Source organism: Electrona antarctica, assembly GCF_951216825.1.
Source record: "Electrona antarctica genome assembly, chromosome: 18".
NCBI lineage: Eukaryota > Metazoa > Chordata > Actinopteri > Myctophiformes > Myctophidae > Electrona > Electrona antarctica.
In genome coordinates this window covers 16,408,135-16,480,223 of record NC_136799.1, presented here as the reverse complement: position 1 = coordinate 16,480,223, position 72,089 = coordinate 16,408,135, and positions in this window count along the sequence as shown.

Below are 72,089 nucleotides of genomic sequence, written 5' to 3'. Positions count from 1 at the left end.
CTATAGTATGTCATTTTTTACGATTTCGGAAGATTTAAAAAAAGGTGAAAATCGCGGAAAAGCGAAAGGCTATAGTCCATCGTCTCGGAGCACATGCTATAGGGTGCCATTTTTCACGATTTCGGAGGATTTAAAAAAAAGGTGAAAATCGCGGAAAAGCGACAGGCTATAGTCCATGGTGTCGGAGGGCATACTATAGTATGTCGTTTTTCACGATTTCGGAGGATTTAAAAAAAGGTGAAAATCGCAGAAAAGCGACAGGCTATAGTCCATGGTGTTGGAGGGCATACTATAGTATGTCATTTTTCACGATTTCGGAAGATTTAAAAAAAGGTGAAAATCGCGGAAAAGCGAAAGGCTATAGTCCATCGTCTCGGAGCACATGCTATAGGGTGCCATTTTTCACGATTTCGGAGGATTTAAAAAAAAGGTGAAAATCGCGGAAAAGCGACAGGCTATAGTCCATGGTGTCGGAGGGCATACTATAGTATGTCGTTTTTTACGATTTCGGAGGATTTGAAAAAAGGTGAAAATCGCGGAAAAGCGACAGGCTATAGTCCATGGTGTCGGAGGGCATACTATAGTATGTCATTTTTTACGATTTCGGAGGATTTTAAAAAAAGGTGAAAATCGCGGAAAAGCGAAAGGCTATAGTCCATCGTCTCGGAGCACATGCTAAAGGGTGCCACTTTTCACGATTTCGGAGGATTTAAAAAAAAGGTGAAAATCGCGGAAAAGCGACAAGCTATAGTCCATGGTGTCGGAGGGCATACTATAGTATGTCATTTTTCACGATTTCGGAGGATTTAAAAAAAAGGTGAAAGTCGCGGAAAAGCGACAGGCTATAGTCCATGGTGTTGGAGGGCATACTATAGTATGTCGTTTTTTACGATTTCGGAGGATTTGAAAAAAGGTGAAAATCGCGGAAAAGCGACAGGCTATAGTCCAAGGTGTCGGAGGGCATACTATAGTATGTCATTTTTTACGATTTCGGAGGATTTAAAAAAAGGTGAAAATCACGGAAAAGCGACAGGCTATAGTCCATGGTGTCGGAGGGCATACTATAGTATGTCGTTTTTCACGATTTCGGAGGATTTAAAAAAAGGTGAAAATCGCAGAAAAGCGACAGGCTATAGTCCATGGTGTTGGAGGGCATACTATAGTATGTCATTTTTCACGATTTCGGAAGATTTAAAAAAAGGTGAAAATCGCGGAAAAGCGAAAGGCTATAGTCCATCGTCTCGGAGCACATGCTATAGGGTGCCATTTTTCACGATTTCGGAGGATTTTAAAAAAAAGGTGAAAATCGCGGAAAAGCGACAGGCTATAGTCCATGGTGTTGGAGGGCATACTATAGTATGTCATTTTTTACGATTTCGGAAGATTTAAAAAAAGGTGAAAATCGCGGAAAAGCGAAAGGCTATAGTCCATCGTCTCGGAGCACATGCTATAGGGTGCCATTTTTCACGATTTCGGAGGATTTAAAAAAAAGGTGAAAATCGCGGAAAAGCGACAGGCTATAGTCCATGGTGTCGGAGGGCATACTATAGTATGTCGTTTTTCACGATTTCGGAGGATTTAAAAAAAGGTGAAAATCGCAGAAAAGCGACAGGCTATAGTCCATGGTGTTGGAGGGCATACTATAGTATGTCATTTTTCACGATTTCGGAAGATTTAAAAAAAGGTGAAAATCGCGGAAAAGCGAAAGGCTATAGTCCATCGTCTCGGAGCACATGCTATAGGGTGCCATTTTTCACGATTTCGGAGGATTTAAAAAAAAGGTGAAAATCGCGGAAAAGCGACAGGCTATAGTCCATGGTGTCGGAGGGCATACTATAGTATGTCGTTTTTCACGATTTCGGAGGATTTAAAAAAAGGTGAAAATCGCAGAAAAGCGACAGGCTATAGTCCATGGTGTTGGAGGGCATACTATAGTATGTCGTTTTTTACGATTTCGGAGGATTTGAAAAAAGGTGAAAATCGCGGAAAAGCGACAGGCTATAGTCCATGGTGTCGGAGGGCATACTATAGTATGTCATTTTTTACGATTTCGGAGGATTTTAAAAAAAGGTGAAAATCGCGGAAAAGCGAAAGGCTATAGTCCATCGTCTCGGAGCACATGCTAAAGGGTGCCACTTTTCACGATTTCGGAGGATTTAAAAAAAAGGTGAAAATCGCGGAAAAGCGACAAGCTATAGTCCATGGTGTCGGAGGGCATACTATAGTATGTCATTTTTCACGATTTCGGAGGATTTAAAAAAAAGGTGAAAGTCGCGGAAAAGCGACAGGCTATAGTCCATGGTGTTGGAGGGCATACTATAGTATGTCGTTTTTTACGATTTCGGAGGATTTGAAAAAAGGTGAAAATCGCGGAAAAGCGACAGGCTATAGTCCAAGGTGTCGGAGGGCATACTATAGTATGTCATTTTTTACGATTTCGGAGGATTTAAAAAAAGGTGAAAATCACGGAAAAGCGACAGGCTATAGTCCATGGTGTCGGAGGGCATACTATAGTATGTCGTTTTTCATGATTTCGGAGGATTTAAAAAAAAGGTGAAAATCGAGGAAAAGCGACAGGCTATAGTCCATGGTGTTGGAGGGCATACTATAGTATGTCGTTTTTTACGATTTCGGAGGATTTGAAAAAAGGTGAAAATCGCGGAAAAGCGACAGGCTATATATAGTCCATCGTCTCGGAGCACATGCTATAGGGTGCCACTTTTCACGATTTCGGAGGATTTAAAAAAAAAGGTGAAAATCGCGGAAAAGCGACAGGCTATAGTCCATGGTGTTGGAGGGCATACTATAGTATGTCATTTTTTACGATTTCGGAAGATTTAAAAAAGGGTGAAAATCGCGGAAAAGCGAAAGGCTATAGTCCATCGTCTCGGAGCACATGCTATAGGGTGCCATTTTTCATGATTTCGGAGGATTTAAAAAAAAGGTGAAAATCGCGGAAAAGCGACAGGCTATAGTCCATGGTGTCGGAGGGCATACTATAGTATGTCGTTTTTCACGATTTCGGAGGATTTAAAAAAAGGTGAAAATCGCAGAAAAGCGACAGGCTATAGTCCATGGTGTTGGAGGGCATACTATAGTATGTCGTTTTTTACGATTTCGGAGGATTTGAAAAAAGGTGAAAATCGCGGAAAAGCGACAGGCTATAGTCCATGGTGTCGGAGGGCATACTATAGTATGTCATTTTTTACGATTTCGGAGGATTTAAAAAAAGGTGAAAATCGCGGAAAAGCGAAAGGCTATAGTCCATCGTCTCGGAGCACATGCTATAGGGTGCCACTTTTCACGATTTCGGAGGATTTGAAAAAAGGTGAAAATCGCGGAAAAGCGACAGGCTATAGTCCAAGGTGTCGGAGGGCATACTATAGTATGTCATTTTTTACGATTTCGGAGGATTTAAAAAAAGGTGAAAATCACGGAAAAGCGACAGGCTATAGTCCATGGTGTCGGAGGGCATACTATAGTATGTCGTTTTTCATGATTTCGGAGGATTTAAAAAAAAGGTGAAAATCGAGGAAAAGCGACAGGCTATAGTCCATGGTGTTGGAGGGCATACTATAGTATGTCGTTTTTTACGATTTCGGAGGATTTGAAAAAAGGTGAAAATCGCGGAAAAGCGACAGGCTATAGTCCATCGTCTCGGAGCACATGCTATAGGGTGCCACTTTTCACGATTTCGGAGGATTTAAAAAAAAGGTGAAAATCGCGGAAAAGCTACAGGCTATAGTCCATGGTGTCGGAGGGCATACTATAGTATGTCGTTTTTTACGATTTCGGAGGATTTGAAAAAAGGTGAAAATCGCGGAAAAGCGACAGGCTATAGTCCATGGTGTCGGAGGGCATACTATAGTATGTCGTTTTTCACGATTTCGGAGGATTTAAAAAAAAAGGTGAAAATCGCAGAAAAGCGACAGGCTATAGTCCATGGTGTTGGAGGGCATACTATAGTATGTTGTTTTTTACGATTTTGGAGGATTTGAAAAAAGGTGAAAATCGCGGAAAAGCGACAGGCTATAGTCCATGGTGTCGGAGGGCATACTATAGTATGTCATTTTTTACGATTTCGGAGGATTTAAAAAAAGTTGAAAATCGCGGAAAAGCGAAAGGCTATAGTCCATCGTCTCGGAGCACATGCTATAGGGTGCCATTTTTCACGATTTCGGAGGATTTAAAAAAAAGGTGAAAATCACGGAAAAGCGACAGGCTATAGTCCATGGTGTCGGAGGGCATACTATAGTATGTCGTTTTTCACGATTTCGGAGGATTTAAAAAAAGGTGAAAATCGCAGAAAAGCGACAGGCTATAGTCCATGGTGTTGGAGGGCATACTATAGTATGTAGTTTTTTACGATTTCGGAGGATTTGAAAAAAGGTGAAAATCGCGGAAAAGCGACAGGCTATAGTCCATGGTGTTGGAGGGCATACTATAGTATGTCGTTTTTTACCATTTCGGAGGATTTAAAAAAAGGTGAAAATCGCGGAAAAGCGAAAGGCTATAGTCCATCGTCTCGGAGCACATGCTATAGGGTGCCATTTTTCATGATTTCGGAGGATTTAAAAAAAAGGTGAAAATCGCGGAAAAGCGACAGGCTATAGTCCATGGTGTCGGAGGGCATACTATAGTATGTCGTTTTTCACGATTTCGGAGGATTTAAAAAAAGGTGAAAATCGCAGAAAAGCGACAGGCTATAGTCCATGGTGTTGGAGGGCATACTATAGTATGTCGTTTTTTACGATTTCGGAGGATTTGAAAAAAGGTGAAAATCGCGGAAAAGCGACAGGCTATAGTCCATGGTGTCGGAGGGCATACTATAGTATGTCATTTTTTACGATTTCGGAGGATTTAAAAAAAGGTGAAAATCGCGGAAAAGCGAAAGGCTATAGTCCATCGTCTCGGAGCACATGCTATAGGGTGCCACTTTTCACGATTTCGGAGGATTTGAAAAAAGGTGAAAATCGCGGAAAAGCGACAGGCTATAGTCCAAGGTGTCGGAGGGCATACTATAGTATGTCATTTTTTACGATTTCGGAGGATTTAAAAAAAGGTGAAAATCACGGAAAAGCGAAAGGCTATAGTCCATGGTGTCAGAGGGCATACTATAGTATGTCGTTTTTCATGATTTCGGAGGATTTAAAAAAAAGGTGAAAATCGAGGAAAAGCGACAGGCTATAGTCCATGGTGTTGGAGGGCATACTATAGTATGTCGTTTTTTACGATTTCGGAGGATTTGAAAAAAGGTGAAAATCGCGGAAAAGCGACAGGCTATAGTCCATCGTCTCGGAGCACATGCTATAGGGTGCCACTTTTCACGATTTCGGAGGATTTAAAAAAAAAGGTGAAAATCGCGGAAAAGCGACAGGCTATAGTCCATGGTGTCGGAGGGCATACTATAGTATGTCATTTTTTACGATTTCGGAGGATTTAAAAAAAGGTGAAAATCGCGGAAAAGCGACAGGCTATAGTCCATGGTGTCGGAGGGCATACTATAGTATGTCATTTTTTACGATTTCGGAGGATTTAAAAAAAGGTGAAAATCGCGGAAAAGCGACAGGCTATAGTCCATGGTGTCGGAGGGCATACTATAGTATGTCATTTTTTACGATTTCGGAGGATTTAAAAAAAGGTGAAAATCGCGGAAAAGCGACAGGCTATAGTCCATGGTGTCGGAGGGCATACTATAGTATGTCGTTTTTCACGATTTCGGAGGATTTAAAAAAAGGTGAAAATCGCGGAAAAGCGACAGGCTATAGTCCATGGTGTTGGAGGGCATACTATAGTATGTCGTTTTTTACGATTTCGGAGGATTTGAAAAAATGTGAAAATCGCGGAAAAGCGACAGGCTATAGTCCATGGTGTCGGAGGGCATACTATAGTATGTCATTTTTTACGATTTCGGAGGATTTAAAAAAAGGTGAAAATCGCGGAAAAGCAAAAGGCTATAGTCCATCGTCTAGGAGCACATGCTATAGGGTGCCACTTTTCACGATTTCGGAGGATTTTAAAAAAAGGTGAAAATCGCGGAAAAGCGACAGGCTATAGTCCATGGTGTCGGAGGGCATACTATAGTATGTCGTTTTTCACAATTTCGGAGGATTTAAAAAAAAGGTGAAAGTCGCGGAAAAGCGACAGGCTATAGTCCATGGTGTTGGAGGGCATACTATAGTATGTCGTTTTTTACGATTTCGGAGGATTTGAAAAAAGGTGAAAATCGCGGAAAAGCGACAGGCTATAGTCCATGGTGTCGGAGGGCATACTATAGTATGTCGTTTTTCACGATTTCGGAGGATTTAAAAAAAAGGTGAAAATCGCAGAAAAGCGACAGGCTATAGTCCATGGTGTTGGAGGGCATACTATAGTATGTTGTTTTTTACGATTTTGGAGGATTTGAAAAAAGGTGAAAATCGCGGAAAAGCGACAGGCTATAGTCCATGGTGTCGGAGGGCATACTATAGTATGTCATTTTTTACGATTTCGGAGGATTTAAAAAAAGTTGAAAATCGCGGAAAAGCGAAAGGCTATATATAGTCCATCGTCTCGGAGCACATGCTATAGGGTGCCATTTTTCACGATTTCGGAGGATTTTAAAAAAAGGTGAAAATCGCGGAAAAGCGACAGGCTATAGTCCATGGTGTCGGAGGGCATACTATAGTATGTCGTTTTTCACGATTTCGGAGGATTTAAAAAAAGGTGAAAATCGCAGAAAAGCGACAGGCTATAGTCCATGGTGTTGGAGGGCATACTATAGTATGTAGTTTTTTACGATTTCGGAGGATTTGAAAAAAGGTGAAAATCGCGGAAAAGCGACAGGCTATAGTCCATGGTGTTGGAGGGCATACTATAGTATGTCGTTTTTTACCATTTCGGAGGATTTAAAAAAAGGTGAAAATCGCGGAAAAGCGAAAGGCTATAGTCCATCGTCTCGGAGCACATGCTATAGGGTGCCATTTTTCACGATTTCGGAGGATTTAAAAAAAAGGTGAAAATCGCAGAAAAGCCACAGGCTATAGTCCATGGTGTCGGAGGGCATACTATAGTATGTCGTTTTTCACGATTTCGGAGGATTTTTTTAAAAAAAGGTGAAAATCGCGGAAAAGCGACAGGCTATAGTCCATTGTGTCGGAGGGCATACTATAGTACGTCGTTTTTCACAATTTCGGAGGATTTAAAAAAAAGGTGAAAGTCGCGGAAAAGCAACAGGCTATAGTCCATGGTGTTGGAGGGCATACTATAGTATGTCGTTTTTTACGATTTCGGAGGATTTGAAAAAAGGTGAAAATCGCGGAAAAGCGACAGGCTATAGTCCATGGTGTCGGAGGGCATACTATAGTATGTCGTTTTTCACGATTTCGGAGGATTTAAAAAAAAAGGTGAAAATCGCAGAAAAGCGACAGGCTATAGTCCATGGTGTTGGAGGGCATACTATAGTATGTTGTTTTTTACGATTTTGGAGGATTTGAAAAAAGGTGAAAATCGCGGAAAAGCGACAGGCTATAGTCCATGGTGTCGGAGGGCATACTATAGTATGTCATTTTTTACGATTTCGGAGGATTTAAAAAAAGTTGAAAATCGCGGAAAAGCGAAAGGCTATAGTCCATCGTCTCGGAGCACATGCTATAGGGTGCCATTTTTCACGATTTCGGAGGATTTTAAAAAAAGGTGAAAAGCGACAGGCTATAGTCCATGGTGTCGGAGGGCATACTATAGTATGTCGTTTTTCACGATTTCGGAGGATTTAAAAAAAGGTGAAAATCGCAGAAAAGCGACAGGCTATAGTCCATGGTGTTGGAGGGCATACTATAGTATGTAGTTTTTTACGATTTCGGAGGATTTGAAAAAAGGTGAAAATCGCGGAAAAGCGACAGGCTATAGTCCATGGTGTTGGAGGGCATACTATAGTATGTCGTTTTTTACCATTTCGGAGGATTTAAAAAAAGGTGAAAATCGCGGAAAAGCGAAAGGCTATAGTCCATCGTCTCGGAGCACATGCTATAGGGTGCCATTTTTCACGATTTCGGAGGATTTAAAAAAAAAGGTGAAAATCGCGGAAAAGCGACAGGCTATAGTCCATGGTGTCGGAGGGCATACTATAGTATGTCGTTTTTCACGATTTCGGAGGATTTAAAAAAAGGTGAAAATCGCAGAAAAGCGACAGGCTATAGTCCATGGTGTTGGAGGGCATACTATAGTATGTCATTTTTCACGATTTCGGAAGATTTAAAAAAAGGTGAAAATCGCGGAAAAGCGAAAGGCTATAGTCCATCGTCTCGGAGCACATGCTATAGGGTGCCATTTTTCACGATTTCGGAGGATTTAAAAAAAAAGGTGAAAATCGCGGAAAAGCGACAGGCTATAGTCCATGGTGTTGGAGGGCATACTATAGTATGTCATTTTTTACGATTTCGGAAGATTTAAAAAAAGGTGAAAATCGCGGAAAAGCGAAAGGCTATAGTCCATCGTCTCGGAGCACATGCTATAGGGTGCCATTTTTCACGATTTCGGAGGATTTAAAAAAAAGGTGAAAATCGCGGAAAAGCGACAGGCTATAGTCCATGGTGTCGGAGGGCATACTATAGTATGTCGTTTTTCACGATTTCGGAGGATTTAAAAAAAGGTGAAAATCGCAGAAAAGCGACAGGCTATAGTCCATGGTGTTGGAGGGCATACTATAGTATGTCATTTTTCACGATTTCGGAAGATTTAAAAAAAGGTGAAAATCGCGGAAAAGCGAAAGGCTATAGTCCATCGTCTCGGAGCACATGCTATAGGGTGCCATTTTTCACGATTTCGGAGGATTTAAAAAAAAGGTGAAAATCGCGGAAAAGCGACAGGCTATAGTCCATGGTGTCGGAGGGCATACTATAGTATGTCGTTTTTCACGATTTCGGAGGATTTAAAAAAAGGTGAAAATCGCAGAAAAGCGACAGGCTATAGTCCATGGTGTTGGAGGGCATACTATAGTATGTCGTTTTTTACGATTTCGGAGGATTTGAAAAAAGGTGAAAATCGCGGAAAAGCGACAGGCTATAGTCCATGGTGTCGGAGGGCATACTATAGTATGTCATTTTTTACGATTTCGGAGGATTTTAAAAAAAGGTGAAAATCGCGGAAAAGCGAAAGGCTATAGTCCATCGTCTCGGAGCACATGCTAAAGGGTGCCACTTTTCACGATTTCGGAGGATTTAAAAAAAAGGTGAAAATCGCGGAAAAGCGACAAGCTATAGTCCATGGTGTCGGAGGGCATACTATAGTATGTCATTTTTCACGATTTCGGAGGATTTAAAAAAAAGGTGAAAGTCGCGGAAAAGCGACAGGCTATAGTCCATGGTGTTGGAGGGCATACTATAGTATGTCGTTTTTTACGATTTCGGAGGATTTGAAAAAAGGTGAAAATCGCGGAAAAGCGACAGGCTATAGTCCAAGGTGTCGGAGGGCATACTATAGTATGTCATTTTTTACGATTTCGGAGGATTTAAAAAAAGGTGAAAATCACGGAAAAGCGACAGGCTATAGTCCATGGTGTCGGAGGGCATACTATAGTATGTCGTTTTTCACGATTTCGGAGGATTTAAAAAAAGGTGAAAATCGCAGAAAAGCGACAGGCTATAGTCCATGGTGTTGGAGGGCATACTATAGTATGTCATTTTTCACGATTTCGGAAGATTTAAAAAAAGGTGAAAATCGCGGAAAAGCGAAAGGCTATAGTCCATCGTCTCGGAGCACATGCTATAGGGTGCCATTTTTCACGATTTCGGAGGATTTAAAAAAAAAGGTGAAAATCGCGGAAAAGCGACAGGCTATAGTCCATGGTGTTGGAGGGCATACTATAGTATGTCATTTTTTACGATTTCGGAAGATTTAAAAAAAGGTGAAAATCGCGGAAAAGCGAAAGGCTATAGTCCATCGTCTCGGAGCACATGCTATAGGGTGCCATTTTTCACGATTTCGGAGGATTTAAAAAAAAGGTGAAAATCGCGGAAAAGCGACAGGCTATAGTCCATGGTGTCGGAGGGCATACTATAGTATGTCGTTTTTCACGATTTCGGAGGATTTAAAAAAAGGTGAAAATCGCAGAAAAGCGACAGGCTATAGTCCATGGTGTTGGAGGGCATACTATAGTATGTCATTTTTCACGATTTCGGAAGATTTAAAAAAAGGTGAAAATCGCGGAAAAGCGAAAGGCTATAGTCCATCGTCTCGGAGCACATGCTATAGGGTGCCATTTTTCACGATTTCGGAGGATTTAAAAAAAAGGTGAAAATCGCGGAAAAGCGACAGGCTATAGTCCATGGTGTCGGAGGGCATACTATAGTATGTCGTTTTTCACGATTTCGGAGGATTTAAAAAAAGGTGAAAATCGCAGAAAAGCGACAGGCTATAGTCCATGGTGTTGGAGGGCATACTATAGTATGTCGTTTTTTACGATTTCGGAGGATTTGAAAAAAGGTGAAAATCGCGGAAAAGCGACAGGCTATAGTCCATGGTGTCGGAGGGCATACTATAGTATGTCATTTTTTACGATTTCGGAGGATTTTAAAAAAAGGTGAAAATCGCGGAAAAGCGAAAGGCTATAGTCCATCGTCTCGGAGCACATGCTAAAGGGTGCCACTTTTCACGATTTCGGAGGATTTAAAAAAAAGGTGAAAATCGCGGAAAAGCGACAAGCTATAGTCCATGGTGTCGGAGGGCATACTATAGTATGTCATTTTTCACGATTTCGGAGGATTTAAAAAAAAGGTGAAAGTCGCGGAAAAGCGACAGGCTATAGTCCATGGTGTTGGAGGGCATACTATAGTATGTCGTTTTTTACGATTTCGGAGGATTTGAAAAAAGGTGAAAATCGCGGAAAAGCGACAGGCTATAGTCCAAGGTGTCGGAGGGCATACTATAGTATGTCATTTTTTACGATTTCGGAGGATTTAAAAAAAGGTGAAAATCACGGAAAAGCGACAGGCTATAGTCCATGGTGTCGGAGGGCATACTATAGTATGTCGTTTTTCATGATTTCGGAGGATTTAAAAAAAAGGTGAAAATCGAGGAAAAGCGACAGGCTATAGTCCATGGTGTTGGAGGGCATACTATAGTATGTTGTTTTTTACGATTTCGGAGGATTTGAAAAAAGGTGAAAATCGCGGAAAAGCGACAGGCTATATATAGTCCATCGTCTCGGAGCACATGCTATAGGGTGCCACTTTTCACTATTTCGGAGGATTTAAAAAAAAAGGTGAAAATCGCGGAAAAGCGACAGGCTATAGTCCATGGTGTTGGAGGGCATACTATAGTATGTCATTTTTTACGATTTCGGAAGATTTAAAAAAGGGTGAAAATCGCGGAAAAGCGAAAGGCTATAGTCCATCGTCTCGGAGCACATGCTATAGGGTGCCATTTTTCATGATTTCGGAGGATTTAAAAAAAAGGTGAAAATCGCGGAAAAGCGACAGGCTATAGTCCATGGTGTCGGAGGGCATACTATAGTATGTCGTTTTTCACGATTTCGGAGGATTTAAAAAAAGGTGAAAATCGCAGAAAAGCGACAGGCTATAGTCCATGGTGTTGGAGGGCATACTATAGTATGTCGTTTTTTACGATTTCGGAGGATTTGAAAAAAGGTGAAAATCGCGGAAAAGCGACAGGCTATAGTCCATGGTGTCGGAGGGCATACTATAGTATGTCATTTTTTACGATTTCGGAGGATTTAAAAAAAGGTGAAAATCGCGGAAAAGCGAAAGGCTATAGTCCATCGTCTCGGAGCACATGCTATAGGGTGCCACTTTTCACGATTTCGGAGGATTTGAAAAAAGGTGAAAATCGCGGAAAAGCGACAGGCTATAGTCCAAGGTGTCGGAGGGCATACTATAGTATGTCATTTTTTACGATTTCGGAGGATTTAAAAAAAGGTGAAAATCACGGAAAAGCGACAGGCTCTAGTCCATGGTGTCGGAGGGCATACTATAGTATGTCGTTTTTCATGATTTCGGAGGATTTAAAAAAAAGGTGAAAATCGAGGAAAAGCGACAGGCTATAGTCCATGGTGTTGGAGGGCATACTATAGTATGTCGTTTTTTACGATTTCGGAGGATTTGAAAAAAGGTGAAAATCGCGGAAAAGCGACAGGCTATAGTCCATCGTCTCGGAGCACATGCTATAGGGTGCCACTTTTCACGATTTCGGAGGATTTAAAAAAAAGGTGAAAGTCGCGGAAAAGCAACAGGCTATAGTCCATGGTGTTGGAGGGCATACTATAGTATGTCGTTTTTTACGATTTCGGAGGATTTGAAAAAAGGTGAAAATCGCGGAAAAGCGACAGGCTATAGTCCATGGTGTCGGAGGGCATACTATAGTATGTCGTTTTTCACGATTTCGGAGGATTTAAAAAAAAAGGTGAAAATCGCAGAAAAGCGACAGGCTATAGTCCATGGTGTTGGAGGGCATACTATAGTATGTTGTTTTTTACGATTTTGGAGGATTTGAAAAAAGGTGAAAATCGCGGAAAAGCGACAGGCTATAGTCCATGGTGTCGGAGGGCATACTATAGTATGTCATTTTTTACGATTTCGGAGGATTTAAAAAAAGTTGAAAATCGCGGAAAAGCGAAAGGCTATAGTCCATCGTCTCGGAGCACATGCTATAGGGTGCCATTTTTCACGATTTCGGAGGATTTTAAAAAAAGGTGAAAAGCGACAGGCTATAGTCCATGGTGTCGGAGGGCATACTATAGTATGTCGTTTTTCACGATTTCGGAGGATTTAAAAAAAGGTGAAAATCGCAGAAAAGCGACAGGCTATAGTCCATGGTGTTGGAGGGCATACTATAGTATGTAGTTTTTTACGATTTCGGAGGATTTGAAAAAAGGTGAAAATCGCGGAAAAGCGACAGGCTATAGTCCATGGTGTTGGAGGGCATACTATAGTATGTCGTTTTTTACCATTTCGGAGGATTTAAAAAAAGGTGAAAATCGCGGAAAAGCGAAAGGCTATAGTCCATCGTCTCGGAGCACATGCTATAGGGTGCCATTTTTCATGATTTCGGAGGATTTAAAAAAAAGGTGAAAATCGCGGAAAAGCGACAGGCTATAGTCCATGGTGTCGGAGGGCATACTATAGTATGTCGTTTTTCACGATTTCGGAGGATTTAAAAAAAGGTGAAAATCGCAGAAAAGCGACAGGCTATAGTCCATGGTGTTGGAGGGCATACTATAGTATGTCGTTTTTTACGATTTCGGAGGATTTGAAAAAAGGTGAAAATCGCGGAAAAGCGACAGGCTATAGTCCATGGTGTCGGAGGGCATACTATAGTATGTCATTTTTTACGATTTCGGAGGATTTAAAAAAAGGTGAAAATCGCGGAAAAGCGAAAGGCTATAGTCCATCGTCTCGGAGCACATGCTATAGGGTGCCACTTTTCACGATTTCGGAGGATTTGAAAAAAGGTGAAAATCGCGGAAAAGCGACAGGCTATAGTCCAAGGTGTCGGAGGGCATACTATAGTATGTCATTTTTTACGATTTCGGAGGATTTAAAAAAAGGTGAAAATCACGGAAAAGCGACAGGCTATAGTCCATGGTGTCGGAGGGCATACTATAGTATGTCGTTTTTCATGATTTCGGAGGATTTAAAAAAAAGGTGAAAATCGAGGAAAAGCGACAGGCTATAGTCCATCGTCTCGGAGCACATGCTATAGGGTGCCACTTTTCACGATTTCGGAGGATTTAAAAAAAAAGGTGAAAATCGCGGAAAAGCGACAGGCTATAGTCCATGGTGTCGGAGGGCATACTATAGTATGTCATTTTTTACGATTTCGGAGGATTTAAAAAAAGGTGAAAATCGCGGAAAAGCGACAGGCTATAGTCCATGGTGTCGGAGGGCATACTATAGTATGTCATTTTTTACGATTTCGGAGGATTTAAAAAAAGGTGAAAATCGCGGAAAAGCGACAGGCTATAGTCCATGGTGTCGGAGGGCATACTATAGTATGTCATTTTTTACGATTTCGGAGGATTTAAAAAAAGGTGAAAATCGCGGAAAAGCGACAGGCTATAGTCCATGGTGTCGGAGGGCATACTATAGTATGTCATTTTTTACGATTTCGGAGGATTTAAAAAAAGGTGAAAATCGCGGAAAAGCGACAGGCTATAGTCCATGGTGTCGGAGGGCATACTATAGTATGTCATTTTTTACGATTTCGGAGGATTTAAAAAAAGGTGAAAATCGCGGAAAAGCGACAGGCTATAGTCCATGGTGTCGGAGGGCATACTATAGTATGTCGTTTTTCACGATTTCGGAGGATTTAAAAAAAGGTGAAAATCGCAGAAAAGCGACAGGCTATAGTCCATGGTGTTGGAGGGCATACTATAGTATGTCATTTTTCACGATTTCGGAAGATTTAAAAAAAGGTGAAAATCGCGGAAAAGCGAAAGGCTATAGTCCATCGTCTCGGAGCACATGCTATAGGGTGCCATTTTTCACGATTTCGGAGGATTTAAAAAAAAGGTGAAAATCGCGGAAAAGCGACAGGCTATAGTCCATGGTGTCGGAGGGCATACTATAGTATGTCGTTTTTCACGATTTCGGAGGATTTAAAAAAAGGTGAAAATCGCAGAAAAGCGACAGGCTATAGTCCATGGTGTTGGAGGGCATACTATAGTATGTCGTTTTTTACGATTTCGGAGGATTTGAAAAAAGGTGAAAATCGCGGAAAAGCGACAGGCTATAGTCCATGGTGTCGGAGGGCATACTATAGTATGTCATTTTTTACGATTTCGGAGGATTTTAAAAAAAGGTGAAAATCGCGGAAAAGCGAAAGGCTATAGTCCATCGTCTCGGAGCACATGCTAAAGGGTGCCACTTTTCACGATTTCGGAGGATTTAAAAAAAAGGTGAAAATCGCGGAAAAGCGACAAGCTATAGTCCATGGTGTCGGAGGGCATACTATAGTATGTCATTTTTCACGATTTCGGAGGATTTAAAAAAAAGGTGAAAGTCGCGGAAAAGCGACAGGCTATAGTCCATGGTGTTGGAGGGCATACTATAGTATGTCGTTTTTTACGATTTCGGAGGATTTGAAAAAAGGTGAAAATCGCGGAAAAGCGACAGGCTATAGTCCAAGGTGTCGGAGGGCATACTATAGTATGTCATTTTTTACGATTTCGGAGGATTTAAAAAAAGGTGAAAATCACGGAAAAGCGACAGGCTATAGTCCATGGTGTCGGAGGGCATACTATAGTATGTCGTTTTTCACGATTTCGGAGGATTTAAAAAAAGGTGAAAATCGCAGAAAAGCGACAGGCTATAGTCCATGGTGTTGGAGGGCATACTATAGTATGTCATTTTTCACGATTTCGGAAGATTTAAAAAAAGGTGAAAATCGCGGAAAAGCGAAAGGCTATAGTCCATCGTCTCGGAGCACATGCTATAGGGTGCCATTTTTCACGATTTCGGAGGATTTAAAAAAAAAGGTGAAAATCGCGGAAAAGCGACAGGCTATAGTCCATGGTGTTGGAGGGCATACTATAGTATGTCATTTTTTACGATTTCGGAAGATTTAAAAAAAGGTGAAAATCGCGGAAAAGCGAAAGGCTATAGTCCATCGTCTCGGAGCACATGCTATAGGGTGCCATTTTTCACGATTTCGGAGGATTTAAAAAAAAGGTGAAAATCGCGGAAAAGCGACAGGCTATAGTCCATGGTGTCGGAGGGCATACTATAGTATGTCGTTTTTCACGATTTCGGAGGATTTAAAAAAAGGTGAAAATCGCAGAAAAGCGACAGGCTATAGTCCATGGTGTTGGAGGGCATACTATAGTATGTCATTTTTCACGATTTCGGAAGATTTAAAAAAAGGTGAAAATCGCGGAAAAGCGAAAGGCTATAGTCCATCGTCTCGGAGCACATGCTATAGGGTGCCATTTTTCACGATTTCGGAGGATTTAAAAAAAAGGTGAAAATCGCGGAAAAGCGACAGGCTATAGTCCATGGTGTCGGAGGGCATACTATAGTATGTCGTTTTTCACGATTTCGGAGGATTTAAAAAAAGGTGAAAATCGCAGAAAAGCGACAGGCTATAGTCCATGGTGTTGGAGGGCATACTATAGTATGTCGTTTTTTACGATTTCGGAGGATTTGAAAAAAGGTGAAAATCGCGGAAAAGCGACAGGCTATAGTCCATGGTGTCGGAGGGCATACTATAGTATGTCATTTTTTACGATTTCGGAGGATTTTAAAAAAAGGTGAAAATCGCGGAAAAGCGAAAGGCTATAGTCCATCGTCTCGGAGCACATGCTAAAGGGTGCCACTTTTCACGATTTCGGAGGATTTAAAAAAAAGGTGAAAATCGCGGAAAAGCGACAAGCTATAGTCCATGGTGTCGGAGGGCATACTATAGTATGTCATTTTTCACGATTTCGGAGGATTTAAAAAAAAGGTGAAAGTCGCGGAAAAGCGACAGGCTATAGTCCATGGTGTTGGAGGGCATACTATAGTATGTCGTTTTTTACGATTTCGGAGGATTTGAAAAAAGGTGAAAATCGCGGAAAAGCGACAGGCTATAGTCCAAGGTGTCGGAGGGCATACTATAGTATGTCATTTTTTACGATTTCGGAGGATTTAAAAAAAGGTGAAAATCACGGAAAAGCGACAGGCTATAGTCCATGGTGTCGGAGGGCATACTATAGTATGTCGTTTTTCATGATTTCGGAGGATTTAAAAAAAAGGTGAAAATCGAGGAAAAGCGACAGGCTATAGTCCATGGTGTTGGAGGGCATACTATAGTATGTCGTTTTTTACGATTTCGGAGGATTTGAAAAAAGGTGAAAATCGCGGAAAAGCGACAGGCTATATATAGTCCATCGTCTCGGAGCACATGCTATAGGGTGCCACTTTTCACTATTTCGGAGGATTTAAAAAAAAAGGTGAAAATCGCGGAAAAGCGACAGGCTATAGTCCATGGTGTTGGAGGGCATACTATAGTATGTCATTTTTTACGATTTCGGAAGATTTAAAAAAGGGTGAAAATCGCGGAAAAGCGAAAGGCTATAGTCCATCGTCTCGGAGCACATGCTATAGGGTGCCATTTTTCATGATTTCGGAGGATTTAAAAAAAAGGTGAAAATCGCGGAAAAGCGACAGGCTATAGTCCATGGTGTCGGAGGGCATACTATAGTATGTCGTTTTTCACGATTTCGGAGGATTTAAAAAAAGGTGAAAATCGCAGAAAAGCGACAGGCTATAGTCCATGGTGTTGGAGGGCATACTATAGTATGTCGTTTTTTACGATTTCGGAGGATTTGAAAAAAGGTGAAAATCGCGGAAAAGCGACAGGCTATAGTCCATGGTGTCGGAGGGCATACTATAGTATGTCATTTTTTACGATTTCGGAGGATTTAAAAAAAGGTGAAAATCGCGGAAAAGCGAAAGGCTATAGTCCATCGTCTCGGAGCACATGCTATAGGGTGCCACTTTTCACGATTTCGGAGGATTTGAAAAAAGGTGAAAATCGCGGAAAAGCGACAGGCTATAGTCCAAGGTGTCGGAGGGCATACTATAGTATGTCATTTTTTACGATTTCGGAGGATTTAAAAAAAGGTGAAAATCACGGAAAAGCGACAGGCTCTAGTCCATGGTGTCGGAGGGCATACTATAGTATGTCGTTTTTCATGATTTCGGAGGATTTAAAAAAAAGGTGAAAATCGAGGAAAAGCGACAGGCTATAGTCCATGGTGTTGGAGGGCATACTATAGTATGTCGTTTTTTACGATTTCGGAGGATTTGAAAAAAGGTGAAAATCGCGGAAAAGCGACAGGCTATAGTCCATCGTCTCGGAGCACATGCTATAGGGTGCCACTTTTCACGATTTCGGAGGATTTAAAAAAAAGGTGAAAATCGCGGAAAAGCTACAGGCTATAGTCCATGGTGTCGGAGGGCATACTATAGTATGTCGTTTTTCACAATTTCGGAGGATTTAAAAAAAAGGTGAAAGTCGCGGAAAAGCAACAGGCTATAGTCCATGGTGTTGGAGGGCATACTATAGTATGTCGTTTTTTACGATTTCGGAGGATTTGAAAAAAGGTGAAAATCGCGGAAAAGCGACAGGCTATAGTCCATGGTGTCGGAGGGCATACTATAGTATGTCGTTTTTCACGATTTCGGAGGATTTAAAAAAAAAGGTGAAAATCGCAGAAAAGCGACAGGCTATAGTCCATGGTGTTGGAGGGCATACTATAGTATGTTGTTTTTTACGATTTTGGAGGATTTGAAAAAAGGTGAAAATCGCGGAAAAGCGACAGGCTATAGTCCATGGTGTCGGAGGGCATACTATAGTATGTCATTTTTTACGATTTCGGAGGATTTAAAAAAAGTTGAAAATCGCGGAAAAGCGAAAGGCTATAGTCCATCGTCTCGGAGCACATGCTATAGGGTGCCATTTTTCACGATTTCGGAGGATTTTAAAAAAAGGTGAAAAGCGACAGGCTATAGTCCATGGTGTCGGAGGGCATACTATAGTATGTCGTTTTTCACGATTTCGGAGGATTTAAAAAAAGGTGAAAATCGCAGAAAAGCGACAGGCTATAGTCCATGGTGTTGGAGGGCATACTATAGTATGTAGTTTTTTACGATTTCGGAGGATTTGAAAAAAGGTGAAAATCGCGGAAAAGCGACAGGCTATAGTCCATGGTGTTGGAGGGCATACTATAGTATGTCGTTTTTTACCATTTCGGAGGATTTAAAAAAAGGTGAAAATCGCGGAAAAGCGAAAGGCTATAGTCCATCGTCTCGGAGCACATGCTATAGGGTGCCATTTTTCATGATTTCGGAGGATTTAAAAAAAAGGTGAAAATCGCGGAAAAGCGACAGGCTATAGTCCATGGTGTCGGAGGGCATACTATAGTATGTCGTTTTTCACGATTTCGGAGGATTTAAAAAAAGGTGAAAATCGCAGAAAAGCGACAGGCTATAGTCCATGGTGTTGGAGGGCATACTATAGTATGTCGTTTTTTACGATTTCGGAGGATTTGAAAAAAGGTGAAAATCGCGGAAAAGCGACAGGCTATAGTCCATGGTGTCGGAGGGCATACTATAGTATGTCATTTTTTACGATTTCGGAGGATTTAAAAAAAGGTGAAAATCGCGGAAAAGCGAAAGGCTATAGTCCATCGTCTCGGAGCACATGCTATAGGGTGCCACTTTTCACGATTTCGGAGGATTTGAAAAAAGGTGAAAATCGCGGAAAAGCGACAGGCTATAGTCCAAGGTGTCGGAGGGCATACTATAGTATGTCATTTTTTACGATTTCGGAGGATTTAAAAAAAGGTGAAAATCACGGAAAAGCGACAGGCTATAGTCCATGGTGTCGGAGGGCATACTATAGTATGTCGTTTTTCATGATTTCGGAGGATTTAAAAAAAAGGTGAAAATCGAGGAAAAGCGACAGGCTATAGTCCATGGTGTTGGAGGGCATACTATAGTATGTCGTTTTTTACGATTTCGGAGGATTTGAAAAAAGGTGAAAATCGCGGAAAAGCGACAGGCTATAGTCCATCGTCTCGGAGCACATGCTATAGGGTGCCACTTTTCACGATTTCGGAGGATTTAAAAAAAAAGGTGAAAATCGCGGAAAAGCGACAGGCTATAGTCCATGGTGTCGGAGGGCATACTATAGTATGTCATTTTTTACGATTTCGGAGGATTTAAAAAAAGGTGAAAATCGCGGAAAAGCGACAGGCTATAGTCCATGGTGTCGGAGGGCATACTATAGTATGTCATTTTTTACGATTTCGGAGGATTTAAAAAAAGGTGAAAATCGCGGAAAAGCGACAGGCTATAGTCCATGGTGTCGGAGGGCATACTATAGTATGTCATTTTTTACGATTTCGGAGGATTTAAAAAAAGGTGAAAATCGCGGAAAAGCGACAGGCTATAGTCCATGGTGTCGGAGGGCATACTATAGTATGTCATTTTTTACGATTTCGGAGGATTTAAAAAAAGGTGAAAATCGCGGAAAAGCGACAGGCTATAGTCCATGGTGTCGGAGGGCATACTATAGTATGTCATTTTTTACGATTTCGGAGGATTTAAAAAAAGGTGAAAATCGCGGAAAAGCGACAGGCTATAGTCCATGGTGTCGGAGGGCATACTATAGTATGTCGTTTTTCACGATTTCGGAGGATTTAAAAAAAGGTGAAAATCGCGGAAAAGCGACAGGCTATAGTCCATGGTGTTGGAGGGCATACTATAGTATGTCGTTTTTTACGATTTCGGAGGATTTGAAAAAATGTGAAAATCGCGGAAAAGCGACAGGCTATAGTCCATGGTGTTGGAGGGCATACTATAGTATGTCGTTTTTTACGATTTCGGAGGATTTGAAAAAAGGTGAAAATCGCGGAAAAGCGACAGGCTATAGTCCATGGTGTCGGAGGGCATACTATAGTATGTCGTTTTTCACAATTTCGGAGGATTTAAAAAAAAGGTGAAAGTCGCGGAAAAGCGACAGGCTATAGTCCATGGTGTTGGAGGGCATACTATAGTATGTCGTTTTTTACGATTTCGGAGGATTTGAAAAAAGGTGAAAATCGCGGAAAAGCGACAGGCTATAGTCCATGGTGTCGGAGGGCATACTATAGTATGTCGTTTTTCACGATTTCGGAGGATTTAAAAAAAAGGTGAAAATCGCAGAAAAGCGACAGGCTATAGTCCATGGTGTTGGAGGGCATACTATAGTATGTTGTTTTTTACGATTTTGGAGGATTTGAAAAAAGGTGAAAATCGCGGAAAAGCGACAGGCTATAGTCCATGGTGTCGGAGGGCATACTATAGTATGTCATTTTTTACGATTTCGGAGGATTTAAAAAAAGGTGAAAATCACGGAAAAGCGACAGGCTATAGTCCATCGTCTCGGAGCACATGCTATAGGGTGCCATTTTTCACGATTTCGGAGGATTTTAAAAAAAGGTGAAAATCGCGGAAAAGCGACAGGCTATAGTCCATGGTGTCGGAGGGCATACTATAGTATGTCGTTTTTCACGATTTCGGAGGATTTAAAAAAAGGTGAAAATCACGGAAAAGCGACAGGCTATAGTCCATGGTGTCGGAGGGCATACTATAGTATGTCGTTTTTCATGATTTCGGAGGATTTAAAAAAAAGGTGAAAATCGAGGAAAAGCGACAGGCTATAGTCCATGGTGTCGGAGGGCATACTATAGTATGTCATTTTTTACGATTTCGGAGGATTTAAAAAAAGGTGAAAATCGCGGAAAAGCGACAGGCTATAGTCCATGGTGTCGGAGGGCATACTATAGTATGTCATTTTTTACGATTTCGGAGGATTTAAAAAAAGGTGAAAATCGCGGAAAAGCGACAGGCTATAGTCCATGGTGTCGGAGGGCATACTATAGTATGTCATTTTTTACGATTTCGGAGGATTTAAAAAAAGGTGAAAATCGCGGAAAAGCGACAGGCTATAGTCCATGGTGTCGGAGGGCATACTATAGTATGTCGTTTTTCACGATTTCGGAGGATTTAAAAAATGGTGAAAATCGCGGAAAAGCGACAGGCTATAGTCCATGGTGTTGGAGGGCATACTATAGTATGTCGTTTTTTACGATTTCGGAGGATTTGAAAAAAGGTGAAAATCGCGGAAAAGCGACAGGCTATAGTCCATCGTCTCGGAGCACATGCTATAGGGTGCCACTTTTCACGATTTCGGAGGATTTAAAAAAAAGGTGAAAATCGCGGAAAAGCTACAGGCTATAGTCCATGGTGTCGGAGGGCATACTATAGTATGTCGTTTTTCACAATTTCGGAGGATTTAAAAAAAAGGTGAAAGTCGCGGAAAAGCAACAGGCTATAGTCCATGGTGTTGGAGGGCATACTATAGTATGTCGTTTTTTACGATTTCGGAGGATTTGAAAAAAGGTGAAAATCGCGGAAAAGCGACAGGCTATAGTCCATGGTGTCGGAGGGCATACTATAGTATGTCGTTTTTCACGATTTCGGAGGATTTAAAAAAAAAGGTGAAAATCGCAGAAAAGCGACAGGCTATAGTCCATGGTGTTGGAGGGCATACTATAGTATGTTGTTTTTTACGATTTTGGAGGATTTGAAAAAAGGTGAAAATCGCGGAAAAGCGACAGGCTATAGTCCATGGTGTCGGAGGGCATACTATAGTATGTCATTTTTTACGATTTCGGAGGATTTAAAAAAAGTTGAAAATCGCGGAAAAGCGAAAGGCTATAGTCCATCGTCTCGGAGCACATGCTATAGGGTGCCATTTTTCACGATTTCGGAGGATTTTAAAAAAAGGTGAAAAGCGACAGGCTATAGTCCATGGTGTCGGAGGGCATACTATAGTATGTCGTTTTTCACGATTTCGGAGGATTTAAAAAAAGGTGAAAATCGCAGAAAAGCGACAGGCTATAGTCCATGGTGTTGGAGGGCATACTATAGTATGTAGTTTTTTACGATTTCGGAGGATTTGAAAAAAGGTGAAAATCGCGGAAAAGCGACAGGCTATAGTCCATGGTGTTGGAGGGCATACTATAGTATGTCGTTTTTTACCATTTCGGAGGATTTAAAAAAAGGTGAAAATCGCGGAAAAGCGAAAGGCTATAGTCCATCGTCTCGGAGCACATGCTATAGGGTGCCATTTTTCATGATTTCGGAGGATTTAAAAAAAAGGTGAAAATCGCGGAAAAGCGACAGGCTATAGTCCATGGTGTCGGAGGGCATACTATAGTATGTCGTTTTTCACGATTTCGGAGGATTTAAAAAAAGGTGAAAATCGCAGAAAAGCGACAGGCTATAGTCCATGGTGTTGGAGGGCATACTATAGTATGTCGTTTTTTACGATTTCGGAGGATTTGAAAAAAGGTGAAAATCGCGGAAAAGCGACAGGCTATAGTCCATGGTGTCGGAGGGCATACTATAGTATGTCATTTTTTACGATTTCGGAGGATTTAAAAAAAGGTGAAAATCGCGGAAAAGCGAAAGGCTATAGTCCATCGTCTCGGAGCACATGCTATAGGGTGCCACTTTTCACGATTTCGGAGGATTTGAAAAAAGGTGAAAATCGCGGAAAAGCGACAGGCTATAGTCCAAGGTGTTGGAGGGCATACTATAGTATGTCATTTTTTACGATTTCGGAGGATTTAAAAAAAGGTGAAAATCACGGAAAAGCGACAGGCTATAGTCCATGGTGTCGGAGGGCATACTATAGTATGTCGTTTTTCATGATTTCGGAGGATTTAAAAAAAAGGTGAAAATCGAGGAAAAGCGACAGGCTATAGTCCATGGTGTTGGAGGGCATACTATAGTATGTCGTTTTTTACGATTTCGGAGGATTTGAAAAAAGGTGAAAATCGCGGAAAAGCGACAGGCTATAGTCCATCGTCTCGGAGCACATGCTATAGGGTGCCACTTTTCACGATTTCGGAGGATTTAAAAAAAAAGGTGAAAATCGCGGAAAAGCGACAGGCTATAGTCCATGGTGTCGGAGGGCATACTATAGTATGTCATTTTTTACGATTTCGGAGGATTTAAAAAAAGGTGAAAATCGCGGAAAAGCGACAGGCTATAGTCCATGGTGTCGGAGGGCATACTATAGTATGTCATTTTTTACGATTTCGGAGGATTTAAAAAAAGGTGAAAATCGCGGAAAAGCGACAGGCTATAGTCCATGGTGTCGGAGGGCATACTATAGTATGTCATTTTTTACGATTTCGGAGGATTTAAAAAAAGGTGAAAATCGCGGAAAAGCGACAGGCTATAGTCCATGGTGTCGGAGGGCATACTATAGTATGTCGTTTTTCACGATTTCGGAGGATTTAAAAAAAGGTGAAAATCGCGGAAAAGCGACAGGCTATAGTCCATGGTGTTGGAGGGCATACTATAGTATGTCGTTTTTTACGATTTCGGAGGATTTGAAAAAATGTGAAAATCGCGGAAAAGCGACAGGCTATAGTCCATGGTGTCGGAGGGCATACTATAGTATGTCATTTTTTACGATTTCGGAGGATTTAAAAAAAGGTGAAAATCGCGGAAAAGCAAAAGGCTATAGTCCATCGTCTAGGAGCACATGCTATAGGGTGCCACTTTTCACGATTTCGGAGGATTTTAAAAAAAGGTGAAAATCGCGGAAAAGCGACAGGCTATAGTCCATGGTGTCGGAGGGCATACTATAGTATGTCGTTTTTCACAATTTCGGAGGATTTAAAAAAAAGGTGAAAGTCGCGGAAAAGCGACAGGCTATAGTCCATGGTGTTGGAGGGCATACTATAGTATGTCGTTTTTTACGATTTCGGAGGATTTGAAAAAAGGTGAAAATCGCGGAAAAGCGACAGGCTATAGTCCATGGTGTCGGAGGGCATACTATAGTATGTCGTTTTTCACGATTTCGGAGGATTTAAAAAAAAGGTGAAAATCGCAGAAAAGCGACAGGCTATAGTCCATGGTGTTGGAGGGCATACTATAGTATGTTGTTTTTTACGATTTTGGAGGATTTGAAAAAAGGTGAAAATCGCGGAAAAGCGACAGGCTATAGTCCATGGTGTCGGAGGGCATACTATAGTATGTCATTTTTTACGATTTCGGAGGATTTAAAAAAAGTTGAAAATCGCGGAAAAGCGAAAGGCTATAGTCCATCGTCTCGGAGCACATGCTATAGGGTGCCATTTTTCACGATTTCGGAGGATTTTAAAAAAAGGTGAAAATCGCGGAAAAGCGACAGGCTATAGTCCATGGTGTCGGAGGGCATACTATAGTATGTCGTTTTTCACGATTTCGGAGGATTTAAAAAAAGGTGAAAATCGCAGAAAAGCGACAGGCTATAGTCCATGGTGTTGGAGGGCATACTATAGTATGTAGTTTTTTACGATTTCGGAGGATTTGAAAAAAGGTGAAAATCGCGGAAAAGCGACAGGCTATAGTCCATGGTGTTGGAGGGCATACTATAGTATGTCGTTTTTTACCATTTCGGAGGATTTAAAAAAAGGTGAAAATCGCGGAAAAGCGAAAGGCTATAGTCCATCGTCTCGGAGCACATGCTATAGGGTGCCATTTTTCACGATTTCGGAGGATTTAAAAAAAAGGTGAAAATCGCAGAAAAGCCACAGGCTATAGTCCATGGTGTCGGAGGGCATACTATAGTATGTCGTTTTTCACGATTTCGGAGGATTTTTTTAAAAAAAAGGTGAAAATCGCGGAAAAGCGACAGGCTATAGTCCATTGTGTCGGAGGGCATACTATAGTACGTCGTTTTTCACAATTTCGGAGGATTTAAAAAAAAGGTGAAAGTCGCGGAAAAGCAACAGGCTATAGTCCATGGTGTTGGAGGGCATACTATAGTATGTTGTTTTTTACGATTTCGGAGGATTTGAAAAAAGGTGAAAATCGCGGAAAAGCGACAGGCTATAGTCCATGGTGTCGGAGGGCATACTATAGTATGTCGTTTTTCACGATTTCGGAGGATTTAAAAAAGAAAGGTGAAAATCGCAGAAAAGCGACAGGCTATAGTCCATGGTGTTGGAGGGCATACTATAGTATGTTGTTTTTTACGATTTTGGAGGATTTGAAAAAAGGTGAAAATCGCGGAAAAGCGACAGGCTATAGTCCATGGTGTCGGAGGGCATACTATAGTATGTCATTTTTTACGATTTCGGAGGATTTAAAAAAAGTTGAAAATCGCGGAAAAGCGAAAGGCTATAGTCCATCGTCTCGGAGCACATGCTATAGGGTGCCATTTTTCACGATTTCGGAGGATTTTAAAAAAAGGTGAAAAGCGACAGGCTATAGTCCATGGTGTCGGAGGGCATACTATAGTATGTCGTTTTTCACGATTTCGGAGGATTTAAAAAAAGGTGAAAATCGCAGAAAAGCGACAGGCTATAGTCCATGGTGTTGGAGGGCATACTATAGTATGTAGTTTTTTACGATTTCGGAGGATTTGAAAAAAGGTGAAAATCGCGGAAAAGCGACAGGCTATAGTCCATGGTGTTGGAGGGCATACTATAGTATGTCGTTTTTTACCATTTCGGAGGATTTAAAAAAAGGTGAAAATCGCGGAAAAGCGAAAGGCTATAGTCCATCGTCTCGGAGCACATGCTATAGGGTGCCATTTTTCATGATTTCGGAGGATTTAAAAAAAAGGTGAAAATCGCGGAAAAGCGACAGGCTATAGTCCATGGTGTCGGAGGGCATACTATAGTATGTCGTTTTTCACGATTTCGGAGGATTTAAAAAAAGGTGAAAATCGCAGAAAAGCGACAGGCTATAGTCCATGGTGTTGGAGGGCATACTATAGTATGTCGTTTTTTACGATTTCGGAGGATTTGAAAAAAGGTGAAAATCGCGGAAAAGCGACAGGCTATAGTCCATGGTGTCGGAGGGCATACTATAGTATGTCATTTTTTACGATTTCGGAGGATTTAAAAAAAGGTGAAAATCGCGGAAAAGCGAAAGGCTATAGTCCATCGTCTCGGAGCACATGCTATAGGGTGCCACTTTTCACGATTTCGGAGGATTTGAAAAAAGGTGAAAATCGCGGAAAAGCGACAGGCTATAGTCCAAGGTGTCGGAGGGCATACTATAGTATGTCATTTTTTACGATTTCGGAGGATTTAAAAAAAGGTGAAAATCACGGAAAAGCGACAGGCTATAGTCCATGGTGTCGGAGGGCATACTATAGTATGTCGTTTTTCATGATTTCGGAGGATTTAAAAAAAAGGTGAAAATCGAGGAAAAGCGACAGGCTATAGTCCATGGTGTTGGAGGGCATACTATAGTATGTCGTTTTTTACGATTTCGGAGGATTTGAAAAAAGGTGAAAATCGCGGAAAAGCGACAGGCTATAGTCCATCGTCTCGGAGCACATGCTATAGGGTGCCACTTTTCACGATTTCGGAGGATTTAAAAAAAAAGGTGAAAATCGCGGAAAAGCGACAGGCTATAGTCCATGGTGTCGGAGGGCATACTATAGTATGTCATTTTTTACGATTTCGGAGGATTTAAAAAAAGGTGAAAATCGCGGAAAAGCGACAGGCTATAGTCCATGGTGTCGGAGGGCATACTATAGTATGTCATTTTTTACGATTTCGGAGGATTTAAAAAAAGGTGAAAATCGCGGAAAAGCGACAGGCTATAGTCCATGGTGTCGGAGGGCATACTATAGTATGTCATTTTTTACGATTTCGGAGGATTTAAAAAAAGGTGAAAATCGCGGAAAAGCGACAGGCTATAGTCCATGGTGTCGGAGGGCATACTATAGTATGTCGTTTTTCACGATTTCGGAGGATTTAAAAAAAGGTGAAAATCGCGGAAAAGCGACAGGCTATAGTCCATGGTGTTGGAGGGCATACTATAGTATGTCGTTTTTTACGATTTCGGAGGATTTGAAAAAATGTGAAAATCGCGGAAAAGCGACAGGCTATAGTCCATGGTGTCGGAGGGCATACTATAGTATGTCATTTTTTACGATTTCGGAGGATTTAAAAAAAGGTGAAAATCGCGGAAAAGCAAAAGGCTATAGTCCATCGTCTAGGAGCACATGCTATAGGGTGCCACTTTTCACGATTTCGGAGGATTTTAAAAAAAGGTGAAAATCGCGGAAAAGCGACAGGCTATAGTCCATGGTGTCGGAGGGCATACTATAGTATGTCGTTTTTCACAATTTCGGAGGATTTAAAAAAAAGGTGAAAGTCGCGGAAAAGCGACAGGCTATAGTCCATGGTGTTGGAGGGCATACTATAGTATGTCGTTTTTTACGATTTCGGAGGATTTGAAAAAAGGTGAAAATCGCGGAAAAGCGACAGGCTATAGTCCATGGTGTCGGAGGGCATACTATAGTATGTCGTTTTTCACGATTTCGGAGGATTTAAAAAAAAGGTGAAAATCGCAGAAAAGCGACAGGCTATAGTCCATGGTGTTGGAGGGCATACTATAGTATGTTGTTTTTTACGATTTTGGAGGATTTGAAAAAAGGTGAAAATCGCGGAAAAGCGACAGGCTATAGTCCATGGTGTCGGAGGGCATACTATAGTATGTCATTTTTTACGATTTCGGAGGATTTAAAAAAAGGTGAAAATCACGGAAAAGCGACAGGCTATAGTCCATCGTCTCGGAGCACATGCTATAGGGTGCCATTTTTCACGATTTCGGAGGATTTTAAAAAAAGGTGAAAATCGCGGAAAAGCGACAGGCTATAGTCCATGGTGTCGGAGGGCATACTATAGTATGTCGTTTTTCACGATTTCGGAGGATTTAAAAAAAGGTGAAAATCACGGAAAAGCGACAGGCTATAGTCCATGGTGTCGGAGGGCATACTATAGTATGTCGTTTTTCATGATTTCGGAGGATTTAAAAAAAAGGTGAAAATCGAGGAAAAGCGACAGGCTATATAGTCCATGGTGTTGGAGGGCATACTATAGTATGTCGTTTTTTACGATTTCGGAGGATTTGAAAAAAGGTGAAAATCGCGGAAAAGCGACAGGCTATAGTCCATCGTCTCGGAGCACATGCTATAGGGTGCCACTTTTCACGATTTCGGAGGATTTAAAAAAAAAGGTGAAAATCGCGGAAAAGCGACAGGCTATAGTCCATGGTGTCGGAGGGCATACTATAGTATGTCATTTTTTACGATTTCGGAGGATTTAAAAAAAGGTGAAAATCGCGGAAAAGCGACAGGCTATAGTCCATGGTGTCGGAGGGCATACTATAGTATGTCATTTTTTACGATTTCGGAGGATTTAAAAAAAGGTGAAAATCGCGGAAAAGCGACAGGCTATAGTCCATGGTGTCGGAGGGCATACTATAGTATGTCATTTTTTACGATTTCGGAGGATTTAAAAAAAGGTGAAAATCGCGGAAAAGCGACAGGCTATAGTCCATGGTGTCGGAGGGCATACTATAGTATGTCGTTTTTCACGATTTCGGAGGATTTAAAAAAAGGTGAAAATCGCGGAAAAGCGACAGGCTATAGTCCATGGTGTTGGAGGGCATACTATAGTATGTCGTTTTTTACGATTTCGGAGGATTTGAAAAAATGTGAAAATCGCGGAAAAGCGACAGGCTATAGTCCATGGTGTCGGAGGGCATACTATAGTATGTCATTTTTTACGATTTCGGAGGATTTAAAAAAAGGTGAAAATCGCGGAAAAGCAAAAGGCTATAGTCCATCGTCTAGGAGCACATGCTATAGGGTGCCACTTTTCACGATTTCGGAGGATTTTAAAAAAAGGTGAAAATCGCGGAAAAGCGACAGGCTATAGTCCATGGTGTCGGAGGGCATACTATAGTATGTCGTTTTTCACAATTTCGGAGGATTTAAAAAAAAGGTGAAAGTCGCGGAAAAGCGACAGGCTATAGTCCATGGTGTTGGAGGGCATACTATAGTATGTCGTTTTTTACGATTTCGGAGGATTTGAAAAAAGGTGAAAATCGCGGAAAAGCGACAGGCTATAGTCCATGGTGTCGGAGGGCATACTATAGTATGTCGTTTTTCACGATTTCGGAGGATTTAAAAAAAAGGTGAAAATCGCAGAAAAGCGACAGGCTATAGTCCATGGTGTTGGAGGGCATACTATAGTATGTTGTTTTTTACGATTTTGGAGGATTTGAAAAAAGGTGAAAATCGCGGAAAAGCGACAGGCTATAGTCCATGGTGTCGGAGGGCATACTATAGTATGTCATTTTTTACGATTTCGGAGGATTTAAAAAAAGTTGAAAATCGCGGAAAAGCGAAAGGCTATAGTCCATCGTCTCGGAGCACATGCTATAGGGTGCCATTTTTCACGATTTCGGAGGATTTTAAAAAAAGGTGAAAATCGCGGAAAAGCGACAGGCTATAGTCCATGGTGTCGGAGGGCATACTATAGTATGTCGTTTTTCACGATTTCGGAGGATTTAAAAAAAGGTGAAAATCGCAGAAAAGCGACAGGCTATAGTCCATGGTGTTGGAGGGCATACTATAGTATGTAGTTTTTTACGATTTCGGAGGATTTGAAAAAAGGTGAAAATCGCGGAAAAGCGACAGGCTATAGTCCATGGTGTTGGAGGGCATACTATAGTATGTCGTTTTTTACCATTTCGGAGGATTTAAAAAAAGGTGAAAATCGCGGAAAAGCGAAAGGCTATTATAGTCCATCGTCTCGGAGCACATGCTATAGGGTGCCATTTTTCACGATTTCGGAGGATTTAAAAAAAAGGTGAAAATCGCAGAAAAGCCACAGGCTATAGTCCATGGTGTCGGAGGGCATACTATAGTATGTCGTTTTTCACGATTTCGGAGGATTTTTTAAAAAAAAGGTGAAAATCGCGGAAAAGCGACAGGCTATAGTCCATTGTGTCGGAGGGCATACTATAGTACGTCGTTTTTTACGATTTCGGAGGATTTAAAAAAAGGTGAAAATCGCGGAAAAGCGAAAGGCTATAGTCCATCGTCTCGGAGCACATGCTATAGGGTGCCATTTTTCACGATTTCGGAGGATTTAAAAAAAAGGTGAAAATCGCGGAAAAGCGACAGGCTATAGTCCATGGTGTCGGAGGGCATACTATAGTATGTCGTTTTTCACGATTTCGGAGGATTTAAAAAAAAAGGTGAAAATCGCGGAAAAGCGACAGGCTATAGTCCATGGTGTTGGAGGGCATACTATAGTATGTCGTTTTTTACGATTTCGGAGGATTTAAAAAAAGGTGATAATTGCGGAAAAGCGACAGGCTATAGTCCATGGTGTCGGAGGGCATACTATAGTATGTCGTTTTTCACGATTTCGGAGGATTTAAAAAAAAAAGGTGAAAATCGCGGAAAAGCGACAGGCTATAGTCCATGGTGTTGGAGGGCATACTATAGTATGTCGTTTTTTACGATTTCGGAGGATTTAAAAAAAGGTGAAAATCGCGGAAAAGCGACAGGCTATAGTCCATGGTGTCGGAGGGCATACTATAGTATGTCAGTTTTTTACGATTTCGGAGGATTTAAAAAAAGGTGAAAATCGCGGAAAAGCGAAAGGCTATAATCCATCGTCTCGGAGCACATGCTATAGGGTGCCATTTTTCACGATTTCGGAGGATTTAAAAAAAAGGTGAAAATCGCAGAAAAGCGACAGGCTATAGTCCATGGTGTCGGAGGGCATACTATAGTATGTCATTTTTTACGATTTCGGAGGATTTAAAAAAAGGTGAAAATCGCGGAAAAGCGACAGGCTATAGTCCATGGTGTCGGAGGGCATACTATAGTATGTCGTTTTTCACGATTTCGGATGATTTAAAAAAAAGGTGAAAATCGCGGAAAAGCGACAGGCTATAGTCCATGGTGTCGGAGGGCATACTATAGTATGTCATTTTTTACGATTTCGGAGGATTTAAAAAAAGGTGAAAATCGCGGAAAAGCGACAGGCTATAGTCCATGGTGTCGGAGGGCATACTATAGTATGTCGTTTTTTACGATTTCGGAGGATTTGAAAAAAGGTGAAAATCGCGGAAAAGCGACAGGCTATAGTCCATGGTGTGGGAGGGCATACTATAGTATGTCATTTTTTACGATTTCGGAGGATTTAAAAAAAGGTGAAAATCGTGGAAAAGCGAAAGGCTATAGTCCATCGTCTCGGAGCACATGCTATAGGGTGCCATTTTTCACGATTTCGGAGGATTTAAAAAAAAGGTGAAAAATCGCGGAAAAGCGACAGGCTATAGTCCATGGTGTCGGAGGGCATACTATAGTATGTCGTTATTTACGATTTCGGAGGATTTTAAAAAAGGTGAAAATCGCGGAAAAGCGACAGGCTATAGTCCATGGTGTCGGAGGGCATACTATAGTATGTCAGTTTTTTACGATTTCGGAGGATTTAAAAAAAGGTGAAAATCGCGGAAAAGCGAAAGGCTATAATCCATCGTCTCGGAGCACATGCTATAGGGTGCCATTTTTCACGATTTCGGAGGATTTAAAAAAAAGGTGAAAATCGCAGAAAAGCGACAGGCTATAGTCCATGGTGTCGGAGGGCATACTATAGTATGTCATTTTTTACGATTTCGGAGGATTTAAAAAAAGGTGAAAATCGCGGAAAAGCGACAGGCTATAGTCCATGGTGTCGGAGGGCATACTATAGTATGTCGTTTTTCACGATTTCGGATGATTTAAAAAAAAAGGTGAAAATCGCGGAAAAGCGACAGGATATAGTCCATGGTGTCGGAGGGCATACTATAGTATGTCATTTTTTACGATTTCGGAGGATTTAAAAAAAGGTGAAAATCGCGGAAAAGCGACAGGCTATAGTCCATGGTGTCGGAGGGCATACTATAGTATGTCGTTTTTTACGATTTCGGAGGATTTGAAAAAAGGTGAAAATCGCGGAAAAGCGACAGGCTATAGTCCATGGTGTGGGAGGGCATACTATAGTATGTCATTTTTTACGATTTCGGAGGATTTAAAAAAAGGTGAAAATCGCGGAAAAGCGAAAGGCTATAGTCCATCGTCTCGGAGCACATGCTATAGGGTGCCATTTTTCACGATTTCGGAGGATTTAAAAAAAAGGTGAAAAATCGCGGAAAAGCGACAGGCTATAGTCCATGGTGTCGGAGGGCATACTATAGTATGTCGTTATTTACGATTTCGGAGGATTTTAAAAAAGGTGAAAATCGCGGAAAAGCGACAGGCTATAGTCCATGGTGTCGGAGGGCATACTATAGTATGTCGTTTTTCACGATTTCGGAGGATTTTAAAAAAAGGTGAAAATCGCGGAAAAGCGACAGGCTATAGTTCATGGTGTTGGAGGGCATACTATAGTATGTAGTTTTTTACGATTTCGGAGGATTTGAAAAAAGGTGAAAATCGCGGAAAAGCGACAGGCTATAGTCCATGGTGTCGGAGGGCATACTATAGTATGTCATTTTTTATGATTTCGGAGGATTTAAAAAAAGGTGAAAATCGCGGAAAAGCGAAAGGCTATAGTCCATCGTCTCGGAGCACATGCTATAGGGTGCCATTTTTCACGATTTAGGAGGATTTAAAAAAAAGGTGAAAATCGCGGAAAAGCGACAGGCTATAGTCAATGGTGTCGGAGGGCATACTATAGTATGTCGTTATTTACGATTTCGGAGGATTTGAAAAAAGGTGAAAATCGCGGAAATGCGAAAGGCTATAGTCCATGGTCTCGGAGGGTATACTGGTCAAGGTCATTTATACTGGTCAAGGTCATTTATACTGGTCAAGGTAATTTACTAGTCTTATGAAGGTCATTTATACTGGTCAAGGTCATTGTTACTGGTCATGGTCATTTAGACTTGTCAAGGTCATTTATACTGGTCACGGTAATTTACTAGTCTTATGAAGGTCATTTACTAGTCTTATGAAGGTCATTTATACTGGTCAAGGTAATTTATACTGGTCAAGGTCATTTATACTGGTCAAGGTCTTTAAAACTGGTCAAGGTAATTTACTAGTCTTATGAAGGTCATTTATACTGCTCAAGGTCATTGATATTGGTCAAGGTCATTGAACGGCACGCTATAGTGCACGATTCTTCATCATTGTTGAGGATTTGAAAAAAGGTGAAAATCGCGGAAAAGCGAAAGGCTATAGCCCATGGTGTCGGAGGGCACACTATAGTATGTCGTTTTTCACGATTTCGGAGGATTTAAAAAAAAAGGTGAAAATCGCAGAAAAAAGACAGGCTATAGTCCATGGTGTCGGAGGGCATACTATAGTATGTCATTTTTTACGATTTCGGAGGATTTAAAAAAGGTGAAAATCGCGGAAAAGCGACAGGCTATAGTCCATGGTGTCGGAGGGCATACTATAGTATGTCATTTTTTACGATTTCGGAGGATTTAAAAAAAGGTGAAAATCGCGGAAAAGCGACAGGCTATAGTCCATGGTGTCGGAGGGCATACTATAGTATGTCGTTTTTCACGATTTCGGAGGATTTAAAAAAAGGTGAAAATCGCGGAAAAGCGACAGGCTATAGTCCATGGTGTTGGAGGGCATACTATAGTATGTCGTTTTTTACGATTTCGGAGGATTTGAAAAAAGGTGAAAATCGCGGAAAAGCGACAGGCTATAGTCCATGGTGTCGGAGGGCATACTATAGTATGTCGTTTTTCACGATTTCGGAGGATTTAAAAAAAAGGTGAAAATCGCAGAAAAGCGACAGGCTATATATAGTCCATGGTGTTGGAGGGCATACTATAGTATGTTGTTTTTTACGATTTTGGAGGATTTGAAAAAAGGTGAAAATCGCGGAAAAGCGACAGGCTATAGTCCATGGTGTCGGAGGGCATACTATAGTATGTCATTTTTTACGATTTCGGAGGATTTAAAAAAAGTTGAAAATCGCGGAAAAGCGAAAGGCTATAGTCCATCGTCTCGGAGCACATGCTATAGGGTGCCATTTTTCACGATTTCGGAGGATTTAAAAAAAAGGTGAAAATCGCGGAAAAGCGACAGGCTATAGTCCATGGTGTCGGAGGGCATACTATAGTATGTCGTTTTTCACGATTTCGGAGGATTTAAAAAAAGGTGAAAATCGCAGAAAAGCGACAGGCTATAGTCCATGGTGTTGGAGGGCATACTATAGTATGTAGTTTTTTACGATTTCGGAGGATTTGAAAAAAGGTGAAAATCGCGGAAAAGCGACAGGCTATAGTCCATGGTGTTGGAGGGCATACTATAGTATGTCGTTTTTTACCATTTCGGAGGATTTAAAAAAAGGTGAAAATCGCGGAAAAGCGAAAGGCTATAGTCCATCGTCTCGGAGCACATGCTATAGGGTGCCATTTTTCACGATTTCGGAGGATTTAAAAAAAAGGTGAAAATCGCAGAAAAGCCACAGGCTATAGTCCATGGTGTCGGAGGGCATACTATAGTATGTCGTTTTTCACGATTTCGGAGGATTTAAAAAAAGTTGAAAATCGCGGAAAAGCGAAAGGCTATAGTCCATCGTCTCGGAGCACATGCTATAGGGTGCCATTTTTCACGATTTCGGAGGATTTAAAAAAAAGGTGAAAATCGCGGAAAAGCGACAGGCTATAGTCCATGGTGTCGGAGGGCATACTATAGTATGTCGTTTTTCACGATTTCGGAGGATTTAAAAAAAGGTGAAAATCGCAGAAAAGCGACAGGCTATAGTCCATGGTGTTGGAGGGCATACTATAGTATGTAGTTTTTTACGATTTCGGAGGATTTGAAAAAAGGTGAAAATCGCGGAAAAGCGACAGGCTATAGTCCATGGTGTTGGAGGGCATACTATAGTATGTCGTTTTTTACCATTTCGGAGGATTTAAAAAAAGGTGAAAATCGCGGAAAAGCGAAAGGCTATAGTCCATCGTCTCGGAGCACATGCTATAGGGTGCCATTTTTCACGATTTCGGAGGATTTAAAAAAAAGGTGAAAATCGCAGAAAAGCCACAGGCTATAGTCCATGGTGTCGGAGGGCATACTATAGTATGTCGTTTTTCACGATTTCGGAGGATTTTTAAAAAAAAAGGTGAAAATCGCGGAAAAGCGACAGGCTATAGTCCATTGTGTCGGAGGGCATACTATAGTACGTCGTTTTTTACGATTTCGGAGGATTTAAAAAAAGGTGAAAATCGCGGAAAAGCGAAAGGCTATAGTCCATCGTCTCGGAGCACATGCTATAGGGTGCCATTTTTCACGATTTCGGAGGATTTAAAAAAAAGGTGAAAATCGCGGAAAAGCGACAGGCTATAGTCCATGGTGTCGGAGGGCATACTATAGTATGTCATTTTTTACGATTTTGGAGGATTTAAAAAAAGGTGAAAATCGCGGAAAAGCGACAGGCTATAGTCCATGGTGTTGGAGGGCATACTATAGTATGTCATTTTTTACGATTTCGGAAGATTTAAAAAAAGGTGAAAATCGCGGAAAAGCGAAAGGCTATAGTCCATCGTCTCGGAGCACATGCTATAGGGTGCCATTTTTCACGATTTCGGAGGATTTAAAAAAAAGGTGAAAATCGCGGAAAAGCGACAGGCTATAGTCCATGGTGTCGGAGGGCATACTATAGTATGTCGTTTTTCACGATTTCGGAGGATTTAAAAAAAGGTGAAAATCGAGGAAAAGCGACAGGCTATAGTCCATGGTGTTGGAGGGCATACTATAGTATGTCGTTTTTTACGATTTCGGAGGATTTGAAAAAAGGTGAAAATCGCGGAAAAGCGACAGGCTATAGTCCATCGTCTCGGAGCACATGCTATAGGGTGCCACTTTTCACGATTTCGGAGGATTTAAAAAAAAAGGTGAAAATCGCGGAAAAGCGACAGGCTATAGTCCATGGTGTTGGAGGGCATACTATAGTATGTCATTTTTTACGATTTCGGAAGATTTAAAAAAAGGTGAAAATCGCGGAAAAGCGAAAGGCTATAGTCCATCGTCTCGGAGCACATGCTATAGGGTGCCATTTTTCACGATTTCGGAGGATTTAAAAAAAAGGTGAAAATCGCGGAAAAGCGACAGGCTATAGTCCATGGTCTCGGAGGGCATACTATAGTATGTCGTTTTTCACGATTTCGGAGGATTTAAAAAAAGGTGAAAATCGCAGAAAAGCGACAGGCTATAGTCCATGGTGTTGGAGGGCATACTATAGTATGTCATTTTTTACGATTTCGGAAGATTTAAAAAAAGGTGAAAATCGCGGAAAAGCGAAAGGCTATAGTCCATCGTCTCGGAGCACATGCTATAGGGTGCCATTTTTCACGATTTCGGAGGATTTAAAAAAAAGGTGAAAATCGCGGAAAAGCGACAGGCTATAGTCCATGGTGTCGGAGGGCATACTATAGTATGTCGTTTTTCACGATTTCGGAGGATTTAAAAAAAGGTGAAAATCGCAGAAAAGCGACAGGCTATAGTCCATGGTGTTGGAGGGCATACTATAGTATGTCATTTTTCACGATTTCGGAAGATTTAAAAAAAGGTGAAAATCGCGGAAAAGCGAAAGGCTATAGTCCATCGTCTCGGAGCACATGCTATAGGGTGCCATTTTTCACGATTTCGGAGGATTTAAAAAAAAGGTGAAAATCGCGGAAAAGCGACAGGCTATAGTCCATGGTGTCGGAGGGCATACTATAGTATGTCGTTTTTCACGATTTCGGAGGATTTAAAAAAAGGTGAAAATCGCAGAAAAGCGACAGGCTATAGTCCATGGTGTTGGAGGGCATACTATAGTATGTCGTTTTTTACGATTTCGGAGGATTTGAAAAAAGGTGAAAATCGCGGAAAAGCGACAGGCTATAGTCCATGGTGTCGGAGGGCATACTATAGTATGTCATTTTTTACGATTTCGGAGGATTTTAAAAAAAGGTGAAAATCGCGGAAAAGCGAAAGGCTATAGTCCATCGTCTCGGAGCACATGCTAAAGGGTGCCACTTTTCACGATTTCGGAGGATTTAAAAAAAAGGTGAAAATCGCGGAAAAGCGACAAGCTATAGTCCATGGTGTCGGAGGGCATACTATAGTATGTCATTTTTCACGATTTCGGAGGATTTAAAAAAAAGGTGAAAGTCGCGGAAAAGCGACAGGCTATAGTCCATGGTGTTGGAGGGCATACTATAGTATGTCGTTTTTTACGATTTCGGAGGATTTGAAAAAAGGTGAAAATCGCGGAAAAGCGACAGGCTATAGTCCAAGGTGTCGGAGGGCATACTATAGTATGTCATTTTTTACGATTTCGGAGGATTTAAAAAAAGGTGAAAATCACGGAAAAGCGACAGGCTATAGTCCATGGTGTCGGAGGGCATACTATAGTATGTCGTTTTTCATGATTTCGGAGGATTTTAAAAAAAGGTGAAAATCGAGGAAAAGCGACAGGCTATAGTCCATGGTGTTGGAGGGCATACTATAGTATGTCGTTTTTTACGATTTCGGAGGATTTGAAAAAAGGTGAAAATCGCGGAAAAGCGACAGGCTATATATAGTCCATCGTCTCGGAGCACATGCTATAGGGTGCCACTTTTCACGATTTCGGAGGATTTAAAAAAAAAGGTGAAAATCGCGGAAAAGCGACAGGCTATAGTCCATGGTGTTGGAGGGCATACTATAGTATTTCATTTTTTACGATTTCGGAAGATTTAAAAAAGGGTGAAAATCGCGGAAAAGCGAAAGGCTATAGTCCATCGTCTCGGAGCACATGCTATAGGGTGCCATTTTTCATGATTTCGGAGGATTTAAAAAAAAGGTGAAAATCGCGGAAAAGCGACAGGCTATAGTCCATGGTGTCGGAGGGCATACTATAGTATGTCGTTTTTCACGATTTCGGAGGATTTAAAAAAAGGTGAAAATCGCAGAAAAGCGACAGGCTATAGTCCATGGTGTTGGAGGGCATACTATAGTATGTCGTTTTTTACGATTTCGGAGGATTTGAAAAAAGGTGAAAATCGCGGAAAAGCGACAGGCTATAGTCCATGGTGTCGGAGGGCATACTATAGTATGTCATTTTTTACGATTTCGGAGGATTTAAAAAAAGGTGAAAATCGCGGAAAAGCGAAAGGCTATAGTCCATCGTCTCGGAGCACATGCTATAGGGTGCCATTTTTCACGATTTCGGAGGATTTTAAAAAAAGGTGAAAATCGCGGAAAAGCGACAGGCTATAGTCCATGGTGTCGGAGGGCATACTATAGTATGTCGTTTTTCACGATTTCGGAGGATTTAAAAAAAGGTGAAAATCGCAGAAAAGTGACAGGCTATAGTCCATGGTGTTGGAGGGCATACTATAGTATGTAGTTTTTTACGATTTCGGAGGATTTGAAAAAAGGTGAAAATCGCGGAAAAGCGACAGGCTATAGTCCATGGTGTTGGAGGGCATACTATAGTATGTCGTTTTTTACCATTTCGGAGGATTTAAAAAAAGGTGAAAATCGCGGAAAAGCGAAAGGCTATAGTCCATCGTCTCGGAGCACATGCTATAGGGTGCCATTTTTCACGATTTCGGAGGATTTAAAAAAAAGGTGAAAATCGCAGAAAAGCCACAGGCTATAGTCCATGGTGTCGGAGGGCATACTATAGTATGTCGTTTTTCACGATTTCGGAGGATTTTTTAAAAAAAAGGTGAAAATCGCGGAAAAGCGACAGGCTATAGTCCATTGTGTCGGAGGGCATACTATAGTACGTCGTTTTTTACGATTTCGGAGGATTTAAAAAAAGGTGAAAATCGCGGAAAAGCGAAAGGCTATAGTCCATCGTCTCGGAGCACATGCTATAGGGTGCCATTTTTCACGATTTCGGAGGATTTAAAAAAAAGGTGAAAATCGCGGAAAAGCGACAGGCTATAGTCCATGGTGTCGGAGGGCATACTATAGTATGTCATTTTTTACGATTTCGGAGGATTTAAAAAAAGGTGAAAATCGCGGAAAAGCGACAGGCTATAGTCCATGGTGTCGGAGGGCATACTATAGTATGTCGTTTTTCACGATTTCGGAGGATTTAAAAAAAAAGGTGAAAATCGCGGAAAAGCGAAAGGATATAGTCCATGGTGTCGGAGGGCATACTATAGTATGTCGTTTTTCACGATTTCGGAGGATTTAAAAAAAAGGTGAAAATCGCGGAAAAGCGACAGGCTATAGTCCATGGTGTTGGAGGGCATACTATAGTATGTCGTTTTTTACGATTTCGGAGGATTTGAAAAAAGGTGAAAATCGCGGAAAAGCGACAGGCTATAGTCCATGGTGTCGGAGGGCATACTATAGTATGTCATTTTTTACGATTTCGGAGGATTTAAAAAAAGGTGAAAATCGCGGAAAAGCGACAGGCTATAGTCCATGGTGTCGGAGGGCATACTATAGTATGTCGTTTTTCACGATTTCGGAGGATTTAAAAAAAAGGTGAAAATCGCGGAAAAGCGACAGGCTATAGTCCATGATGTTGGAGGGCATACTATAATATGTCGTTTTTTACGATTTCGGAGGATTTGAAAAAAGGTGAAAATCGCGGAAAAGCGACAGGCTATAGTCCATGGTGTCGGAGGGCATACTATAGTATGTCGTTTTTCACGATTTCGGAGGATTTAAAAAAAAGGTGAAAATCGCGGAAAAGCGACAGGCTATAGTCCATGGTGTCGGAGGGCATACTATAGTATGTCGTTTTTCACGATTTCGGAGGATTTAAAAAAAAGGTGAAAATCGCGGAAAAGCGACAGGCTATAGTCCATGGTGTTGGAGGGCATACTATAGTATGTCGTTTTTTACGATTTCGGAGGATTTGAAAAAAGGTGAAAATCGCGGAAAAGCGACAGGCTATAGTCCATGGTGTCGGAGGGCATACTATAGTATGTCATTTTTTACGATTTCGGAGGATTTAAAAAAGGTGAAAATCGCGGAAAAGCGACAGGCTATAGTCCATGGTGTCGGAGGGCATACTATAGTATGTCGTTTTTCACGATTTCGGAGGATTTAAAAAAAAGGTGAAAATCGCGGAAAAGCGACAGGCTATAGTCCATGGTGTTGGAGGGCATACTATAGTATGTCGTTTTTTACGATTTCGGAGGATTTAGAAAAAAGGTGAAAATCGAGGAAAAGCGACAGGCTATAGTCCATGGTGTTGGAGGGCATACTATAGTATGTCGTTTTTTACGATTTCGGAGGATTTGAAAAAAGGTGAAAATCGCGGAAAAGCGACAGGCTATAGTCCATCGTCTCGGAGCACATGCTATAGGGTGCCACTTTTCACGATTTCGGAGGATTTAAAAAAAAAGGTGAAAATCGCGGAAAAGCGACAGGCTATAGTCCATGGTGTCGGAGGGCATACTATAGTATGTCATTTTTTACGATTTCGGAGGATTTAAAAAAGGTGAAAATCGCGGAAAAGCGACAGGCTATAGTCCATGGTGTCGGAGGGCATACTATAGTATGTCGTTTTTCACGATTTCGGAGGATTTAAAAAAAAGGTGAAAATCGCGGAAAAGCGACAGGCTATAGTCCATGGTGTTGGAGGGCATACTATAGTATGTCGTTTTTTACGATTTCGGAGGATTTAGAAAAAAGGTGAAAATCGAGGAAAAGCGACAGGCTATAGTCCATGGTGTTGGAGGGCATACTATAGTATGTCGTTTTTTACGATTTCGGAGGATTTGAAAAAAGGTGAAAATCGCGGAAAAGCGACAGGCTATAGTCCATCGTCTCGGAGCACATGCTATAGGGTGCCACTTTTCACGATTTCGGAGGATTTAAAAAAAAAGGTGAAAATCGCGGAAAAGCGACAGGCTATAGTCCATGGTGTTGGAGGGCATACTATAGTATGTCATTTTTTACGATTTCGGAAGATTTAAAAAAAGGTGAAAATCGCGGAAAAGCGAAAGGCTATAGTCCATCGTCTCGGAGCACATGCTATAGGGTGCCATTTTTCACGATTTCGGAGGATTTAAAAAAAAGGTGAAAATCGCGGAAAAGCGACAGGCTATAGTCCATGGTGTCGGAGGGCATACTATAGTATGTCGTTTTTCACGATTTCGGAGGATTTAAAAAAAGGTGAAAATCGAGGAAAAGCGACAGGCTATAGTCCATGGTGTTGGAGGGCATACTATAGTATGTCGTTTTTTACGATTTCGGAGGATTTGAAAAAAGGTGAAAATCGCGGAAAAGCGACAGGCTATAGTCCATCGTCTCGGAGCACATGCTATAGGGTGCCACTTTTCACGATTTCGGAGGATTTAAAAAAAAAGGTGAAAATCGCGGAAAAGCGACAGGCTATAGTCCATGGTGTTGGAGGGCATACTATAGTATGTCATTTTTTACGATTTCGGAAGATTTAAAAAAAGGTGAAAATCGCGGAAAAGCGAAAGGCTATAGTCCATCGTCTCGGAGCACATGCTATAGGGTGCCATTTTTCACGATTTCGGAGGATTTAAAAAAAAGGTGAAAATCGCGGAAAAGCGACAGGCTATAGTCCATGGTGTCGGAGGGCATACTATAGTATGTCGTTTTTCACGATTTCGGAGGATTTAAAAAAAGGTGAAAATCGCAGAAAAGCGACAGGCTATAGTCCATGGTGTTGGAGGGCATACTATAGTATGTCATTTTTCACGATTTCGGAAGATTTAAAAAAAGGTGAAAATCGCGGAAAAGCGAAAGGCTATAGTCCATCGTCTCGGAGCACATGCTATAGGGTGCCATTTTTCACGATTTCGGAGGATTTAAAAAAAAAGGTGAAAATCGCGGAAAAGCGACAGGCTATAGTCCATGGTGTTGGAGGGCATACTATAGTATGTCATTTTTTACGATTTCGGAAGATTTAAAAAAAGGTGAAAATCGCGGAAAAGCGAAAGGCTATAGTCCATCGTCTCGGAGCACATGCTATAGGGTGCCATTTTTCACGATTTCGGAGGATTTAAAAAAAAGGTGAAAATCGCGGAAAAGCGACAGGCTATAGTCCATGGTGTCGGAGGGCATACTATAGTATGTCGTTTTTCACGATTTCGGAGGATTTAAAAAAAGGTGAAAATCGCAGAAAAGCGACAGGCTATAGTCCATGGTGTTGGAGGGCATACTATAGTATGTCATTTTTCACGATTTCGGAAGATTTAAAAAAAGGTGAAAATCGCGGAAAAGCGAAAGGCTATAGTCCATCGTCTCGGAGCACATGCTATTGGGTGCCATTTTTCACGATTTCGGAGGATTTAAAAAAAAGGTGAAAATCGCGGAAAAGCGACAGGCTATAGTCCATGGTGTCGGAGGGCATACTATAGTATGTCGTTTTTCACGATTTCGGAGGATTTAAAAAAAGGTGAAAATCGCAGAAAAGCGACAGGCTATAGTCCATGGTGTTGGAGGGCATACTATAGTATGTCGTTTTTTACGATTTCGGAGGATTTGAAAAAAGGTGAAAATCGCGGAAAAGCGACAGGCTATAGTCCATGGTGTCGGAGGGCATACTATAGTATGTCATTTTTTACGATTTCGGAGGATTTAAAAAAAGGTGAAAATCGCGGAAAAGCGAAAGGCTATAGTCCATCGTCTCGGAGCACATGCTATAGGGTGCCACTTTTCACGATTTCGGAGGATTTGAAAAAAGGTGAAAATCGCGGAAAAGCGACAGGCTATAGTCCAAGGTGTCGGAGGGCATACTATAGTATGTCATTTTTTACGATTTCGGAGGATTTAAAAAAAGGTGAAAATCACGGAAAAGCGACAGGCTATAGTCCATGGTGTCGGAGGGCATACTATAGTATGTCGTTTTTCATGATTTCGGAGGATTTAAAAAAAAGGTGAAAATCGAGGAAAAGCGACAGGCTATAGTCCATGGTGTTGGAGGGCATACTATAGTATGTCGTTTTTTACGATTTCGGAGGATTTGAAAAAAGGTGAAAATCGCGGAAAAGCGACAGGCTATAGTCCATCGTCTCGGAGCACATGCTATAGGGTGCCACTTTTCACGATTTCGGAGGATTTAAAAAAAAGGTGAAAATCGCGGAAAAGCTACAGGCTATAGTCCATGGTGTCGGAGGGCATACTATAGTATGTCGTTTTTCACAATTTCGGAGGATTTAAAAAAAAGGTGAAAGTCGCGGAAAAGCAACAGGCTATAGTCCATGGTGTTGGAGGGCATACTATAGTATGTCGTTTTTTACGATTTCGGAGGATTTGAAAAAAGGTGAAAATCGCGGAAAAGCGACAGGCTATAGTCCATGGTGTCGGAGGGCATACTATAGTATGTCGTTTTTCACGATTTCGGAGGATTTAAAAAAAAAGGTGAAAATCGCAGAAAAGCGACAGGCTATAGTCCATGGTGTTGGAGGGCATACTATAGTATGTTGTTTTTTACGATTTTGGAGGATTTGAAAAAAGGTGAAAATCGCGGAAAAGCGACAGGCTATAGTCCATGGTGTCGGAGGGCATACTATAGTATGTCATTTTTTACGATTTCGGAGGATTTAAAAAAAGTTGAAAATCGCGGAAAAGCGAAAGGCTATAGTCCATCGTCTCGGAGCACATGCTATAGGGTGCCATTTTTCACGATTTCGGAGGATTTTAAAAAAAGGTGAAAAGCGACAGGCTATAGTCCATGGTGTCGGAGGGCATACTATAGTATGTCGTTTTTCACGATTTCGGAGGATTTAAAAAAAGGTGAAAATCGCAGAAAAGCGACAGGCTATAGTCCATGGTGTTGGAGGGCATACTATAGTATGTAGTTTTTTACGATTTCGGAGGATTTGAAAAAAGGTGAAAATCGCGGAAAAGCGACAGGCTATAGTCCATGGTGTTGGAGGGCATACTATAGTATGTCGTTTTTTACCATTTCGGAGGATTTAAAAAAAGGTGAAAATCGCGGAAAAGCGAAAGGCTATAGTCCATCGTCTCGGAGCACATGCTATAGGGTGCCATTTTTCATGATTTCGGAGGATTTAAAAAAAAGGTGAAAATCGCGGAAAAGCGACAGGCTATAGTCCATGGTGTCGGAGGGCATACTATAGTATGTCGTTTTTCACGATTTCGGAGGATTTAAAAAAAGGTGAAAATCGCAGAAAAGCGACAGGCTATAGTCCATGGTGTTGGAGGGCATACTATAGTATGTCGTTTTTTACGATTTCGGAGGATTTGAAAAAAGGTGAAAATCGCGGAAAAGCGACAGGCTATAGTCCATGGTGTCGGAGGGCATACTATAGTATGTCATTTTTTACGATTTCGGAGGATTTAAAAAAAGGTGAAAATCGCGGAAAAGCGAAAGGCTATAGTCCATCGTCTCGGAGCACATGCTATAGGGTGCCACTTTTCACGATTTCGGAGGATTTGAAAAAAGGTGAAAATCGCGGAAAAGCGACAGGCTATAGTCCAAGGTGTCGGAGGGCATACTATAGTATGTCATTTTTTACGATTTCGGAGGATTTAAAAAAAGGTGAAAATCACGGAAAAGCGACAGGCTATAGTCCATGGTGTCGGAGGGCATACTATAGTATGTCGTTTTTCATGATTTCGGAGGATTTAAAAAAAAGGTGAAAATCGAGGAAAAGCGACAGGCTATAGTCCATGGTGTTGGAGGGCATACTATAGTATGTCGTTTTTTACGATTTCGGAGGATTTGAAAAAAGGTGAAAATCGCGGAAAAGCGACAGGCTATAGTCCATCGTCTCGGAGCACATGCTATAGGGTGCCACTTTTCACGATTTCGGAGGATTTAAAAAAAAAGGTGAAAATCGCGGAAAAGCGACAGGCTATAGTCCATGGTGTCGGAGGGCATACTATAGTATGTCATTTTTTACGATTTCGGAGGATTTAAAAAAAGGTGAAAATCGCGGAAAAGCGACAGGCTATAGTCCATGGTGTCGGAGGGCATACTATAGTATGTCATTTTTTACGATTTCGGAGGATTTAAAAAAAGGTGAAAATCGCGGAAAAGCGACAGGCTATAGTCCATGGTGTCGGAGGGCATACTATAGTATGTCATTTTTTACGATTTCGGAGGATTTAAAAAAAGGTGAAAATCGCGGAAAAGCGACAGGCTATAGTCCATGGTGTCGGAGGGCATACTATAGTATGTCGTTTTTCACGATTTCGGAGGATTTAAAAAAAGGTGAAAATCGCGGAAAAGCGACAGGCTATAGTCCATGGTGTTGGAGGGCATACTATAGTATGTCGTTTTTTACGATTTCGGAGGATTTGAAAAAATGTGAAAATCGCGGAAAAGCGACAGGCTATAGTCCATGGTGTCGGAGGGCATACTATAGTATGTCATTTTTTACGATTTCGGAGGATTTAAAAAAAGGTGAAAATCGCGGAAAAGCAAAAGGCTATAGTCCATCGTCTAGGAGCACATGCTATAGGGTGCCACTTTTCACAATTTCGGAGGATTTAAAAAAAAGGTGAAAGTCGCGGAAAAGCGACAGGCTATAGTCCATGGTGTTGGAGGGCATACTATAGTATGTCGTTTTTTACGATTTCGGAGGATTTGAAAAAAGGTGAAAATCGCGGAAAAGCGACAGGCTATAGTCCATGGTGTCGGAGGGCATACTATAGTATGTCGTTTTTCACGATTTCGGAGGATTTAAAAAAAAGGTGAAAATCGCAGAAAAGCGACAGGCTATAGTCCATGGTGTTGGAGGGCATACTATAGTATGTTGTTTTTTACGATTTTGGAGGATTTGAAAAAAGGTGAAAATCGCGGAAAAGCGACAGGCTATAGTCCATGGTGTCGGAGGGCATACTATAGTATGTCATTTTTTACGATTTCGGAGGATTTAAAAAAAGTTGAAAATCGCGGAAAAGCGAAAGGCTATAGTCCATCGTCTCGGAGCACATGCTATAGGGTGCCATTTTTCACGATTTCGGAGGATTTTAAAAAAAGGTGAAAATCGCGGAAAAGCGACAGGCTATAGTCCATGGTGTCGGAGGGCATACTATAGTATGTCGTTTTTCACGATTTCGGAGGATTTAAAAAAAGGTGAAAATCGCAGAAAAGCGACAGGCTATAGTCCATGGTGTTGGAGGGCATACTATAGTATGTAGTTTTTTACGATTTCGGAGGATTTGAAAAAAGGTGAAAATCGCGGAAAAGCGACAGGCTATAGTCCATGGTGTTGGAGGGCATACTATAGTATGTCGTTTTTTACCATTTCGGAGGATTTAAAAAAAGGTGAAAATCGCGGAAAAGCGAAAGGCTATAGTCCATCGTCTCGGAGCACATGCTATAGGGTGCCATTTTTCACGATTTCGGAGGATTTAAAAAAAAGGTGAAAATCGCAGAAAAGCCACAGGCTATAGTCCATGGTGTCGGAGGGCATACTATAGTATGTCGTTTTTCACGATTTCGGAGGATTTTTTAAAAAAAAGGTGAAAATCGCGGAAAAGCGACAGGCTATAGTCCATTGAGTCGGAGGGCATACTATAGTACGTCGTTTTTCACAATTTCGGAGGATTTAAAAAAAAGGTGAAAGTCGCGGAAAAGCAACAGGCTATAGTCCATGGTGTTGGAGGGCATACTATAGTATGTCGTTTTTTACGATTTCGGAGGATTTGAAAAAAGGTGAAAATCGCGGAAAAGCGACAGGCTATAGTCCATGGTGTCGGAGGGCATACTATAGTATGTCGTTTTTCACGATTTCGGAGGATTTAAAAAAAAAGGTGAAAATCGCAGAAAAGCGACAGGCTATAGTCCATGGTGTTGGAGGGCATACTATAGTATGTTGTTTTTTACGATTTTGGAGGATTTGAAAAAAGGTGAAAATCGCGGAAAAGCGACAGGCTATAGTCCATGGTGTCGGAGGGCATACTATAGTATGTCATTTTTTACGATTTCGGAGGATTTAAAAAAAGTTGAAAATCGCGGAAAAGCGAAAGGCTATAGTCCATCGTCTCGGAGCACATGCTATAGGGTGCCATTTTTCACGATTTCGGAGGATTTTAAAAAAAGGTGAAAAGCGACAGGCTATAGTCCATGGTGTCGGAGGGCATACTATAGTATGTCGTTTTTCACGATTTCGGAGGATTTAAAAAAAGGTGAAAATCGCAGAAAAGCGACAGGCTATAGTCCATGGTGTTGGAGGGCATACTATAGTATGTCGTTTTTTACCATTTCGGAGGATTTAAAAAAAGGTGAAAATCGCGGAAAAGCGAAAGGCTATAGTCCATCGTCTCGGAGCACATGCTATAGGGTGCCATTTTTCATGATTTCGGAGGATTTAAAAAAAAGGTGAAAATCGCGGAAAAGCGACAGGCTATAGTCCATGGTGTCGGAGGGCATACTATAGTATGTCGTTTTTCACGATTTCGGAGGATTTAAAAAAAGGTGAAAATCGCAGAAAAGCGACAGGCTATAGTCCATGGTGTTGGAGGGCATACTATAGTATGTCGTTTTTTACGATTTCGGAGGATTTGAAAAAAGGTGAAAATCGCGGAAAAGCGACAGGCTATAGTCCATGGTGTCGGAGGGCATACTATAGTATGTCATTTTTTACGATTTCGGAGGATTTAAAAAAAGGTGAAAATCGCGGAAAAGCGAAAGGCTATAGTCCATCGTCTCGGAGCACATGCTATAGGGTGCCACTTTTCACGATTTCGGAGGATTTGAAAAAAGGTGAAAATCGCGGAAAAGCGACAGGCTATAGTCCAAGGTGTCGGAGGGCATACTATAGTATGTCATTTTTTACGATTTCGGAGGATTTAAAAAAAGGTGAAAATCACGGAAAAGCGACAGGCTATAGTCCATGGTGTCGGAGGGCATACTATAGTATGTCGTTTTTCATGATTTCGGAGGATTTAAAAAAAAGGTGAAAATCGAGGAAAAGCGACAGGCTATAGTCCATGGTGTTGGAGGGCATACTATAGTATGTCGTTTTTTACGATTTCGGAGGATTTGAAAAAAGGTGAAAATCGCGGAAAAGCGACAGGCTATAGTCCATGGTGTTGGAGGGCATACTATAGTATGTCGTTTTTTACGATTTCGGAGGATTTGAAAAAAGGTGAAAATCGCGGAAAAGCGACAGGCTATAGTCCATGGTGTCGGAGGGCATACTATAGTATGTCATTTTTTACGATTTCGGAGGATTTAAAAAAAGGTGAAAATCGCGGAAAAGCGAAAGGCTATAGTCCATCGTCTCGGAGCACATGCTATAGGGTGCCACTTTTCACGATTTCGGAGGATTTGAAAAAAGGTGAAAATCGCGGAAAAGCGACAGGCTATAGTCCAAGGTGTCGGAGGGCATACTATAGTATGTCATTTTTTACGATTTCGGAGGATTTAAAAAAAGGTGAAAATCACGGAAAAGCGACAGGCTATAGTCCATGGTGTCGGAGGGCATACTATAGTATGTCGTTTTTCATGATTTCGGAGGATTTAAAAAAAAGGTGAAAATCGAGGAAAAGCGACAGGCTATAGTCCATGGTGTTGGAGGGCATACTATAGTATGTCGTTTTTTACGATTTCGGAGGATTTGAAAAAAGGTGAAAATCGCGGAAAAGCGACAGGCTATAGTCCATCGTCTCGGAGCACATGCTATAGGGTGCCACTTTTCACGATTTCGGAGGATTTAAAAAAAAAGGTGAAAATCGCGGAAAAGCGACAGGCTATAGTCCATGGTGTCGGAGGGCATACTATAGTATGTCATTTTTTACGATTTCGGAGGATTTAAAAAAAGGTGAAAATCGCGGAAAAGCGACAGGCTATAGTCCATGGTGTCGGAGGGCATACTATAGTATGTCATTTTTTACGATTTCGGAGGATTTAAAAAAAGGTGAAAATCGCGGAAAAGCGACAGGCTATAGTCCATGGTGTCGGAGGGCATACTATAGTATGTCATTTTTTACGATTTCGGAGGATTTAAAAAAAGGTGAAAATCGCGGAAAAGCGACAGGCTATAGTCCATGGTGTCGGAGGGCATACTATAGTATGTCGTTTTTCACGATTTTGGAGGATTTAAAAAAAGGTGAAAATCGCGGAAAAGCGACAGGCTATAGTCCATGGTGTTGGAGGGCATACTATAGTATGTCGTTTTTTACGATTTCGGAGGATTTGAAAAAATGTGAAAATCGCGGAAAAGCGACAGGCTATAGTCCATGGTGTCGGAGGGCATACTATAGTATGTCATTTTTTACGATTTCGGAGGATTTAAAAAAAGGTGAAAATCGCGGAAAAGCAAAAGGCTATAGTCCATCGTCTAGGAGCACATGCTATAGGGTGCCACTTTTCACGATTTCGGAGGATTTTAAAAAAAGGTGAAAATCGCGGAAAAGCGACAGGCTATAGTCCATGGTGTCGGAGGGCATACTATAGTATGTCGTTTTTCACAATTTCGGAGGATTTAAAAAAAAGGTGAAAGTCGCGGAAAAGCGACAGGCTATAGTCCATGGTGTTGGAGGGCATACTATAGTATGTCGTTTTTTACGATTTCGGAGGATTTGAAAAAAGGTGAAAATCGCGGAAAAGCGACAGGCTATAGTCCATGGTGTCGGAGGGCATACTATAGTATGTCGTTTTTCACGATTTCGGAGGATTTAAAAAAAAGGTGAAAATCGCAGAAAAGCGACAGGCTATAGTCCATGGTGTTGGAGGGCATACTATAGTATGTTGTTTTTTACGATTTTGGAGGATTTGAAAAAAGGTGAAAATCGCGGAAAAGCGACAGGCTATAGTCCATGGTGTCGGAGGGCATACTATAGTATGTCATTTTTTACGATTTCGGAGGATTTAAAAAAAGTTGAAAATCGCGGAAAAGCGAAAGGCTATAGTCCATCGTCTCGGAGCACATGCTATAGGGTGCCATTTTTCACGATTTCGGAGGATTTTAAAAAAAGGTGAAAATCGCGGAAAAGCGACAGGCTATAGTCCATGGTGTCGGAGGGCATACTATAGTATGTCGTTTTTCACGATTTCGGAGGATTTAAAAAAAGGTGAAAATCGCAGAAAAGCGACAGGCTATAGTCCATGGTGTTGGAGGGCATACTATAGTATGTAGTTTTTTACGATTTCGGAGGATTTGAAAAAAGGTGAAAATCAGGGAAAAGCGACAGGCTATAGTCCATGGTGTTGGAGGGCATACTATAGTATGTCGTTTTTTACCATTTCGGAGGATTTAAAAAAAGGTGAAAATCGCGGAAAAGCGAAAGGCTATAGTCCATCGTCTCGGAGCACATGCTATAGGGTGCCATTTTTCACGATTTCGGAGGATTTAAAAAAAAGGTGAAAATCGCAGAAAAGCCACAGGCTATAGTCCATGGTGTCGGAGGGCATACTATAGTATGTCGTTTTTCACGATTTCGGAGGATTTTTTAAAAAAAAGGTGAAAATCGCGGAAAAGCGACAGGCTATAGTCCATTGTGTCGGAGGGCATACTATAGTACGTCGTTTTTTACGATTTCGGAGGATTTAAAAAAAGGTGAAAATCGCGGAAAAGCGAAAGGCTATAGTCCATCGTCTCGGAGCACATGCTATAGGGTGCCATTTTTCACGATTTCGGAGGATTTAAAAAAAAGGTGAAAATCGCGGAAAAGCGACAGGCTATAGTCCATGGTGTCGGAGGGCATACTATAGTATGTCGTTTTTCACGATTTCGGAGGATTTAAAAAAAAAGGTGAAAATCGCGGAAAAGCGACAGGCTATAGTCCATGGTGTTGGAGGGCATACTATAGTATGTCGTTTTTTACGATTTCGGAGGATTTAAAAAAAGGTGATAATTGCGGAAAAGCGACAGGCTATAGTCCATGGTGTCGGAGGGCATACTATAGTATGTCGTTTTTCACGATTTCGGAGGATTTAAAAAAAAAAGGTGAAAATCGCGGAAAAGCGACAGGCTATAGTCCATGGTGTTGGAGGGCATACTATAGTATGTCGTTTTTTACGATTTCGGAGGATTTAAAAAAAGGTGAAAATCGCGGAAAAGCGACAGGCTATAGTCCATGGTGTCGGAGGGCATACTATAGTATGTCAGTTTTTTACGATTTCGGAGGATTTAAAAAAAGGTGAAAATCGCGGAAAAGCGAAAGGCTATAATCCATCGTCTCGGAGCACATGCTATAGGGTGCCATTTTTCACGATTTCGGAGGATTTAAAAAAAAGGTGAAAATCGCAGAAAAGCGACAGGCTATAGTCCATGGTGTCGGAGGGCATACTATAGTATGTCATTTTTTACGATTTCGGAGGATTTAAAAAAAGGTGAAAATCGCGGAAAAGCGACAGGCTATAGTCCATGGTGTCGGAGGGCATACTATAGTATGTCGTTTTTCACGATTTCGGATGATTTAAAAAAAAGGTGAAAATCGCGGAAAAGCGACAGGCTATAGTCCATGGTGTCGGAGGGCATACTATAGTATGTCATTTTTTACGATTTCGGAGGATTTAAAAAAAGGTGAAAATCGCGGAAAAGCGACAGGCTATAGTCCATGGTGTCGGAGGGCATACTATAGTATGTCGTTTTTTACGATTTCGGAGGATTTGAAAAAAGGTGAAAATCGCGGAAAAGCGACAGGCTATAGTCCATGGTGTGGGAGGGCATACTATAGTATGTCATTTTTTACGATTTCGGAGGATTTAAAAAAAGGTGAAAATCGCGGAAAAGCGAAAGGCTATAGTCCATCGTCTCGGAGCACATGCTATAGGGTGCCATTTTTCACGATTTCGGAGGATTTAAAAAAAAGGTGAAAAATCGCGGAAAAGCGACAGGCTATAGTCCATGGTGTCGGAGGGCATACTATAGTATGTCGTTATTTACGATTTCGGAGGATTTTAAAAAAGGTGAAAATCGCGGAAAAGCGACAGGCTATAGTCCATGGTGTCGGAGGGCATACTATAGTATGTCAGTTTTTTACGATTTCGGAGGATTTAAAAAAAGGTGAAAATCGCGGAAAAGCGAAAGGCTATAATCCATCGTCTCGGAGCACATGCTATAGGGTGCCATTTTTCACGATTTCGGAGGATTTAAAAAAAAGGTGAAAATCGCAGAAAAGCGACAGGCTATAGTCCATGGTGTCGGAGGGCATACTATAGTATGTCATTTTTTACGATTTCGGAGGATTTAAAAAAAGGTGAAAATCGCGGAAAAGCGACAGGCTATAGTCCATGGTGTCGGAGGGCATACTATAGTATGTCGTTTTTCACGATTTCGGATGATTTAAAAAAAAAGGTGAAAATCGCGGAAAAGCGACAGGCTATAGTCCATGGTGTCGGAGGGCATACTATAGTATGTCATTTTTTACGATTTCGGAGGATTTAAAAAAAGGTGAAAATCGCGGAAAAGCGACAGGCTATAGTCCATGGTGTCGGAGGGCATACTATAGTATGTCGTTTTTTACGATTTCGGAGGATTTGAAAAAAGGTGAAAATCGCGGAAAAGCGACAGGCTATAGTCCATGGTGTGGGAGGGCATACTATAGTATGTCATTTTTTACGATTTCGGAGGATTTAAAAAAAGGTGAAAATCGCGGAAAAGCGAAAGGCTATAGTCCATCGTCTCGGAGCACATGCTATAGGGTGCCATTTTTCACGATTTCGGAGGATTTAAAAAAAAGGTGAAAAATCGCGGAAAAGCGACAGGCTATAGTCCATGGTGTCGGAGGGCATACTATAGTATGTCGTTATTTACGATTTCGGAGGATTTTAAAAAAGGTGAAAATCGCGGAAAAGCGACAGGCTATAGTCCATGGTGTCGGAGGGCATACTATAGTATGTCGTTTTTCACGATTTCGGAGGATTTTAAAAAAAGGTGAAAATCGCGGAAAAGCGACAGGCTATAGTCCATGGTGTTGGAGGGCATACTATAGTATGTAGTTTTTTACGATTTCGGAGGATTTGAAAAAAGGTGAAAATCGCGGAAAAGCGACAGGCTATAGTCCATGGTGTGGGAGGGCATACTATAGTATGTCATTTTTTACGATTTCGGAGGATTTAAAAAAAGGTGAAAATCGCGGAAAAGCGAAAGGCTATAGTCCATCGTCTCGGAGCACATGCTATAGGGTGCCATTTTTCACGATTTCGGAGGATTTAAAAAAAAGGTGAAAAATCGCGGAAAAGCGACAGGCTATAGTCCATGGTGTCGGAGGGCATACTATAGTATGTCGTTATTTACGATTTCGGAGGATTTTAAAAAAGGTGAAAATCGCGGAAAAGCGACAGGCTATAGTCCATGGTGTCGGAGGGCATACTATAGTATGTCAGTTTTTTACGATTTCGGAGGATTTAAAAAAAGGTGAAAATCGCGGAAAAGCGAAAGGCTATAATCCATCGTCTCGGAGCACATGCTATAGGGTGCCATTTTTCACGATTTCGGAGGATTTAAAAAAAAGGTGAAAATCGCAGAAAAGCGACAGGCTATAGTCCATGGTGTCGGAGGGCATACTATAGTATGTCATTTTTTACGATTTCGGAGGATTTAAAAAAAGGTGAAAATCGCGGAAAAGCGACAGGCTATAGTCCATGGTGTCGGAGGGCATACTATAGTATGTCGTTTTTCACGATTTCGGATGATTTAAAAAAAAAGGTGAAAATCGCGGAAAAGCGACAGGCTATAGTCCATGGTGTCGGAGGGCATACTATAGTATGTCATTTTTTACGATTTCGGAGGATTTAAAAAAAGGTGAAAATCGCGGAAAAGCGACAGGCTATAGTCCATGGTGTCGGAGGGCATACTATAGTATGTCGTTTTTTACGATTTCGGAGGATTTGAAAAAAGGTGAAAATCGCGGAAAAGCGACAGGCTATAGTCCATGGTGTGGGAGGGCATACTATAGTATGTCATTTTTTACGATTTCGGAGGATTTAAAAAAAGGTGAAAATCGCGGAAAAGCGAAAGGCTATAGTCCATCGTCTCGGAGCACATGCTATAGGGTGCCATTTTTCACGATTTCGGAGGATTTAAAAAAAAGGTGAAAAATCGCGGAAAAGCGACAGGCTATAGTCCATGGTGTCGGAGGGCATACTATAGTATGTCGTTATTTACGATTTCGGAGGATTTTAAAAAAGGTGAAAATCGCGGAAAAGCGACAGGCTATAGTCCATGGTGTCGGAGGGCATACTATAGTATGTCGTTTTTCACGATTTCGGAGGATTTTAAAAAAAGGTGAAAATCGCGGAAAAGCGACAGGCTATAGTTCATGGTGTTGGAGGGCATACTATAGTATGTAGTTTTTTACGATTTCGGAGGATTTGAAAAAAGGTGAAAATCGCGGAAAAGCGACAGGCTATAGTCCATGGTGTCGGAGGGCATACTATAGTATGTCATTTTTTATGATTTCGGAGGATTTAAAAAAAGGTGAAAATCGCGGAAAAGCGAAAGGCTATAGTCCATCGTCTCGGAGCACATGCTATAGGGTGCCATTTTTCACGATTTAGGAGGATTTCAAAAAAAGGTGAAAATCGCGGAAAAGCGACAGGCTATAGTCAATGGTGTCGGAGGGCATACTATAGTATGTCGTTATTTACGATTTCGGAGGATTTGAAAAAAGGTGAAAATCGCGGAAATGCGAAAGGCTATAGTCCATGGTCTCGGAGGGTATACTGGTCAAGGTCATTTATACTGGTCAAGGTCATTTATACTGGTCAAGGTAATTTACTAGTCTTATGAAGGTCATTTATACTGGTCAAGGTCATTGTTACTGGTCATGGTCATTTAGACTTGTCAAGGTCATTTATACTGGTCACGGTAATTTACTAGTCTTATGAAGGTCATTTACTAGTCTTATGAAGGTCATTTATACTGGTCAAGGTAATTTATACTGGTCAAGGTCATTTATACTGGTCAAGGTCTTTAAAACTGGTCAAGGTAATTTACTAGTCTTATGAAGGTCATTTATACTGCTCAAGGTCATTGATATTGGTCAAGGTCATTGAACGGCACGCTATAGTGCACGATTCTTCATCATTGTTGAGGATTTGAAAAAAGGTGAAAATCGCGGAAAAGCGAAAGGCTATAGCCCATGGTGTCGGAGGGCACACTATAGTATGTCGTTTTTCACGATTTCGGAGGATTTAAAAAAAAAGGTGAAAATCGCAGAAAAAAGACAGGCTATAGTCCATGGTGTCGGAGGGCATACTATAGTATGTCATTTTTTACGATTTCGGAGGATTTAAAAAAGGTGAAAATCGCGGAAAAGCGACAGGCTATAGTCCATGGTGTCGGAGGGCATACTATAGTATGTCATTTTTTACGATTTCGGAGGATTTAAAAAAAGGTGAAAATCGCGGAAAAGCGACAGGCTATAGTCCATGGTGTCGGAGGGCATACTATAGTATGTCGTTTTTCACGATTTCGGAGGATTTAAAAAAAGGTGAAAATCGCGGAAAAGCGACAGGCTATAGTCCATGGTGTTGGAGGGCATACTATAGTATGTCGTTTTTTACGATTTCGGAGGATTTGAAAAAAGGTGAAAATCGCGGAAAAGCGACAGGCTATAGTCCATGGTGTCGGAGGGCATACTATAGTATGTCGTTTTTCACGATTTCGGAGGATTTAAAAAAAAGGTGAAAATCGCAGAAAAGCGACAGGCTATATATAGTCCATGGTGTTGGAGGGCATACTATAGTATGTTGTTTTTTACGATTTTGGAGGATTTGAAAAAAGGTGAAAATCGCGGAAAAGCGACAGGCTATAGTCCATGGTGTCGGAGGGCATACTATAGTATGTCATTTTTTACGATTTCGGAGGATTTAAAAAAAGTTGAAAATCGCGGAAAAGCGAAAGGCTATAGTCCATCGTCTCGGAGCACATGCTATAGGGTGCCATTTTTCACGATTTCGGAGGATTTAAAAAAAAAGGTGAAAATCGCGGAAAAGCGACAGGCTATAGTCCATGGTGTCGGAGGGCATACTATAGTATGTCGTTTTTCACGATTTCGGAGGATTTAAAAAAAGGTGAAAATCGCAGAAAAGCGACAGGCTATAGTCCATGGTGTTGGAGGGCATACTATAGTATGTAGTTTTTTACGATTTCGGAGGATTTGAAAAAAGGTGAAAATCGCGGAAAAGCGACAGGCTATAGTCCATGGTGTTGGAGGGCATACTATAGTATGTCGTTTTTTACCATTTCGGAGGATTTAAAAAAAGGTGAAAATCGCGGAAAAGCGAAAGGCTATAGTCCATCGTCTCGGAGCACATGCTATAGGGTGCCATTTTTCACGATTTCGGAGGATTTAAAAAAAAGGTGAAAATCGCAGAAAAGCCACAGGCTATAGTCCATGGTGTCGGAGGGCATACTATAGTATGTCGTTTTTCACGATTTCGGAGGATTTTTAAAAAAAAAGGTGAAAATCGCGGAAAAGCGACAGGCTATAGTCCATTGTGTCGGAGGGCATACTATAGTACGTCGTTTTTTACGATTTCGGAGGATTTAAAAAAAGGTGAAAATCGCGGAAAAGCGAAAGGCTATAGTCCATCGTCTCGGAGCACATGCTATAGGGTGCCATTTTTCACGATTTCGGAGGATTTAAAAAAAAGGTGAAAATCGCGGAAAAGCGACAGGCTATAGTCCATGGTGTCGGAGGGCATACTATAGTATGTCATTTTTTACGATTTCGGAGGATTTAAAAAAAGGTGAAAATCGCGGAAAAGCGACAGGCTATAGTCCATGGTGTTGGAGGGCATACTATAGTATGTCATTTTTTACGATTTCGGAAGATTTAAAAAAAGGTGAAAATCGCGGAAAAGCGAAAGGCTATAGTCCATCGTCTCGGAGCACATGCTATAGGGTGCCATTTTTCACGATTTCGGAGGATTTAAAAAAAAGGTGAAAATCGCGGAAAAGCGACAGGCTATAGTCCATGGTGTCGGAGGGCATACTATAGTATGTCGTTTTTCACGATTTCGGAGGATTTAAAAAAAGGTGAAAATCGAGGAAAAGCGACAGGCTATAGTCCATGGTGTTGGAGGGCATACTATAGTATGTCGTTTTTTACGATTTCGGAGGATTTGAAAAAAGGTGAAAATCGCGGAAAAGCGACAGGCTATAGTCCATCGTCTCGGAGCACATGCTATAGGGTGCCACTTTTCACGATTTCGGAGGATTTAAAAAAAAAGGTGAAAATCGCGGAAAAGCGACAGGCTATAGTCCATGGTGTTGGAGGGCATACTATAGTATGTCATTTTTTACGATTTCGGAAGATTTAAAAAAAGGTGAAAATCGCGGAAAAGCGAAAGGCTATAGTCCATCGTCTCGGAGCACATGCTATAGGGTGCCATTTTTCACGATTTCGGAGGATTTAAAAAAAAGGTGAAAATCGCGGAAAAGCGACAGGCTATAGTCCATGGTGTCGGAGGGCATACTATAGTATGTCGTTTTTCACGATTTCGGAGGATTTAAAAAAAGGTGAAAATCGCAGAAAAGCGACAGGCTATAGTCCATGGTGTTGGAGGGCATACTATAGTATGTCATTTTTCACGATTTCGGAAGATTTAAAAAAAGGTGAAAATCGCGGAAAAGCGAAAGGCTATAGTCCATCGTCTCGGAGCACATGCTATAGGGTGCCATTTTTCACGATTTCGGAGGATTTAAAAAAAAAGGTGAAAATCGCGGAAAAGCGACAGGCTATAGTCCATGGTGTTGGAGGGCATACTATAGTATGTCATTTTTTACGATTTCGGAAGATTTAAAAAAAGGTGAAAATCGCGGAAAAGCGAAAGGCTATAGTCCATCGTCTCGGAGCACATGCTATAGGGTGCCATTTTTCACGATTTCGGAGGATTTAAAAAAAAGGTGAAAATCGCGGAAAAGCGACAGGCTATAGTCCATGGTGTCGGAGGGCATACTATAGTATGTCGTTTTTCACGATTTCGGAGGATTTAAAAAAAGGTGAAAATCGCAGAAAAGCGACAGGCTATAGTCCATGGTGTTGGAGGGCATACTATAGTATGTCATTTTTCACGATTTCGGAAGATTTAAAAAAAGGTGAAAATCGCGGAAAAGCGAAAGGCTATAGTCCATCGTCTCGGAGCACATGCTATAGGGTGCCATTTTTCACGATTTCGGAGGATTTAAAAAAAAGGTGAAAATCGCGGAAAAGCGACAGGCTATAGTCCATGGTGTCGGAGGGCATACTATAGTATGTCGTTTTTCACGATTTCGGAGGATTTAAAAAAAGGTGAAAATCGCAGAAAAGCGACAGGCTATAGTCCATGGTGTTGGAGGGCATACTATAGTATGTCGTTTTTTACGATTTCGGAGGATTTGAAAAAAGGTGAAAATCGCGGAAAAGCGACAGGCTATAGTCCATGGTGTCGGAGGGCATACTATAGTATGTCATTTTTTACGATTTCGGAGGATTTTAAAAAAAGGTGAAAATCGCGGAAAAGCGAAAGGCTATAGTCCATCGTCTCGGAGCACATGCTATAGGGTGCCATTTTTCACGATTTCGGAGGATTTAAAAAAAAAGGTGAAAATCGCGGAAAAGCGACAGGCTATAGTCCATGGTGTCGGAGGGCATACTATAGTATGTCGTTTTTCACGATTTCGGAGGATTTAAAAAAAGGTGAAAATCGCAGAAAAGCGACAGGCTATAGTCCATGGTGTTGGAGGGCATACTATAGTATGTAGTTTTTTACGATTTCGGAGGATTTGAAAAAAGGTGAAAATCGCGGAAAAGCGACAGGCTATAGTCCATGGTGTTGGAGGGCATACTATAGTATGTCGTTTTTTACCATTTCGGAGGATTTAAAAAAAGGTGAAAATCGCGGAAAAGCGAAAGGCTATAGTCCATCGTCTCGGAGCACATGCTATAGGGTGCCATTTTTCACGATTTCGGAGGATTTAAAAAAAAGGTGAAAATCGCAGAAAAGCCACAGGCTATAGTCCATGGTGTCGGAGGGCATACTATAGTATGTCGTTTTTCACGATTTCGGAGGATTTTAAAAAAAAAAGGTGAAAATCGCGGAAAAGCGACAGGCTATAGTCCATTGTGTCGGAGGGCATACTATAGTACGTCGTTTTTTACGATTTCGGAGGATTTAAAAAAAGGTGAAAATCGCGGAAAAGCGAAAGGCTATAGTCCATCGTCTCGGAGCACATGCTATAGGGTGCCATTTTTCACGATTTCGGAGGATTTAAAAAAAAGGTGAAAATCGCGGAAAAGCGACAGGCTATAGTCCATGGTGTCGGAGGGCATACTATAGTATGTCATTTTTTACGATTTCGGAGGATTTAAAAAAAGGTGAAAATCGCGGAAAAGCGACAGGCTATAGTCCATGGTGTTGGAGGGCATACTATAGTATGTCATTTTTTACGATTTCGGAAGATTTAAAAAAAGGTGAAAATCGCGGAAAAGCGAAAGGCTATAGTCCATCGTCTCGGAGCACATGCTATAGGGTGCCATTTTTCACGATTTCGGAGGATTTAAAAAAAAGGTGAAAATCGCGGAAAAGCGACAGGCTATAGTCCATGGTGTCGGAGGGCATACTATAGTATGTCGTTTTTCACGATTTCGGAGGATTTAAAAAAAGGTGAAAATCGAGGAAAAGCGACAGGCTATAGTCCATGGTGTTGGAGGGCATACTATAGTATGTCGTTTTTTACGATTTCGGAGGATTTGAAAAAAGGTGAAAATCGCGGAAAAGCGACAGGCTATAGTCCATCGTCTCGGAGCACATGCTATAGGGTGCCACTTTTCACGATTTCGGAGGATTTAAAAAAAAAGGTGAAAATCGCGGAAAAGCGACAGGCTATAGTCCATGGTGTTGGAGGGCATACTATAGTATGTCATTTTTTACGATTTCGGAAGATTTAAAAAAAGGTGAAAATCGCGGAAAAGCGAAAGGCTATAGTCCATCGTCTCGGAGCACATGCTATAGGGTGCCATTTTTCACGATTTCGGAGGATTTAAAAAAAAGGTGAAAATCGCGGAAAAGCGACAGGCTATAGTCCATGGTGTCGGAGGGCATACTATAGTATGTCGTTTTTCACGATTTCGGAGGATTTAAAAAAAGGTGAAAATCGCAGAAAAGCGACAGGCTATAGTCCATGGTGTTGGAGGGCATACTATAGTATGTCATTTTTCACGATTTCGGAAGATTTAAAAAAAGGTGAAAATCGCGGAAAAGCGAAAGGCTATAGTCCATCGTCTCGGAGCACATGCTATAGGGTGCCATTTTTCACGATTTCGGAGGATTTAAAAAAAAAGGTGAAAATCGCGGAAAAGCGACAGGCTATAGTCCATGGTGTTGGAGGGCATACTATAGTATGTCATTTTTTACGATTTCGGAAGATTTAAAAAAAGGTGAAAATCGCGGAAAAGCGAAAGGCTATAGTCCATCGTCTCGGAGCACATGCTATAGGGTGCCATTTTTCACGATTTCGGAGGATTTAAAAAAAAGGTGAAAATCGCGGAAAAGCGACAGGCTATAGTCCATGGTGTCGGAGGGCATACTATAGTATGTCGTTTTTCACGATTTCGGAGGATTTAAAAAAAGGTGAAAATCGCAGAAAAGCGACAGGCTATAGTCCATGGTGTTGGAGGGCATACTATAGTATGTCATTTTTCACGATTTCGGAAGATTTAAAAAAAGGTGAAAATCGCGGAAAAGCGAAAGGCTATAGTCCATCGTCTCGGAGCACATGCTATAGGGTGCCATTTTTCACGATTTCGGAGGATTTAAAAAAAAGGTGAAAATCGCGGAAAAGCGACAGGCTATAGTCCATGGTGTCGGAGGGCATACTATAGTATGTCGTTTTTCACGATTTCGGAGGATTTAAAAAAAGGTGAAAATCGCAGAAAAGCGACAGGCTATAGTCCATGGTGTTGGAGGGCATACTATAGTATGTCGTTTTTTACGATTTCGGAGGATTTGAAAAAAGGTGAAAATCGCGGAAAAGCGACAGGCTATAGTCCATGGTGTCGGAGGGCATACTATAGTATGTCATTTTTTACGATTTCGGAGGATTTTAAAAAAAGGTGAAAATCGCGGAAAAGCGAAAGGCTATAGTCCATCGTCTCGGAGCACATGCTAAAGGGTGCCACTTTTCACGATTTCGGAGGATTTAAAAAAAAGGTGAAAATCGCGGAAAAGCGACAAGCTATAGTCCATGGTGTCGGAGGGCATACTATAGTATGTCATTTTTCACGATTTCGGAGGATTTAAAAAAAAGGTGAAAGTCGCGGAAAAGCGACAGGCTATAGTCCATGGTGTTGGAGGGCATACTATAGTATGTCGTTTTTTACGATTTCGGAGGATTTGAAAAAAGGTGAAAATCGCGGAAAAGCGACAGGCTATAGTCCAAGGTGTCGGAGGGCATACTATAGTATGTCATTTTTTACGATTTCGGAGGATTTAAAAAAAGGTGAAAATCACGGAAAAGCGACAGGCTATAGTCCATGGTGTCGGAGGGCATACTATAGTATGTCGTTTTTCATGATTTCGGAGGATTTAAAAAAAAGGTGAAAATCGAGGAAAAGCGACAGGCTATAGTCCATGGTGTTGGAGGGCATACTATAGTATGTCGTTTTTTACGATTTCGGAGGATTTGAAAAAAGGTGAAAATCGCGGAAAAGCGACAAGCTATATATAGTCCATCGTCTCGGAGCACATGCTATAGGGTGCCACTTTTCACGATTTCGGAGGATTTAAAAAAAAAGGTGAAAATCGCGGAAAAGCGACAGGCTATAGTCCATGGTGTTGGAGGGCATACTATAGTATGTCATTTTTTACGATTTCGGAAGATTTAAAAAAGGGTGAAAATCGCGGAAAAGCGAAAGGCTATAGTCCATCGTCTCGGAGCACATGCTATAGGGTGCCATTTTTCATGATTTCGGAGGATTTAAAAAAAAGGTGAAAATCGCGGAAAAGCGACAGGCTATAGTCCATGGTGTCGGAGGGCATACTATAGTATGTCGTTTTTCACGATTTCGGAGGATTTAAAAAAAGGTGAAAATCGCAGAAAAGCGACAGGCTATAGTCCATGGTGTTGGAGGGCATACTATAGTATGTCGTTTTTTACGATTTCGGAGGATTTGAAAAAAGGTGAAAATCGCGGAAAAGCGACAGGCTATAGTCCATGGTGTCGGAGGGCATACTATAGTATGTCATTTTTTACGATTTCGGAGGATTTAAAAAAAGGTGAAAATCACGGAAAAGCGACAGGCTATAGTCCATGGTGTCGGAGGGCATACTATAGTATGTCGTTTTTCATGATTTCGGAGGATTTAAAAAAAAGGTGAAAATCGAGGAAAAGCGACAGGCTATAGTCCATGGTGTTGGAGGGCATACTATAGTATGTCGTTTTTTACGATTTCGGAGGATTTGAAAAAAGGTGAAAATCGCGGAAAAGCGACAGGCTATAGTCCATCGTCTCGGAGCACATGCTATAGGGTGCCACTTTTCACGATTTCGGAGGATTTAAAAAAAAGGTGAAAATCGAGGAAAAGCGACAGGCTATAGTCCATGGTGTTGGAGGGCATACTATAGTATGTCGTTTTTTACGATTTCGGAGGATTTGAAAAAAGGTGAAAATCGCGGAAAAGCGACAGGCTATAGTCCATGGTGTCGGAGGGCATACTATAGTATGTCGTTTTTCACAATTTCGGAGGATTTAAAAAAAAGGTGAAAGTCGCGGAAAAGCAACAGGCTATAGTCCATGGTGTTGGAGGGCATACTATAGTATGTCGTTTTTTACGATTTCGGAGGATTTGAAAAAAGGTGAAAATCGCGGAAAAGCGACAGGCTATAGTCCATGGTGTCGGAGGGCATACTATAGTATGTCATTTTTTACGATTTCGGAGGATTTAAAAAAAGTTGAAAATCGCGGAAAAGCGAAAGGCTATAGTCCATCGTCTCGGAGCACATGCTATAGGGTGCCATTTTTCACGATTTCGGAGGATTTTAAAAAAAGGTGAAAAGCGACAGGCTATAGTCCATGGTGTCGGAGGGCATACTATAGTATGTCGTTTTTCACGATTTCGGAGGATTTAAAAAAAGGTGAAAATCGCAGAAAAGCGACAGGCTATAGTCCATGGTGTTGGAGGGCATACTATAGTATGTAGTTTTTTACGATTTCGGAGGATTTGAAAAAAGGTGAAAATCGCGGAAAAGCGACAGGCTATAGTCCATGGTGTTGGAGGGCATACTATAGTATGTCGTTTTTTACCATTTCGGAGGATTTAAAAAAAGGTGAAAATCGCGGAAAAGCGAAAGGCTATAGTCCATCGTCTCGGAGCACATGCTATAGGGTGCCATTTTTCATGATTTCGGAGGATTTAAAAAAAAGGTGAAAATCGCGGAAAAGCGACAGGCTATAGTCCATGGTGTCGGAGGGCATACTATAGTATGTCGTTTTTCACGATTTCGGAGGATTTAAAAAAAGGTGAAAATCGCAGAAAAGCGACAGGCTATAGTCCATGGTGTTGGAGGGCATACTATAGTATGTCGTTTTTTACGATTTCGGAGGATTTGAAAAAAGGTGAAAATCGCGGAAAAGCGACAGGCTATAGTCCATGGTGTCGGAGGGCATACTATAGTATGTCATTTTTTACGATTTCGGAGGATTTAAAAAAAGGTGAAAATCGCGGAAAAGCGAAAGGCTATAGTCCATCGTCTCGGAGCACATGCTATAGGGTGCCACTTTTCACGATTTCGGAGGATTTGAAAAAAGGTGAAAATCGCGGAAAAGCGACAGGCTATAGTCCAAGGTGTCGGAGGGCATACTATAGTATGTCATTTTTTACGATTTCGGAGGATTTAAAAAAAGGTGAAAATCACGGAAAAGCGACAGGCTATAGTCCATGGTGTCGGAGGGCATACTATAGTATGTCGTTTTTCATGATTTCGGAGGATTTAAAAAAAAGGTGAAAATCGAGGAAAAGCGACAGGCTATAGTCCATGGTGTTGGAGGGCATACTATAGTATGTCGTTTTTTACGATTTCGGAGGATTTGAAAAAAGGTGAAAATCGCGGAAAAGCGACAGGCTATAGTCCATCGTCTCGGAGCACATGCTATAGGGTGCCACTTTTCACGATTTCGGAGGATTTAAAAAAAAAGGTGAAAATCGCGGAAAAGCGACAGGCTATAGTCCATGGTGTCGGAGGGCATACTATAGTATGTCATTTTTTACGATTTCGGAGGATTTAAAAAAAGGTGAAAATCGCGGAAAAGCGACAGGCTATAGTCCATGGTGTCGGAGGGCATACTATAGTATGTCATTTTTTACGATTTCGGAGGATTTAAAAAAAGGTGAAAATCGCGGAAAAGCGACAGGCTATAGTCCATGGTGTCGGAGGGCATACTATAGTATGTCATTTTTTACGATTTCGGAGGATTTAAAAAAAGGTGAAAATCGCGGAAAAGCGACAGGCTATAGTCCATGGTGTCGGAGGGCATACTATAGTATGTCGTTTTTCACGATTTCGGAGGATTTAAAAAAAGGTGAAAATCGCGGAAAAGCGACAGGCTATAGTCCATGGTGTTGGAGGGCATACTATAGTATGTCGTTTTTTACGATTTCGGAGGATTTGAAAAAATGTGAAAATCGCGGAAAAGCGACAGGCTATAGTCCATGGTGTCGGAGGGCATACTATAGTATGTCATTTTTTACGATTTCGGAGGATTTAAAAAAAGGTGAAAATCGCGGAAAAGCAAAAGGCTATAGTCCATCGTCTAGGAGCACATGCTATAGGGTGCCACTTTTCACGATTTCGGAGGATTTTAAAAAAAGGTGAAATCGCGGAAAAGCGACAGGCTATAGTCCATGGTGTCGGAGGGCATACTATAGTATGTCGTTTTTCACAATTTCGGAGGATTTAAAAAAAAGGTGAAAGTCGCGGAAAAGCGACAGGCTATAGTCCATGGTGTTGGAGGGCATACTATAGTATGTCGTTTTTTACGATTTCGGAGGATTTGAAAAAAGGTGAAAATCGCGGAAAAGCGACAGGCTATAGTCCATGGTGTCGGAGGGCATACTATAGTATGTCGTTTTTCACGATTTCGGAGGATTTAAAAAAAAGGTGAAAATCGCAGAAAAGCGACAGGCTATAGTCCATGGTGTTGGAGGGCATACTATAGTATGTTGTTTTTTACGATTTTGGAGGATTTGAAAAAAGGTGAAAATCGCGGAAAAGCGACAGGCTATAGTCCATGGTGTCGGAGGGCATACTATAGTATGTCATTTTTTACGATTTCGGAGGATTTAAAAAAAGTTGAAAATCGCGGAAAAGCGAAAGGCTATAGTCCATCGTCTCGGAGCACATGCTATAGGGTGCCATTTTTCACGATTTCGGAGGATTTTAAAAAAAGGTGAAAATCGCGGAAAAGCGACAGGCTATAGTCCATGGTGTCGGAGGGCATACTATAGTATGTCGTTTTTCACGATTTCGGAGGATTTAAAAAAAGGTGAAAATCGCAGAAAAGCGACAGGCTATAGTCCATGGTGTTGGAGGGCATACTATAGTATGTAGTTTTTTACGATTTCGGAGGATTTGAAAAAAGGTGAAAATCGCGGAAAAGCGACAGGCTATAGTCCATGGTGTTGGAGGGCATACTATAGTATGTCGTTTTTTACCATTTCGGAGGATTTAAAAAAAGGTGAAAATCGCGGAAAAGCGAAAGGCTATAGTCCATCGTCTCGGAGCACATGCTATAGGGTGCCATTTTTCACGATTTCGGAGGATTTAAAAAAAAGGTGAAAATCGCAGAAAAGCCACAGGCTATAGTCCATGGTGTCGGAGGGCATACTATAGTATGTCGTTTTTCACGATTTCGGAGGATTTTTTAAAAAAAAGGTGAAAATCGCGGAAAAGCGACAGGCTATAGTCCATTGTGTCGGAGGGCATACTATAGTACGTCGTTTTTTACGATTTCGGAGGATTTAAAAAAAGGTGAAAATCGCGGAAAAGCGAAAGGCTATAGTCCATCGTCTCGGAGCACATGCTATAGGGTGCCATTTTTCACGATTTCGGAGGATTTAAAAAAAAGGTGAAAATCGCGGAAAAGCGACAGGCTATAGTCCATGGTGTCGGAGGGCATACTATAGTATGTCATTTTTTACGATTTCGGAGGATTTAAAAAAAGGTGAAAATCGCGGAAAAGCGACAGGCTATAGTCCATGGTGTCGGAGGGCATACTATAGTATGTCGTTTTTCACGATTTCGGAGGATTTAAAAAAAAAGGTGAAAATCGCGGAAAAGCGACAGGCTATAGTCCATGGTGTTGGAGGGCATACTATAGTATGTCGTTTTTTACGATTTCGGAGGATTTAAAAAAAGGTGATAATTGCGGAAAAGCGACAGGCTATAGTCCATGGTGTCGGAGGGCATACTATAGTATGTCGTTTTTCACGATTTCGGAGGATTTAAAAAAAAAAGGTGAAAATCGCGGAAAAGCGACAGGCTATAGTCCATGGTGTTGGAGGGCATACTATAGTATGTCGTTTTTTACGATTTCGGAGGATTTAAAAAAAGGTGAAAATCGCGGAAAAGCGACAGGCTATAGTCCATGGTGTCGGAGGGCATACTATAGTATGTCAGTTTTTTACGATTTCGGAGGATTTAAAAAAAGGTGAAAATCGCGGAAAAGCGAAAGGCTATAATCCATCGTCTCGGAGCACATGCTATAGGGTGCCATTTTTCACGATTTCGGAGGATTTAAAAAAAAGGTGAAAATCGCAGAAAAGCGACAGGCTATAGTCCATGGTGTCGGAGGGCATACTATAGTATGTCATTTTTTACGATTTCGGAGGATTTAAAAAAAGGTGAAAATCGCGGAAAAGCGACAGGCTATAGTCCATGGTGTCGGAGGGCATACTATAGTATGTCGTTTTTCACGATTTCGGATGATTTAAAAAAAAGGTGAAAATCGCGGAAAAGCGACAGGCTATAGTCCATGGTGTCGGAGGGCATACTATAGTATGTCATTTTTTACGATTTCGGAGGATTTAAAAAAAGGTGAAAATCGCGGAAAAGCGACAGGCTATAGTCCATGGTGTCGGAGGGCATACTATAGTATGTCGTTTTTTACGATTTCGGAGGATTTGAAAAAAGGTGAAAATCGCGGAAAAGCGACAGGCTATAGTCCATGGTGTGGGAGGGCATACTATAGTATGTCATTTTTTACGATTTCGGAGGATTTAAAAAAAGGTGAAAATCGCGGAAAAGCGAAAGGCTATAGTCCATCGTCTCGGAGCACATGCTATAGGGTGCCATTTTTCACGATTTCGGAGGATTTAAAAAAAAGGTGAAAAATCGCGGAAAAGCGACAGGCTATAGTCCATGGTGTCGGAGGGCATACTATAGTATGTCGTTATTTACGATTTCGGAGGATTTTAAAAAAGGTGAAAATCGCGGAAAAGCGACAGGCTATAGTCCATGGTGTCGGAGGGCATACTATAGTATGTCAGTTTTTTACGATTTCGGAGGATTTAAAAAAAGGTGAAAATCGCGGAAAAGCGAAAGGCTATAATCCATCGTCTCGGAGCACATGCTATAGGGTGCCATTTTTCACGATTTCGGAGGATTTAAAAAAAAGGTGAAAATCGCAGAAAAGCGACAGGCTATAGTCCATGGTGTCGGAGGGCATACTATAGTATGTCATTTTTTACGATTTCGGAGGATTTAAAAAAAGGTGAAAATCGCGCAAAAGCGACAGGCTATAGTCCATGGTGTCGGAGGGCATACTATAGTATGTCGTTTTTCACGATTTCGGATGATTTAAAAAAAAAGGTGAAAATCGCGGAAAAGCGACAGGCTATAGTCCATGGTGTCGGAGGGCATACTATAGTATGTCATTTTTTACGATTTCGGAGGATTTAAAAAAAGGTGAAAATCGCGGAAAAGCGACAGGCTATAGTCCATGGTGTCGGAGGGCATACTATAGTATGTCGTTTTTTACGATTTCGGAGGATTTGAAAAAAGGTGAAAATCGCGGAAAAGCGACAGGCTATAGTCCATGGTGTGGGAGGGCATACTATAGTATGTCATTTTTTACGATTTCGGAGGATTTAAAAAAAGGTGAAAATCGCGGAAAAGCGAAAGGCTATAGTCCATCGTCTCGGAGCACATGCTATAGGGTGCCATTTTTCACGATTTCGGAGGATTTAAAAAAAAGGTGAAAAATCGCGGAAAAGCGACAGGCTATAGTCCATGGTGTCGGAGGGCATACTATAGTATGTCGTTATTTACGATTTCGGAGGATTTTAAAAAAGGTGAAAATCGCGGAAAAGCGACAGGCTATAGTCCATGGTGTCGGAGGGCATACTATAGTATGTCGTTTTTCACGATTTCGGAGGATTTTAAAAAAAGGTGAAAATCGCGGAAAAGCGACAGGCTATAGTTCATGGTGTTGTAGGGCATACTATAGTATGTAGTTTTTTACGATTTCGGAGGATTTGAAAAAAGGTGAAAATCGCGGAAAAGCGACAGGCTATAGTCCATGGTGTCGGAGGGCATACTATAGTATGTCATTTTTTATGATTTCGGAGGATTTAAAAAAAGGTGAAAATCGCGGAAAAGCGAAAGGCTATAGTCCATCGTCTCGGAGCACATGCTATAGGGTGCCATTTTTCACGATTTAGGAGGATTTCAAAAAAAGGTGAAAATCGCGGAAAAGCGACAGGCTATAGTCAATGGTGTCGGAGGGCATACTATAGTATGTCGTTATTTACGATTTCGGAGGATTTGAAAAAAGGTGAAAATCGCGGAAATGCGAAAGGCTATAGTCCATGGTCTCGGAGGGTATACTGGTCAAGGTCATTTATACTGGTCAAGGTCATTTATACTGGTCAAGGTAATTTACTAGTCTTATGAAGGTCATTTATACTGGTCAAGGTCATTGTTACTGGTCATGGTCATTTAGACTTGTCAAGGTCATTTATACTGGTCACGGTAATTTACTAGTCTTATGAAGGTCATTTACTAGTCTTATGAAGGTCATTTATACTGGTCAAGGTAATTTATACTGGTCAAGGTCATTTATACTGGTCAAGGTCTTTAAAACTGGTCAAGGTAATTTACTAGTCTTATGAAGGTCATTTATACTGCTCAAGGTCATTGATATTGGTCAAGGTCATTGAACGGCACGCTATAGTGCACGATTCTTCATCATTGTTGAGGATTTGAAAAAAGGTGAAAATCGCGGAAAAGCGAAAGGCTATAGCCCATGGTGTCGGAGGGCACACTATAGTATGTCGTTTTTCACGATTTCGGAGGATTTAAAAAAAAAGGTGAAAATCGCAGAAAAAAGACAGGCTATAGTCCATGGTGTCGGAGGGCATACTATAGTATGTCATTTTTTACGATTTCGGAGGATTTAAAAAAGGTGAAAATCGCGGAAAAGCGACAGGCTATAGTCCATGGTGTCGGAGGGCATACTATAGTATGTCATTTTTTACGATTTCGGAGGATTTAAAAAAAGGTGAAAATCGCGGAAAAGCGACAGGCTATAGTCCATGGTGTCGGAGGGCATACTATAGTATGTCGTTTTTCACGATTTCGGAGGATTTAAAAAAAGGTGAAAATCGCGGAAAAGCGACAGGCTATAGTCCATGGTGTTGGAGGGCATACTATAGTATGTCGTTTTTTACGATTTCGGAGGATTTGAAAAAAGGTGAAAATCGCGGAAAAGCGACAGGCTATAGTCCATGGTGTCGGAGGGCATACTATAGTATGTCGTTTTTCACGATTTCGGAGGATTTAAAAAAAAGGTGAAAATCGCAGAAAAGCGACAGGCTATATATAGTCCATGGTGTTGGAGGGCATACTATAGTATGTTGTTTTTTACGATTTTGGAGGATTTGAAAAAAGGTGAAAATCGCGGAAAAGCGACAGGCTATAGTCCATGGTGTCGGAGGGCATACTATAGTATGTCATTTTTTACGATTTCGGAGGATTTAAAAAAAGTTGAAAATCGCGGAAAAGCGAAAGGCTATAGTCCATCGTCTCGGAGCACATGCTATAGGGTGCCATTTTTCACGATTTCGGAGGATTTAAAAAAAAGGTGAAAATCGCGGAAAAGCGACAGGCTATAGTCCATGGTGTCGGAGGGCATACTATAGTATGTCGTTTTTCACGATTTCGGAGGATTTAAAAAAAGGTGAAAATCGCAGAAAAGCGACAGGCTATAGTCCATGGTGTTGGAGGGCATACTATAGTATGTAGTTTTTTACGATTTCGGAGGATTTGAAAAAAGGTGAAAATCGCGGAAAAGTGACAGGCTATAGTCCATGGTGTTGGAGGGCATACTATAGTATGTCGTTTTTTACCATTTCGGAGGATTTAAAAAAAGGTGAAAATCGCGGAAAAGCGAAAGGCTATAGTCCATCGTCTCGGAGCACATGCTATAGGGTGCCATTTTTCACGATTTCGGAGGATTTAAAAAAAAGGTGAAAATCGCAGAAAAGCCACAGGCTATAGTCCATGGTGTCGGAGGGCATACTATAGTATGTCGTTTTTCACGATTTCGGAGGATTTTTAAAAAAAAAAGGTGAAAATCGCGGAAAAGCGACAGGCTATAGTCCATTGTGTCGGAGGGCATACTATAGTACGTCGTTTTTTACGATTTCGGAGGATTTAAAAAAAGGTGAAAATCGCGGAAAAGCGAAAGGCTATAGTCCATCGTCTCGGAGCACATGCTATAGGGTGCCATTTTTCACGATTTCGGAGGATTTAAAAAAAAGGTGAAAATCGCGGAAAAGCGACAGGCTATAGTCCATGGTGTCGGAGGGCATACTATAGTATGTCATTTTTTACGATTTCGGAGGATTTAAAAAAAGGTGAAAATCGCGGAAAAGCGACAGGCTATAGTCCATGGTGTTGGAGGGCATACTATAGTATGTCATTTTTTACGATTTCGGAAGATTTAAAAAAAGGTGAAAATCGCGGAAAAGCGAAAGGCTATAGTCCATCGTCTCGGAGCACATGCTATAGGGTGCCATTTTTCACGATTTCGGAGGATTTAAAAAAAAGGTGAAAATCGCGGAAAAGCGACAGGCTATAGTCCATGGTGTCGGAGGGCATACTATAGTATGTCGTTTTTCACGATTTCGGAGGATTTAAAAAAAGGTGAAAATCGAGGAAAAGCGACAGGCTATAGTCCATGGTGTTGGAGGGCATACTATAGTATGTCGTTTTTTACGATTTCGGAGGATTTGAAAAAAGGTGAAAATCGCGGAAAAGCGACAGGCTATAGTCCATCGTCTCGGAGCACATGCTATAGGGTGCCACTTTTCACGATTTCGGAGGATTTAAAAAAAAAGGTGAAAATCGCGGAAAAGCGACAGGCTATAGTCCATGGTGTTGGAGGGCATACTATAGTATGTCATTTTTTACGATTTCGGAAGATTTAAAAAAAGGTGAAAATCGCGGAAAAGCGAAAGGCTATAGTCCATCGTCTCGGAGCACATGCTATAGGGTGCCATTTTTCACGATTTCGGAGGATTTAAAAAAAAGGTGAAAATCGCGGAAAAGCGACAGGCTATAGTCCATGGTGTCGGAGGGCATACTATAGTATGTCGTTTTTCACGATTTCGGAGGATTTAAAAAAAGGTGAAAATCGCAGAAAAGCGACAGGCTATAGTCCATGGTGTTGGAGGGCATACTATAGTATGTCATTTTTCACGATTTCGGAAGATTTAAAAAAAGGTGAAAATCGCGGAAAAGCGAAAGGCTATAGTCCATCGTCTCGGAGCACATGCTATAGGGTGCCATTTTTCACGATTTCGGAGGATTTAAAAAAAAAGGTGAAAATCGCGGAAAAGCGACAGGCTATAGTCCATGG